Source organism: Lycium ferocissimum, chromosome 12 (assembly GCF_029784015.1).
Source record: "Lycium ferocissimum isolate CSIRO_LF1 chromosome 12, AGI_CSIRO_Lferr_CH_V1, whole genome shotgun sequence".
NCBI classification, from domain to species: Eukaryota; Viridiplantae; Streptophyta; class Magnoliopsida; order Solanales; family Solanaceae; genus Lycium; species Lycium ferocissimum.
In genome coordinates this window covers 29,266,688-29,338,776 of record NC_081353.1, presented here as the reverse complement: position 1 = coordinate 29,338,776, position 72,089 = coordinate 29,266,688, and the positions used below count along the sequence as shown (strand labels likewise).

The 72,089-nt window shown below is 34.3% G+C and overlaps 3 protein-coding genes across 4 annotated transcripts; 1 reads left to right on the top strand and 2 right to left on the bottom strand.

Moving 5' to 3' along the window:
- The first annotated feature begins 1,734 nt into the window (after positions 1-1,734).
- On the top strand, positions 1,735-3,495 carry LOC132040322 (cytochrome P450 86A1-like). Its single transcript, XM_059430962.1, has 2 exons — positions 1,735-2,487; positions 2,763-3,495. The coding sequence occupies exons 1-2, from the start codon at positions 1,963-1,965 to the stop codon at positions 3,285-3,287; spliced, it is 1,050 nt and encodes a 349-aa protein (XP_059286945.1). The 5' UTR covers positions 1,735-1,962; the 3' UTR covers positions 3,288-3,495.
- A 2,053-nt stretch (positions 3,496-5,548) lies between these two features.
- On the bottom strand, positions 5,549-9,150 carry LOC132041166 (leucine-rich repeat receptor-like protein kinase TDR). Its single transcript, XM_059431988.1, has 3 exons — positions 8,549-9,150; positions 6,238-8,266; positions 5,549-6,054 (listed from the first exon to the last, which is right to left on the bottom strand). Exons 1-3 carry the CDS (start codon positions 9,089-9,091, stop codon positions 5,750-5,752), a joined length of 2,877 nt encoding a protein of 958 aa, XP_059287971.1. The 5' UTR covers positions 9,092-9,150; the 3' UTR covers positions 5,549-5,749.
- Positions 9,151-29,010: 19,860 nt separating this feature from the next.
- On the bottom strand, positions 29,011-51,525 carry LOC132041024 (protein ENHANCED DISEASE RESISTANCE 2-like). 2 transcript variants are annotated; one of them, XM_059431764.1, is made up of 22 exons: positions 51,094-51,525; positions 47,516-47,590; positions 47,385-47,438; positions 46,987-47,052; positions 45,881-45,939; positions 45,391-45,467; positions 44,634-44,759; positions 43,781-43,815; positions 42,232-42,332; positions 42,066-42,161; positions 40,312-40,376; positions 39,725-39,796; positions 38,688-38,855; positions 37,236-37,429; positions 36,390-36,456; positions 34,097-34,266; positions 32,717-32,818; positions 31,679-31,726; positions 31,065-31,208; positions 30,900-30,995; positions 30,215-30,316; positions 29,011-29,501 (listed from the first exon to the last, which is right to left on the bottom strand). In XM_059431764.1, exons 1-22 carry the CDS (start codon positions 51,328-51,330, stop codon positions 29,409-29,411), a joined length of 2,247 nt encoding a protein of 748 aa, XP_059287747.1. In that variant the 5' UTR covers positions 51,331-51,525; the 3' UTR covers positions 29,011-29,408. The 2 variants fall into 2 exon arrangements, with proteins under 2 accessions (XP_059287747.1, XP_059287746.1); XM_059431763.1 differs by lacking the exons at positions 45,881-45,939; positions 51,094-51,525 and adding an exon at positions 49,638-49,831 and having other exon boundaries at positions 47,385-47,590.
- Positions 51,526-72,089: the final 20,564 nt, after the last annotated feature.

Here is a 72,089-nt window from a genome sequence, read left to right as displayed (position 1 = left end):
TAAGTCTTGTCGGTATAATCTTATCATACAAAATACCGGATGTGAGCCTCCATTTCATCCACCCGCCCAATACGATGTTGGATATCCTCGTCAATCTCTCTATTATTTTGGATTACTAACCCCAGGTACTTGAAACTTTCTCTCTAGGGATGATCTGTGTATCAAGCCTTACGTCCATGTCTGTTTCATGAGTCACGTCATTAAACTTGCACTTCAAGTATTCATTTTTGGTCCTGTTCAACTTGGAACCTTTTGACTCCAAGGTCTATCTCCAAATCTCTAGCCTCGCGTTAAGGCTTGAGCTATATAAACGTGTGTCTTCAATCGCACCATGCCATCTACAAATAACATGCATTATAAGATTTCCCCGCCTTGAATGTATCGCGTAAGTATGTCCATTATCGCCATTGCAAATAAAAACAGGCTAAGGGCGAATCCCTAGTGCAACCCCATCATGACTGAAAAGTGTTTCGAGTCTCCTCCAGTAGTTTTAGCACCATTATGCATGTCCTTAACCACCCTGTGTAAGCTACATGAACACCTCTAGCCTCCAAATATCTCCAAAGAACCTCTCTTGGGACTTTGTCATATGCGCTTTCTAGGTCTATGAACACCATATGTAAGTCTCTCTTCTCTCTCTAGGTTTTCACCCACCCGATCAAAATTCTTGAATGACAAAGTCGATCATCTCGGCATGAAAATGGTTCTCGAAAATAGACACACTCCTTGTCACCCTTGCTTCCACCACTCTTTTCCAAACTTTCATAGAGTGGCTTAGCAGCTTGATACCCCTATAATTTTTCAGTTTTGGATATCACCCTTGTTCTTGTACAACGGGATCATCATACTCCACCTATATTCTTCGGGCATCTTCGTCATCCTAAAAATGACATTAAACAACCAAGTAAGCCACCCAAGATTTGCCTCGTCATAATACTTCCAAATTTCACCAGAATTTCGACTAATCCGGTCACTCTTCCTCGATTCATCTTACACATCGCCCCCTCCACCTCTTCAACCTTTACAATATTCAAAATTTCGAAGACTCTTAGAGTGCTCCAAAACACCCAACACGATGTTCCTGTCCCCCTCTTCGTTCAAGAATGAAAATTCCTAATGTTCTAAAAGTAGTGCTTTATTTTAGTCTTAAGGAAAAAAGTCTTTCTGTATTGAAAAACAGATCTAAATTTAGGTAAATTAATAGCTTGGGTTTGTGCTAATTTATAAATACATATGCTTGGGACAAATAGGACAAACAAATAAAAAATGTGAATATTTCTTACTAATGTTATAAAGTGACTTTTTCGACAAGTAGGATAAATAAATAAAAAATATGTGAATATTTCTTACTAATATTATAAAGTGACTTTTTTATAGTCGAAATAAAGTGGTTTTTTGATCAGTACTCCCTCCATTCCAAAATAAGTGTCCTTTTAGGCTTTTTATTTTGTTCCAAAATAAGCGACGCTTTAGGATTTCAATAAGAAATTAATCCTATTCTTCTAAATTTACCCTTATTTATAATCAAGAATCATTAAATAACTTTTCTTTTTCTAAGCATTAATTAGGGGTAAGTTGGTAAAAATACTCTTTTTAGGAGTGGCAATTTCTTAAGGGGCGTGCATGAGCTAAAAGAGACACTTATTTTGGAATGGAGGGAGTAATATCTTCTTGATTTATTTCATTAGTGGAAATGTATTTATATTGATTTGCTGTTTCAAGAAAGAGTTGTGTATTAATTATGAGAATATTAATTAAACCATTTTTCTTCCTCCAACAGGTATATCCTATGTTAACGGTGAAGAGTGGATTTTGCAAAGGAAAATAGTGGTTCCTGAATTATCAAAATGGAAGCTTGGTCATGCACTATATCGTTGGCTAAATCCAGCAATCAAGAATGGTTTATTACCAATCTTAGACAAGGCTTCAAAACAGAACATTTCAGTAGACTTACAAGATTTAATGATACGTTTTGGCACTGATAACATTTTTGGACTTGCTCTAGGGAAAAGTTTGAATATTCTCACCATTGAACTTCATGATGATAATTCAATTGCAGTTGCAATGGATGCAACTCTTAAATCAGTTTTCAAAAGATTGTTCCTCCCCAATTTCTTGTGGAAATTTATGAGATTTTTGTCCATTGGATCTGAAAAAAGCCTAAAGAAGAGCCTCCACATTTTGAACAATTACATAACTGAGGCACTAGATGAACGTATTAGTAAAACAAAAACTCGTAATTCGAATAATGATGATCTATTATTGGCATTCATGAAAAAATTGGAATCAAATGGACATTTTTTGCCTAGGACTGCTATTAAGAGCACAATTCTTGACATTTTATTAGCGGGACGAGACTCTGTTGCTACATCTATTAGTTGGTTCTTTTGGCTCGTTATGAACAACCCACACGTTGAAAAAAAGATCGTGGATGAAATTATAATGGTGTTAAGGAAAACTCGAGGAGAAGACATGGTCGGCCCAAAGGTAAAACCATTGCTTTAGGCTCCAAAAGTTACTACTATTATATATAACATATACTTTATATTGTTATCATCAAACAAAAGTTCCAAAATTTCATTTCTGTTCTAACAAGTAACTATATCAATGATGATTTCACTTTTCTAATTTCATTTGTCTTGTTTGGTTGATTCATAGATCAGAAAGTAAGTACTTTTGTCTCTTTAGTATATAAATTTTATGAAATAAGTTGAAGCGCTCTTATTATAATTTGACTTTAGGCCACAAATTTTATTGAACAGCTGCTGGGAGAAGACACACAAAAATGGATGGAAGAGCCATTGTCATATGAAGAAATCAATAGTTTGGTTTATCTTCATGCGACCTTACTAGAAACACTACGTTTATATCCTTCAGTTCCGAGAATTGTGAGGTATGCGATATCCGATGATATTCTTCCAGATGGAACTTACGTACCAGCTGGTTCGGACATCATTTTATCAATATACTCCGTGGGAAGAATGAAATCGGTATGGGGAGAAGATTGTTTAGAATTCAAACCAGAACGATGGCTCTCTGCCGATAAAACAAGAATTGAAAGGCCTGAAGATGGGTACAAGTTTGCAGTATTTAATGGGGGATCAAGAACATGCATAGGGAAATACTTAACATTTCTTGAAATGAAATCTGCAGCTTCAGCTATATTACTTCGTTACAAATTATCTCCAGTTCTTGGTCATCAAGTTGTGCCTAAACTCTTCTTCACCCTATCCATGAAAAATGGGCTTAAAGTGAACTTGAAAAGTCGCGATCTTGGCACTATATAATTTAAGTCTTTATGAATGAAAAGAAACAATAAACATCACTTGGATGGTAGTTAGGTAAATTAGTTGTGTGACTTTTTCGTTACACAAAATATAGCTTAGTGACTTTAGTTGCATAAAGTGAAAGTTGATTGGTTCTCTTCCTTAAAAGTATGGTTTGCTACATTGTAGTCTCATGCATGTGTAATAAAAATAATAGCTGTTTACTTGATGTTTCAGAGTATAAAGTGACGGACTATTAAAAGACATGGATTTGGTGGCTTTAATTTCATCCCCAATTTGAAATTAGTCTCAAAAGATCTCGATGTTTCGATGAAGTTAATAATTTCACCCTTGTCGGATTTTCAATGCAAAGCTATTGGAGGATTCTGATTTATGAAGGACGCGAGCAACACAGGTCAGAGATGATGCCCTGCACTTAGAGAGAGAGAGGGGTTTCAAGAAATGATGCTTTGCAAGCCTAGCAAAGGCACAAACGTTTTTATACTCTGTATAGAGAATGAATATTCTTTTAGGGATCTAAGGTTGAGTCATTTATAGTACTCTCTCCGTGTCAATTTATATGACACTCTTTCTTTTTTAGTCAGTTTAAAAAAGAATGACACATTTCTATATTTAGTAACAATTTAACTTTAAAATACTTATTTACCCTTAATGAAATGATTTATAACCACACAAATATCTATGACTCATTTTAGATCGTAAATTTTAAAAATCTTCCTTTCTTTCTTAAACTCTGTGCCAAGTCAAACAACCTCGCATAAATTGGGATAGAGGGAGAAATTAATTATGACAATATTCTAAAGGATAATTTATAACTGATTAGGACAACCTTTGAAGGGCAACTTTCAGTCTCAGTAGAATAAAGTACCACTTTAGCATCAGTACCACATGAATATAGGAATAGCTACTCCACAATAGCATTATCATTCTTATATAAAATGCCAATATTTTTAATATGATATGTATATTTAGGCTACCAGGGTACCAATTTCAATAACTTGGGTTGTTTTATACCAAGTAGTGGCCCAAGTTGATATGCCCTTCCAATTTCTCAACATGTTTGTGTATGAGAAACAATAGACAATACGAAAATGACATGGTGAGTAGGATAGCTATTAGTTTGACAAGCATCTAAGATATCATTTTAATATATTATTGAAAATGATTTAGTGTCACTTTAGAATCAATCCCAAACTAAAGTGCCATAACTAAAGGATATTCGCTCCATCTTGAGAATAAGAATCCTTTTCAATGTCAAAGCTTATCTTCAGTAAGCATATTTAGATAATGACATTCACCAGTAGAAAAAAGAAAACAAATAATGATACTATTGATTAAAAAAGGGATCTTTACACAAATTGTTTGCCGGATTCACTATTTATTTTTTTATAGCCGGTATACAAAGATTATACATTATTTATACATGGTTATACACATATTTTACATGGACTTTTCATATAATATACATCTGCCGATTATTTTTGTATTAATTTGTTGGGGGGACATTTATTTAGACCAATTCTTCTTAAGAAAGAAGGACAAGCTCTTAAGCAAATAGTTGATATAAATACAAGCTACAATGAAGCTAACATGGTTATTTGTACAAAAAAGCTATCAGTACTACAAGAAGAACATATGCAAAATGAGCCTGTCTCATATGGAAAGGAAATATGAAAGGAAGCATCATAGTCACACCTAGAACAATCAAAATAAGGTGTCTGGACAAAACAGATTCGAACTTCTCCTAGAATAGTCCTAGAATAGTTTTTGCTTTGAAATGAACGCCTTAAAATCTAAAGGTTTACTAGGCTAGAAATGTATAAGGTTCACAGTACCAACTTAGCATTCCATGATCCGCTAAGTAACAATAGATGTCTTCAGTCTATCGAAGCCTACGTTACTGATCCATTATCAAAAAGTGAAATCCGATCCCCGGACCCTTCCCACATGTCAAGTTTGGAATTCAATAGATCCCTTCTAGAGAAACTTCTCCGGGAAGTTGCTTCGGAGTACATCCACCTTTACATAGTCAAGAATGATGCCCTGTACCTAAGGTACAAAGGGTTTTCAAGAAATGTTATGATTCTCAATCATCATAGTCAGACATGATATGACCATAACATTTTGAACTTTGAAGGATAACTTTCAGTAATTCAGTAGCATAAAGTACCACATAAATATGGGAATAGTTACTTTATAATAGCATTTCATTCTCAAGAATAAAGTTGAACAATGATTTGAAAAGATCTAAAACAATATAGAATATAGCAGACTTAATATTGCTGCGGACAGAACATACTTACATATTCCTTTACATCAAAACACTCTATTCCTGACAAAAAAACACATCAACTTCTTAACACAAATCAACTGAAATAAACAAAGATACTTTACAATATATTTATGCTTCATAATTATCTAATCATGTCTAAATATTGGCATACTCTAGTTCAAGAACATTATTAGCCTTGTTTCTTCAAACCAGATGCAAGTTTTAATGCTTCTTCCATTGATGGCCTATCCGAGGGTCTAGCTCTGGTGCAAAGTGAAGCAACTTCAAGAACCAGTTTTATTTCCTCTCGGACCGAGATCGATGGAGCAACATCATTCTCATCCAAAATCTCTCTCAAAAGAACCTCCTTCGAGGTGTTCTGTAAGCTTGTCGCTGCATTTGACAGCTTTCCGTTTGTCAAGATTTCAAGAATGACCTCACCAAAGTTGTATATGTCCCTGTGAAGTTCTGCCTTTATAGCTCGTTCGATTTCACCTGTTCGACACAATTAAACAAGATTTACAACTAGTAATCAGGAATTTTAGCTAATAACTTATGTCATTCAAATTAAGATCATTAAACACTTCTATTAGAATAGAAGGGGAGCCTTAGAGCAACGGTAAAGTTGTCTCATGCAGACTACATCTTCTACTAGAACTAAAAAGTATAAGTGTATACCTGCTTCATTTCCAACTCTTGCTACCGATGGTCCATTATTTAATTGAATCAAGAATTTAACCCCGAATTCGGTCAAATGAGGTTCCATGTTTTCATCAAACACAATGTTATTTGCCTTCAAATCCCCATGAGGAATCGCGGGGTCGCAATCATGATGGAGGAAACACAGTCCCCTAGCAATTGCCAAGATGATTTTATACTTGGTCGCCCAATCTCTCTTCGTCCTGATCCTTTCTGCCAAATTTCCATTAGGCAAGTAGTCACACAACAGGTAAGCCATACGTTTGTTGTAGCAAAATCCCAACAATCTGGTCAAATTCTTGTGCCTTGCATTGCCCATCCTCGATATCAAGTCCAACATAACATTCATTCTCTCGGGTCTCCATTCAATCTTCTTCACCAAGACGGTAATTCCCGTTGGCAAAACAGCTTTGCAACAATCAGAACCTCCTAAAGGCGGCACCATCTCTGTGGCTTCTTCGATAGAATTGAAGCTCCTCAAAACATCATTCGCTGTAAACTGAGGAAGTCCACTGAAAGAAACCATTTTCCACTGCCCTTTACCTCTTCTTCTGAAGTAAAATACACCAAAAACTGCAGCTGTAATAGCCAATACTATGATGCCACAGGTTATAAGAACCCAAGCCAGCTTTTGTGTCCTTCTGCTTCCTGACTCTAGTATGTTCGGTCCACGACAAGGCTCCCAGAGGGTCCCACAAAGCTTAGGATTACCCAAAAAGGCGCTACTATCCACCGTCTTAAAAGGAATCCAACCTGAGAGATCGTTGAAGGACACATTGAGAAGTTGTAAGCTGGAAGAGCTTCCAAACTTGGCCGGAATTGAACCGCTAAAACTATTGTGTGACAAGTCTACAACACTAATAACAGGAAGGGCAGCAAGTTCAACAGGTATTTGACCAGTTAAGTTATTGTTGGCCAAGTCTAAGCTCACAAGATTTTGGCAATTGCTTATACTTTGTGGGATAATCCCGGAAACATTGTTCATACTCAATTCAAGAACCAGTAAGGATTTGCAGGATCCAAAAGGAGGAAAATCTCCTGAAATGCTACAATTGGTAGCTGAGAAATTCTGTAATGAGTACAAAGACAATGTCTTTTCCGAGATTATGCCTCCAAGATTTGGATTATCAGACACATTGAAGTATTGAAGCTTGGAAGCTAAGGCGATATTACTAGGAATCCCTCCACTGAACTTATTTCTAGACATATCAACATATGACAAATCAGGGAAATTGCTAAAGTTCAAAGAGATATCACCTGAGAATGAATTGTCTTCTATACGGATTCGAACAAGAGAGGAACAATTGGAAAGTGATGGAGAAAGTCCACCAGTGAAATTATTAGAAAAAAGAATCAACCTTTCTAACACCCCATTTGAACATATACTTGGTGGAATGCTACCAACAAGATAGTTTGTTGAAACATCTAAATATTTCAGCTTTGAATATTTGCCTAAGTCTTTTGGCAGTGAACCTGAAAAAAAATTGTCCCATATATTAAGTGAATCAAGAAGTGGAAGCTTAGCAATTCCTTCAGGAACAGTTCCTCTTAAGTCATTGTACATAAGACTAAGAAGTTTTATATTTTTCAACTCTGAGAAACTCTCAGGGACTGGACCTGAAAGCAAATTATCAGAAAGATCCAAACTTGATAATGATATGAGTTTTCCAAACTCCCATGGAATTTTACCACTAAGTTGGTTTCTGAACAAGAAAAGTGATTCAAGATTTGTGACATTACTGAGCTCTTTCGGTATCGAACCAGATAAGTTTGCGCTAGCAATATCAAGATACTGAAGTTTACTCATATTCCCAAATTCCCAAGGAATGCTTCCTTCATATGAGTTATAACCAATCTCCATATGAGTAACTGTTTTCAACATCCCCAATTCTGGTGGAATTTTACCACTTAGTGAATTTCCAGCTAAGTGAATGAAATCAAGATTCTTGAATGAGCCATACTCAGAAGGGATTGGTCCACTAAAATAACTCCCTGCAAAATTCAGTACCTGTTGGGATCGAAATAACAAGGTGTCAAATATTAACATTACAAAAAAAATTGAAATTTGCTACGAAACTTTGTAGCTAATCTCTTCCTAAACTGCTCGTAGCTAACAGAATCCGTCGCTAATCTATTGCTAAATAGGATCAGCGGCATATTTTGCTGTTTAGCCACAGAATTTGTCTGTCACTAATTCCTATTTTTTAAGTAGTTAATAAGGAAGAGACATTTTTCACCAAGAAAAGTAAATCTAATTATGATACAAAATCAGGGCAGACCTTAACAGTACCTTGAGTGACTCAATTTCTGAAGCATCTTTAGGCAAAGGACCTGAAAAGCTGTTACTAAAAGCATCAAGAATCACAAGAGAATCAAGATTTGATATCCCACTTGGGAAATGACCAGAAAAATTGTTCCTGCTAATATCCAAGCTTTTTAAATTAGTCAACTTGAAAATCCCAACAGGTAGTTTCTCAGAAAATGAGTTGTGACTCAAATTTAGATCAACAAGATCACTAAAAACACTAAACTGATTATCTGAAAAAACTCCACCAAGATTTTTAACTGAAATATCCAAACCAATGATCAAAGATGAATTTCCATTACACTTCACACCAGACCAAGAACATGCATGAATTCTACTATCAGTAGTAGAATTAGAAGGCAAAATCCAATCACTTAGACTGTTGGAATTATCAAGAATATCAGATTTTAAGCTCAAGAGTGCTTGTGTAAAAGGATCAACAGATAAAACTGGTACAACAAGAATCAAAGAAAGAAAAATCAAGAAAGTAGAAGTGATGTACAAAGGCTGATAAAGTATTATCACCATTGGGAAAGAAGAAGAAAAACCAAACAAGAAAATATCAAAAATAAAATGTGTCACCAACCTTATGTAATACTACTAGTATTAGTATTCCATAAGTTCTTTTTCTTGCATTGGGACTAGAGAAAGATTGATGAAAAGAGTGAGGAATCAAAAAAAAAAAAAAAAAAAAATCTTGATTAGTTGAAATAAGAAACAAACAAGGGACCACTTAGGGGTCGTTTGGTTCGAAGACAAGTAATCTTTGGGATTAGTTATGTTAGAATTAATTATTCTGATATTATTTTTTTATTGATTGTTTGTATTAAAAGTAATTTGCATTGCATAATTTCTAAGAAAAAATATTTATTTATAAAAATATCCTTCACTTTATTTAGTAGAAAAAGGATTTGAGGGACCTCAAGGCTATTTTTGTCATTTTCATTATTTTATTCTGGAATAACTAATTATGAGATTGTTATTCCACTCTATGTCAAGAATAACTTATCCCAATACTATTTTTAATACTAAATAAAAGATAAAATTATATTAAATTTTTATCTCAAGACTATCCATCGTATCAAACGACCGCTTAGGCAATTATTTGTTTATTTGTGTTTGCCATTAGAGAATAACTGCAAGAACTTTTTTCTTTTTTGCCTAAATTTTTGGGTGAGGTGAGAAAAGAAGGCAAATGGGGACAATGGAGCATCTTTCTTTTTTATCTGCCTTTTTATCAATTCAATCCAAATCCATGCACAAACGGTTATGAATAGGGGCAGATTTAGAGGTGTCGAACAAAAAATTACATTGTAATATGTTTATTAAAAAAATATATAGGATAGATTTAGATAAGTAAAGTTAAATAAACAATTATTTTTTTACATATATTAATTTTTAAATATCCTAAATAAATGAAAAATGTTAAGTTGCCGAACAAAAAATTATATTGTATATAAAGCATAGATTTCTTGAGTTTACGTACATATATTAGTTTTTTTTTGAAAATGTTGAAATGATTTTTATTATTTTTTGTAACCTTTTATTTTTTTTGAAAATTAAGTAAAAATTCGCCACTTATTATGAAATCCTAACTTTTCTTGGAATTTTACTTGGTGCAATTATTCTGGTCAATTAAACTGGAAAAATAGTGAAACACTGTATTTGAGGTAATTAATGATGTGACAGTCAAGAAAAATGTTTCTAAGTTTCTTGGGTTTTTAATTGAAGTATTTTTAAACCATCATTTGTACTTCATTACTTACAAGTTGTCCATGAACTAGACAATATCATAAAAATGGTCAATGCAAGAAAGGGTAAATTTGGAATGATAAAGTCCAATTTAAAGGCACGTTTCTTATATGGAAATATAACATTATGTTATATGTACTACAGTAGAGTCAACGACGGAGACAGGACTTTTTTTCAAGGAACCTCGATATTTATTATATGTACATAAAATATACGATTTGATTTTTCAATGAAACTCCCTTCCATCCCTCTAGCTCTGTCCCTGATTAGAATAGTTTTTATTTTTGCATTACTGTGTCGTTTATCAATTGTAAGAGATTATTTTTCTTTCAGATTATGTAGTTAGCTCTTAAGTGGTACGAGATGAGTTTAAATGGAGCGCAAGAGCATGTTGATTCATATAACTGATGTGAATTTGCTAGTTATGATTATAGGACGTTCACTCTAAAGTAATTTGATAATATAAAAAGAGTGCAATACACTTTCTGGTGTGATCTAACAGTTAATGAAAAATGAGATTTAATTGCAATTGAAATTAAAAACTGCTAGCTATATGATTCTTTTTTGTATGATTAAAGTTTTAGTAGACAGAGTTATTCAATACGTAAAAATTAACCTAGATACCAATTATATTAAATAAATAAAAAAAGAGTAGGGTAAGGCATAAGTACTCCACAAAGATGTACTCTAGTGGTTAGATGGGTATACACTAGTGTCATAAGTATGTATCTTACTCTTTGGAGCAATTGGAAAGGGCCGCAAAAGGGTAGTGACATAGTACTAGGAGTATATATAATTTTTTTTAAGAAGAGAGGTGGAATAAGAAAGTGATTCTTTTCCAACATAATTATTTTAAGCAGATATAGCTGTTAGTCATGATTGTTTTGCATTATTTGCTGATGGGACTTAAGCAACTTATTATAAATTAATTATTCAAGAGCACAATTAGGCACTATTTAGGAATATATGCAATGATTACTAGCTAGGACATACCAAACATCAAACCTAGTCCTTGTTTTTTTTTTTTTTTTAAAACAAAACCATTTTTCCTCCAGGATGGGTTACAAATGACAATATTTTTGCTTATTTTCCTTCATATTTTTAACAAAGAGGATAAGGGGGCTAAACAAGGTTCTAAATAGTGATAACTAAGAATGTGTTGGTATGGATAGAATCTGTCCGCCCTGAATTAAAGGTTTTAAGTTTGAGCCGTGAGAATAGAGAAACCTTCGAAAGGGAGCGCTTCACCTTTAATAGACCTTATATGATAAATCTGAATTAATTGAGCCCGTGAATTACGTACGTATAGCATATGGTTATAAAAAAAAAGAAAAAAAAGAAGTTATAAATGGTGAGGAAACCTTGCAAAGCTGCAACCAAGGGTCTGATCAAGTAATCAGTGAAATTAGTTGAGAATCATATTGAAGTCTTATGTTTAAATCCCAATGATGGCAAAGAAATTAGTAGGTAATTTAGTTCTATCTATTCAAGTCTTAATGGGAGGTAGCAAGTATCTCGAAAATCATATTTATATGTATTTCATTTTTGTTTGGTAATTATTTTTTTTAAATCCAAAAAAAAAACCTAACTGCTCAAAATTGATAACAGAAACAAATTATGGAATTTCAAAAACTAAAAAAGTTTGATGACTCAATTTTATCAAATTATGAACAGCCTTGCTTGCAAAGACGCAGGGTCAAAAGAGTGGTAAAAAAGGACAACATTATGGCATAAAGCAACCGTCTTTTCGCACTATACTTGCTTTCGAAAAATGAATCCTTTCGTGTCATTGAAGCCAAAATGGAATATAGTTTTTTTTTTTTTTTTCTCATCCGGTGTTTGATACCATATTGGAGTTCCACGTGGCGTGTAGGGTCCTTTCGGTGGAAGCGTAGGACTCTAACCCGAAGTCTTTGATTAAGAGAGGAACAGTCTCATTCACTGGACCACATCCTCTGGTGATAAATTGAATTATAGTTAAGTATTTACTCCATTCTAATTTATGTGATGTATTTGGTCAAGTATAATATTTTTCTAACTTTATAATTTAAAATATCGTAGATACTTGTGATACAACATCTTATTAAGGATAAAACAAGAAATTCATTGTTAAATATTTCTAAATAATGAAGTACTTCCTCTATTTCAATTTATGTGTTTTATTTTTCTTTTTAAATATTTAAAAAAATTATACTTAGTATTTTCCAATGCCAAATTTGATATCTCGTTGTTAAAATTATACTCCCTCCGTTTCAATTTATGTGAACCTATTTCTTTTTTAGTCCGTGCCAAAATGAATGACTTCTTTCCTAATTTGGAAACAAATTCACTTTATGAATGATTTACAGCCACACAAATATTCAAGACTTATTTTGAACCACAAGTTTCAAAAGTCTTCCCTCTTTCTTAAATGTCGTGCCCAGTCAAATGGGTTCACATAAATTGAAACGGAGGAAGTAAGATTTAAAAGTCATTTTTAATACTTTACATACATCTTTAATTTAGTTTACCTCTCTAAAAATGAGTACTACTACTATTGTTTTTTTTGAAATTGACTTAAAAGGAAAGTAAATCACTAGGGAGGAAATATACAAAAACTCTTAAGACTTACATCTTTAATTTAGTTTACCTCTCTAAAGTGCCGTTTGGCCATAAATACTAAAAAGAAATTTGCTTTTTTTTTTTTAGAATTTTTAGAGTTGGAGTTGGAGTTGTGTTTAGCCATAATTTTTGAAATTGTAGTTTTTGGTGAAATGTAGTTATAAAAAAGTGAAATTTTTTTGAAAAATAAATTTTTTGAGTTTTTGAAATTTTCATGATCAAACGCTAATTTCGGAAAAAAATAAAAAAAATTTGAAAATAAGTGAATAATTTTATGGCCAAACGGCACCTAAAAATGAGTACTACTACTATTGTTTTTTTGAAATTGACTTAAAAGGAAAGTAAATCACTAGGGAGGAAATATACAAAAACTTAAAGACTTCGAGACTGCCCGTTGGCCCTAGCCATATTATACATACGTGCATTGATGTTGACCAGTGCATGCTACTTTGTGATCCTTTTACAATAACTGCTGCAATTGATGACCCTACTCCCCTATATCTAAATCAATTTCACTAGGGTTTGTTGAGTAGGCGTTTGTACATGCGATTTGAAATCATGGTTTGAAATCATGAGATGAAATCAGTATTTGAATATGTATTTTATGTCATAGTTTCAAATCATGGTTTGAAATTCAAATCATCCAAAAAGGCATGATTTAAGGTTTCAAATCATGGTTTTAAATTTTTTAAATATGAAACTTAATCTATAAGTTTATATTTTGTAAAAAAAGACCCATAAGTTGGTAGATATTTTTAATAGTTACTCACATCAACCATTTTTCAACCTTTATTTATATCTACCATGTGAGAGAATTATATTAAAGAATAGTTACATTACTATTCATGTTAAATTTTTTTTTTTATTAAATTAAAGTTTAATCAGTTGATGTTGTATTTTTTAGAAAGGCCTTCTAGTAGCGTATTAATTTTGTTATGAACTATGACTTGCTCATTCGGTAGGATTGTATAAGAATTGAGAATATTTTGATAGTTTTCACAACTTGTGTGGTTTTTATGTCTATAAGAAAAAATACAACTTAAGAAATCCAAACTGCATGTCCAAATATGGTTCCAAATCATGGTTTCATATAGGGCTGTTCACGGTTTTGGTTAAAATCAAAACCAAACCGAAAATTTAACCAAACCGAATAAAAAATAGACATTTGGTTTGATTTGGTTTTAAATTTTAAAAATCGATAATATTTGGTTGTGGTTATGGTTATGGTTCTATTAAAAAAAAAATTGAATAAATAACCGAACCAAACTGATAAATTATATACATAAATTTTATAATTATTTATATGTATAATATTAGTTTTTTATAAATAATTATAAATATTTTATACCTTTTAATCATTAATTTGATTTTTGGTCTACTTATTTCACATGATTGTTTAAGGTCCATGTTTTTAAGAATATGTCCAAGCCTTTATCTTTAAGGGGTCGTTTGGTGCATGGTATAAGCTGGGATATTCCAGCACTAATTTTTTGTACCATGTTTGGTAGAAGATATAAATTTATCCTGGGATAAATTTGTCTTTAACTATGGTATAATATTTTTAGCCTATTTTATACCACCTCTTTGGTATAAAATAGTCCCAGATATGCCATTTGATTTTAGGTTTTTTCTTTTTTTTTTTTCGAATTTATACCTTTCTTTTTTCTTGTTTGAATGGGTCCTAAAGTTCTAATATTTTTCATATGAAAAGGACATAGGTTGTAGATTTTGAGGTTCCTATAGAAGATACTTCAGTAACATTAGCATTTGCTGCAACTCAAGCACATTGTAATGCCCTAATACTTTTACCGTGGGTAATCCTCTTAAAAAGTAGAAAAGAACAACTCATTGTAGTCGAGACCCTAGCCTTGGGGATGATGATAGAAAAACATATAAAGTTTGGGATCATTACACAAAGTTTTTTTAATAAAATGAGAGAATTGAGGGCAAAATGCAAGTACTGCCCCAAAGTTTGGAATCATTACACAAAGTTTTTTTTATTTCATATATTTTCATTTTAATTTAAGTAGTCTTTATGTTTAATGAATATGTATGTTTGTAACAACAACTAAAAGCTCTCGTACGCTCTACTTTATTTCAAGGTGTGTGTATTAAGATGACAAAAATGGTGCAGCCACTACTAAGTTAGTTTTTAGCTTTATATGTAATAGTTTAGCAACTTTGGGTAACTTGAGTACTACACTGTCACTAATAGTGAAAATGTTTTTATGATGTATGTTCCACCTTAAACTATAAATGAAAGTTATCGTTTGAATAAAAAAAAAAAAAAAGACAAGTCTTTTTCAACTTTTTAATGTTTTACTAATAAGTCTCATGGCTACTGGTCATAAACCAAAAATTGAACCAAACCAAACCAAATCGACAATAACCAAATCGGTGGTTATTATTTTATTTGGTTTGGTTATGGTTTTAGACATTTAAAATCGACTAAATTGGTTTGGTTATGGTTTTAATCAATAACCGACCCAAACCGAATCATGAACACTCCTATTTTCATATCATGGTTTCAAACCATGTCCAAACGGCTCCCAAGTAACCACAATTTTTGTTTTCTGAAGAAAGAGAAGAGGGCGAATTTGTGGAAAAAGAAAGATAATTTAAACTTTAGACAAGGCTATTCAATTAATTGTGTTTCAATTCTAAAGTAGTTATCGAATGGATGAGCTTCTTTTATTAGTATTCAATCATAATTAAATAAACTATTATTTCCTCCGGTTCAATTATACTCAAGTGTCTTATTTTTCTTTTTATTTTGTCCAAAAAAGAACGTCTTTTAGTAAGTTGATAATTCAGATATGATACATGATAAGTTTATAATCACAAGATTCAAAAAATATTTTAGTACATTATATACCTCTTTAATTTAGAATCACAAGATTCAAAAGACTATTTTAGTACATTATACACCTCTTTAATTTAGAATCACAAGATTCAAAAGACTCTTTATTTCTTAAACTTCATGTCTATTCAACCTAAGACACTTAAATTAACACGGAGGGAGTATTAAATTAGTTGCTAATCTACTGTAATGATATTTCTTTATTCAAATTTGTAAAGAACTTAGAGAGGTGGGGGAGAAATTGTTATTTGATCCTTTACTAATTTTTTTTTAATTTTATGACCCTTTTACAAGAGATCTTCATATTTTTCACATAAGATCCAAAAAAAAAAAAAAAAAAAAGAGATCTGAAAAAGTTATTTTCTTCTATTCAAATTGTAAGAGGCCAATAGATCTTATTTCCTCGAGAGGTGAAGCAGCTAGTTAATGAGAAATTAATAAGACCTTGATTAATTTTCACCTAAATATCAATGTCGTTAAGCTTGAGAGCTCACTAGCAACTGATATTTCAATTATCATCCGAGATGTAATAGAATGGATAAGATCCTTCCCCCATTAACCAGAAGTCCAAATATCGAGTCATGAAAATGGAAAAATCTTCGATAGAAAGCACTTCCCATTAATTAGGTTTTGCGCAACATGAATCTAATTAATCGGATCAGTAAATTTCAAATATCAGATGGTCATTAAAAAGTGATATCAATTATTAAATTTACATGTTAGAGATTGTAGTTCTGCTTTTTCCATGTTTTCTTGCTGTTGTAAGTCTTTTTTTTCCCTGCATTCTTTATATGAATAATATTACACTCGAACTAAATAATTTTTGATAATGTAGAAGTTAAAACCAATAAAAAACTAACATATAAAAATGGAGGAAGCAACATTAGAGTCAAATCCATATATTAAGCTGAATGTTCGTTGGTAGCTGATGTTTCAATAATTAAATATCCATGTTATGTCTTCTTTTTCCTAGATCCTTTATAGGAAGATTAGATTCGGAAATAATTTTTTGATAAAGTAAAGCTGAAAAATTAATCTATAAAATGTATAAAAAGATTCTACATTAATTTTATAAGACTTTTATTCAATTTGACAGATGGTATGTCTTATTTTTAACTATTTTTGACCTTCTAGAAAATGAGATCCACCAGAAATTACGCTACTTGCAAATTCCAAGGCTATTTTAAGTATTGTTTTTAATTTGTCGTGATATACAGTAGAAGTCAATAAATATTTGAATTGAATTATTTCTCATTTCCCCAGAAAAAAAAGGAGAAGAAGAAAACAAAGTTACTTTCTGGGAGTGACAAAATACTAGTCATAATAAAACCAAAAACATTTGCGTATAATAGGACAAGCTAAAAGCAACCTCTCTAATTTTTCTTTTGTATTTATCAATTGCATACATTTTGCACTCGAAGTTGGTGAAAATATTGTCATTATTGTACATGCAAATTGCAAACGTGTAGTCTGAATTGCATTTATTGAGTTTGTATTATTTTTCACGGGATTTCACTTGCTCTTATTTCATTGGTATTTGCCCATTTAATATTTTCCCCAGGAATCTAGAGAAGGGGACATAAGGTGTCAAGTTCACACATTTTGTATGAAACTCTTCCGTCTAATATTTTTGCCGGTCCTGTATTGATTTGACATACTCCTTGAGAAGCCATAAATAGAATAATAATTTTGCTATATCATCCCTAATTATTAGTAAGTCATCTAACGATTGAAATCAATAAAACATACTCTCTTCATTCCATAATAAGTGGTATTTTTAATTTATGCACACACTTAAGAAATTGCTTACTCCTAGAAAATTATGAATGTTTTTACTAACTTACCTCTAATTAATGCCTAGAAAAAAAAGGGCTATTTGATGATTCTTGATTATAAATAAGGGTAAAGTTTGGAAGAATAAAATTAATTTCTTCTTAAAATCTTAAAACACCACTTATTTTGAAACAAAATGAAAAGCCTAAAACACCACTTATTATGGAATGGAGGGAGTACTTTAAAAGTTGCACAACCATCAACAATTCCTCGGAGTTTGTAACTCAATAATTAATAATAAGGATAAAATATGAACAAAAAGGTAAATTATCTCTTGATTTTTAAACAAGAAAAGTAAAAATGGCCAACTATTTTCAATATACAGAATAAATAAAAATGGATGGAGAGAATATTAATCTACATCTTAGTATCGTATTTGTGCGACATTCATCCCGTAGATATCCATATTGTATTTTAAAGCTTCAACATTTATTATATTTTCGGGCTTATAACTCTTATACATAATTATTTATCTGTCGCTTTGATAGGAATTATTTTATCAGATACTACCTCAATAGCACTTCTTCATTTCAATCATCCGATTTTAATGGTACGAGTAACATCTTCATATATTATTCCATTTTGTGAAACAATGAGTTAAAATATCTGAATCGTTTGCATTTTGGCACCGCAATCGTATCTAGTCTTACCTCTACTTCGTTCTTCGATCTCATGTAATTAACTAAACTTTCAGGGCATATATTTTATCAGCTTACTTCTACAGTTCTACTTATCCTAGCACTTTTACTCTCTAGAGTGTTTTTCTATAATTCAAACTTTTGATTTATACCCTCATCGATTTTGGTCAATTAAAACAATACCATTAACAAATGACATGACCTCATTATATTTTGTATTGCGTTAGTTAGCTTAGCTCTTCCATAATAAAGGTAAACAAGTAGGGATATGATGCCAATCCCGGAAGTGTAAACCCAATGTTATAGAATTCTATCTCATACTGATGTTTCACGCTAGTGACGGCTTTTTCACATGCCATTTATGAAATTTATATATAGAAATAAGGATAATTATCCGGGTATAAAATGTGAGATTATTCAATTCTATATTTGGTTGAAAAAATTGGATATGATATAAGTAAAATTAAAATTAAAATTATTTAATAGCTATAGTATTTATTTTATACCATAATCAATATGAGATAAAATCGTAAATTTCCGCTAGTATGTAGCCAATGTCTAAATCATCAGAAGTGTGGTCACTGGTTTCCTAAGTGGAGAATTTAGGTACTTTTCTTTTCACCAAAAAAACAAAAAAGGAAAGTTCAATCTTTGTTCCAACACACTAATTGTCTGTCATTTACTCATCTAGGTGCTAAACTTTAAGTCATTCATAATATATGTGTCCCACAAAAAGTGTAATGAGTCGACGGCTACTCTACGTTAAGTTCTTTCCGTTTGAATTTATCCTAAAAGTACGTATTCTCTTGATTCCTCGATTTTATGTTATTATTTTAATAAATAAAATAGTATAATTCCTTTTTTTTTTGTCAAATGCACCGATAGCCCCTTTAAACTTGTCGGTATCTCTTATTTAGATACTCGAACTACGATGGTTTCAATTGAGTCCTTGAACATATTATACAGTATTTCTATAGACGCTTTCGACTCAAAATTTTAAAAAAGCTTTCGCGCGTGTTCTCAAGTAATAACGTCCAATCCTACACCTCTATATGAAGTATAGTACGGTTGTAGCAATAATAAACCCAACAAAGGTTGGGGTCAATCCCATGAGGAGAATGTGTGCGCTAAGATGTCAAAATGTGTGAGAATTTAGAAATTCCTAAAATAGTCTTGAAACAAAGGGTTGATTTTAACAATTAATTTTAAAACTAGACCATTAAACTAAGCTAGGAATTTTTGTCGAACACTTGAAATGCAAAATATTTTGTTTGTTTTCAAATATTGAGAAGGACCGGGGTTGTGACTTCAATACGACATAGTTAGTTCATGGACATAAGTATCTTGCTTAACTACTTTGAATTAGCGATTATGATCCAATTAATTACTACTCACTAGAATTTCCCAACTCTTAGCAAGCTTTTTCCCAAGAATCTTTCTAAACCCAAAAGGAATATATCAAAACCCAATTGCATATGACCCAAGTAGAAATTTCCTTATTCCTAGTTTGATTTCATTAATCAAGCTTTATTAATTCCTTAATAAGCTCAATTCCTTGCTACTTGTTCAATATGCAAATTAATTTCTACCTTTCCAAGTCAGAAATGGACATACAAGGGCCTAATTTAGTGTTTGCAACCACCAAATTAACAATAAAGCTTAAAGACAAGTAGATAAGCAAGATAATTAAATACCCATTCACATTAATGTCATAAGAGTCACAACCCCATCTATGGAGTTTAGCTCCTCATACTAGAGATAAAGGGAAACTAAAGACATAATTAAAGAGTAATTAAGTAAGAAAATTCAAATTTATGATGAAATCTCTCAAAACATGCCAAAAGTAGCTATGGAGGCTCCACTAAGCTCAAAGGTGTCAAGATGATATAAGAAAGTGCCCTAAAAATATATCTAAAATCATCCAAAAATGTGACAAAAACACCCCTCACGTTCAGCTACATGGTTGAGGTACGTGGGTAAGCTTGCCACCCTTATAGCTTACGGGTACTTCCAGAAGCACATTTTTCTTCTCCTCATCTACATGGGTGGCTACGTGGGTGACTACATGGGTGAGGCCAGCCACGAGGGTGGGCTCTGTGGCCCACATGATTTTCCCTTTTGCTCTGTTAGTCATTTTTTTCTTCAAATTTTTACATTCATGTCCAATTTTCTCAAGTATTTGAAGCTATTTCAATCCTCATGCTCTTCAAAAGTTTTCCAAACCTAAAATTACATCATTCAAACCATTATTAGACCATAATCTCACAACACGGGCATGAATTTATCATTAAAAAGTAGCATAAGTTGGCAAAAATGTCAACTTATCATCAAGCGCCCTAGATAAGTTAACCACTTAAATTATGTCACATACCTTCTTTAGTTACGCATTGACTTTAGTAAGCTGTAAAACCTCATGCATGTTCCAATTGATGCTAATGTGTATAATTAAAGGAGGAAAAATATTTTATATGATTAACTTATCTATGTAATGGACACTTGTGAACTCGTGCAGCTGCTCAACTAGAACAAGCCATAATTCGAATGTCTAAATGAAATTTAATTGAAAATTTAAGGGATTGTCGATGCTTCGATTGTTTTTTTTACGGACAATTTCTAACACTAGATAACAAATTAGCGATGGATAATGAAAAAATTATATTACCTTAACTATTTGTTATTTAGCGACAGATTAACGATAAATCTATAGCTATTTTTTATGCTGTAATACTTTAGTAGGCCCACCCGATGCCAATCCGATTAGTATTAAGAAGTTTAAGATAGTCTAAAGCCAAAACAAAAAGGCACTATCAAGGACCTACTTTTTCAAGGAGTTGCAATAACTTGTATATATGCATGCTTCAACGGTATGGAACTAATTGTAACACTCAAAAGTCAAAACACTGTTTTAAAATTTTGAAATGAAACTAACAAAAGTGAAACATGCAATTAGCATAGTGTGGAAATCATCCGTGCAAAGAAGACTTGTTTAACAAGAGTTATATAGATGTTGAACAGTTTAATTTTGCATTAACCAAAGCCGAAAAACAGGAGTCAATAGGGTAAAAAAGGGGGGACAAGAATTCAACAAAGTGAGTTTCCGTAGAAATAGATAAAAAGATCATGCAATTTCACTTTGTCCTCCGTGTGGATTTGCTGCTGTTGGGAAAGTACACTTCTTTTTAGGAACAAAAAAAGAAAAGGTAAAGCAAAGTGTAACTAAATTAAATTAAGAGTAAAGGTGCAAATATACCCCTTAATTTTGTATTTAGAGCAGATATATCCCTTAACTTTGTGATTTAGAGCAGATATACCCCTGCCGTTATAAAATAATGCAAATATACCCCTGCCGTTACAAAATAGTGCAAATATATCCTTTTCACTGACGAGATTTTTTTAAAAAGTCATTTAGATTATTTTTAATTAAAAAAATGTCACGTAACTTTAAAAAAAAGTCTACTTATTTTTCTAAAGCCACATGGTAATTCTTTTCTGGAGTGTGAGTTCTGGTTAGCTTAAAAAAATATCTCTGTGACTTTAAAAAAAATAAGTCTACCCTTTTTTTTAACGAACCAAACCCGACCCACTACAAAAAATTACTATGTAGCTTTAGAAAAGTATGTCTACTCAAAAAAAAGGGGTAGACCTTTTTTTCCTTTTTTTTTAAAGTCACATGGTATTTTTTTTAATTAAAAAAAAACCTAAATGATTTTTTTTTAAAAATCCGTCACGAAAAGGGTATATTTGCACCATTTTGTAACGGTAACGGTATATTTGCATCATTTTATAATGACAGAGGCATATATACACCACTTTTATAACGAGGGATATATCTGCTCTACATCGTAAAGTTGAGAATATATTTACACCTTTGCCCTCAAATTAAATTACCATGAATATAATACTACTACAGTATTTATTATAGTCATACAATGATGACACTTCCACTCTTGCCTGATTAGCTAGCAACAATTGTATCCGAACTTTAACGATACCACTGTTGAGACAAAAGCCAATTCTGCTTTTTCTACAGAGGATCTTAGATGCAGGCTTATTATTTATTAAGGAAGTTTTTATTAAATTTTAAATTACGATGAGAAGTGGAAAGGAAAATTTAGACCTTTTTTCTCGAAGAATTTGAACATAGGAAGTTTATCCATCACTACTTTCTCATTGAAAAATGTTCAGTGATTATTCTCGAATGTCAGTGGGAAAAACGGAAATGGTAGTACTTTCGCATGGAAAAATTAGAAAGTTTTCCACCGTTTCAATGAAACCTGTTTCCCTCCATGCATTTTTTTAGTGAGCTGGTTCAGTGAGAATGAAGTAAAAAAATCATGTTCAATTATACAAATTTCTCACTGAATGTCAGTAGGAAAAACCTCTATTTTTTAATAGTGTATTTCATGTTGGAGTTTCATTAATGGTGAGGGCAAAAACAAGCCGACGGGTAAAAATAAATTAAAAGTGGAACGATAGATAACATTGAAAGACTTCAAACAATATAGGAACAAATCTTAACTTTTTCCCTCGGATGAATTACTAACAATTTGGCAGCACAACACAGTGTTGCAAATTGGAGCTTAACTCAAATTCACTTCCTTTTAGGCATAATACATAGGTAGACACTTAAATTTAGTTTTTACTGTCAGTTAAACATTCACTACAAGAAAGTATAAAAATGGCAACAACTCTTTGGCAACAAAAATAATATTGTTGGCAAAATTTAATATTTGACAACAATTTAGTTTTAGGTAAACTTACAGAAATAACTACCTTATTATAAGTTCTCACCATTAATAGCTACCCTTTTCAATATTACGATATATAGCTACCACTTCATTAGTTTATGTATTTGGACGCATGTATTTGAAGGTCTTCAAATACATAACTAATCTGTACATAATAACTAGATCTCTTAAATTAGGCATTAACGGTGGTGTTTATTAATAGATAAAATAACATCTTTTTTTAATATCTTTCTTTCTTCCCTTCTTTTGGTAAGGTAAATTTTGTTCCAAAATTTTAGCTTTCATTTCTCTCTCCAACCATAATTTTCCTTTTCTCTTCCCTTCTTTTTGTAACTAAATTCAAAATTCAAAAATATTAATAATAGAATGAAACACAAAAACAGAGACTACGATCACTCAATCGATAATTCGAAAAATACATGATTTGTAACTTCAAAACACTTAAAAAACAATTGTATTTAAGTTTTTATTGAAAAATTCAAATGCACAAATACATTCAAAATTTATAAACGAATTTAAATGACTGTGTATTTAATTCGCAGTTCATCACTATTTCAAATGCACAAATACATACAAACAAATGAGGTCACTCATTGGTTCAAATACACAAAAACATGCAAACATATGCATCACTGTTTCAAATACATAAATACATATAAACATTCATAAACGAATTTAAATGACTGTGTATTTTATTCGCAGTTGATCATTATTTCAAATACGCAAATACAGACAACAAAACACGTTACTGTTTCAAATACACCGCATACATAAAACATTCATATACAAAATTGAACGTATGTGTATTCGATAAACAATTAATCATTGGTTCAAATACACAAAAACATGCAAATATATGCATCACTGGTTCAAATACACAAATTACATACATATTAATTAATAAAAATAAAAATAATAGTGTAGAAAATCAACGAATCAAATAACATTGAAAGCCATTGAGGCATCAAGAAGGTATGTTAATAAATGCTATATTTTGATGCCAAAAAAAAAAAAAAAGAATCTAGCATGTTTAGCAGAACCTGCAATAACAATGATAGCCGTTGTTGAGAAGAAGTTAGGGTTTAGGGTTTAGTGGAAAAGAAGAAGTTAACAATAATAGCCGTTGTTGAGAAGAAGTTAGGGTTTAGGATTTAGTGGAAGAAGGAAATGGAACATGGTTGAAGAAGGAAAGGGAAGAGAAAAGGAGAATCATGGTTGAAGAAGGAAAGGGAAGCTAAAATTATGGAACCAATTTTAATAATAGTCAATGCCTATATTAAGGGATTTGTTTAACCATGTATGTGTATAGTTACTGATATAGTTATGGATGGTAAATTAGAAAAGTAAATTTGTTACTAAATATAAATAACTAAAAGGATGGTTATTATTAATAATTAGGTCTCAAAAGAAGTTACAACAAGTAAAAATTCCTTAGTTTTATTGTTGGCATATATGATGAAATTCTTAAAAATTAACTTTTTTTTTGTTGCTAAATAATTTAATTTTTTGTCATATATTGACTATTATTGCAAAAAGTACTTTTAGCAACAACAAAAAAGTTGTTGCATGCCGTTACAATAACAACCGATGGGAAGCATTTATGCAACAACAAAAAATGTTGTTACCAAAAATATTTTTTGCAATAATAGTCAATACTATGGCAACAAAAAGTTTTGTTGGCAAATGTCTTCTTTCTTGTAGTGACTCCAACTTATAAAATGCATGATCATCTAGATGTCTCAAGTCGTCTCCACTATGTCAATTAAAACTCCAACTTTATGAAATTATCTAAACACCTCCAAAATTTATGTGTCACGTCAGCGTAGGATGTTTACTAGACATAGTGAAAGCGAGTTGAGGTGTTTAGATATATATTCTCAAAGTTGAAGTGTTTTAGCTGCGAGTTCAGGCTAAATTAAGATGTATATCTGTATTATGCCTTCTTTTTAATAATTTGAGAAAAAGAAAAAAAAAATTGAAAGAAGCTTTTAGAATTTAGAGTGGCCCTACAGTTTAAATGGAGAAAATGGTGGGACAAAGATTGGCGCTAAAATCTGTGAATTTGTCAAATTGGTGGGTGCAGAAACAAACGTATGTGTGGACGAAGTGGCAAACAAAACCCACTATCAAAACAGTAAAACTCCAATCATTCAGATAAAAATATTTAAGAAGGGTTATTTAAGCAAATTAAAATGGAAATTTTCAATAGCTGATACAATTCACATGTGCTATAAAACATGATTTTTCTACCTCATTCCCATCTAAAGCTTACCTTTGGATTTTAAAACAGGTAAACAATGTTTCTATCGAAACGCAATTTGGAGAAACTTCCCACTTTTTCCGTGTGAAAACACTATTATTTAAGTTTTTCTCACCAACATTCACTCATGAGATAGCCACTGAATATTTTTTAATGGGAAATCAATGGAAAAATAGAGATTTTTCAGTATTATAAAGCATACACGATTAAACACGTATTTTATGAATTACACATATATTATACATCCTCCGGCTAGTTTTAGTTTACGTTGTTGAGTGAAAAATTATTTAGTTATTTTTTCTATTAAAAAAAAATGTTTACTAAAGGGGTTTGGCTAAGTATAAGAGTATAACGTGTGGTTTTGCTTAGGTGAATATAATATTTTACTGGTTATTTTTATTTGAGATAGTTATTTAGTAAAAATCTCTCTTTTTATTTTTCTTATAACTTATGAACCTTTTAACCCACGGTCTAAAGATTTCTTTCGAGCAAATTAAATTTTTTATGAGAAAATGTTAAATCACGATTTAAGATTTTGTAAGTTATTACAAATATCAGACAACAGTCTAATATTAATTGTGTGTAAGGTGCAATATACGATCAAACATTAGACCTACATCTAGAGTTATCCTGAAAAGTAATTTCCAAAGCCTATATTAGCACAATTTTTTTTTAAAAAGGAAAAAATATAAATAATAGCCTAATCAATAAGTTAGACGCACGTCACAAGTTCAAAATTTATTGCAGAGTAAAAATTTGATATTTGAGTCCAGAAGGGTAATCAGGCAGAATCTTTATCCACCGAATTTTGAACCACCAGTCGGCCTTTAAATTTTTTATCGTTTATCAAAATAGATAAATAAATAAAGTGGTTATTTCAGCAAATATAAATTATGGATTATATAAAGCATTAGGTGAAAAATGTGATGTCAGAAGCAAAGGGAAAAAGGCAAAACCATTCCATTCTTTTTTCTTCTTTTTAGGCTTTGTAAACTCCTCTTTCCACCTACTCTTTTGACCATACAATTTCAAGTGGGGAATGATAATTCCCTAAATTAAAAAGATACATACCAAATCCTTTGGATCACTCATATCACATAATAATGTGACATCTTTTGGGCAATTTGCAGGATTGCCCTTCGCTGGAGGCGGTCTTTAATTTTTACCCCTCAAAATGGTGGTCTTAAAATTCGCCAGGGCGAAAATTTGCTGCGCAGAATTTTTGCCTGCAAATTTGCCGCCGAGAAATTCTCCGTTCGAAAAATTTGCATAAGAAAATACGCGTGCTCAAGGCAAAATTTTGCCGGGCAAATTTGCAAAATTTTGCTTTGCAATTTTTTTTTTAACTGAGCTGGGATTCGAACCCACAACCTTGAGGTGTTGGGTGGGGTAAAATTAAAGACCACCAATTTGAAGGGCAAAATTAAAGACCACCCCAAATAAAGGGCAATCCACGCAAAAAAGAAAAAGCCATCTTTTTCCGGGCAATTCGCAGAATTGCCCTTCTTTTGGGGTGGTCTTTAAATTTTGCCCCTCATATTTGAAATCTTTAAAATTTGCCCTTCGGCTAACACCCATGTTCCTGTTCGAACCCACGCGATGAAAATTTTAAAAAAAATCGCAAGGCAAGTTTAAATTTCGCTATATGGACCGCATACTTTTGTTAAGGAATTACCAAAGTTATGCGGATCTTACATACTTATGCCTTTGGGCAAACAATAAGTATTCAGATAACTTTGATAATTCCTTCACAAAGTTATGTTGGTATATCATTGCCCGTTACAAAAAGTGCGTAACTTTGTGAAGGAATTATCAATTATATTAAAGACTTATGCCTTATGGGCAATTTGAAGTATGGGCGATAACTTTGATAATTCCTTCACAAGTTTAGGACCACCATCAGATAAACTTGTTAAGGATTTACCAAACTTATCAGGGGGGCATACTTATCTCTATGGGCAAACTTTGCCTCAAGCATATATATGTATTTTTTCAAGCATATAAACCAAAGTTACATGGAAAAGTATTATGCAACCAAATGTCCATCCCGTATACAAATTCACACTTTGCTGCAATACAAAGTAGTTAGCAATTGTTGATAGATTAAATTTGGCATTCAAGTGTCACCTCGATTGCATGAAGATTAAAGAAACATTTTCCCATCTTTATTTTGAATGCCCCATCACAAAAGGTAAATCGTTGTTGGTAAAGGGTACACTAGAAGAATTTGGCAAAATGAAATCAAATGGATCTCACATATTGTTGCTCCATTACTTGGCCGCATTTTTGGTATGCTAGTGGCATTGGTTTGGAGAGAAAGGAACCTACTCGATTTCAAAATACTAGCTTTCTTCCCGATAGACTTTGCAGAGAGATTGCACAACATATTCACATCCAAGGAGAACAACTTCAAATAGGAGAGTGGTACTTTGCTATGAATTGCTATCCCTATTAGCTAAGTGTAGTTGATTATCGTGCTTTTTTTTTAATGTAATAGTTGCTCCTAGTTTGACTTATACAAGTTTAGGAATTTTACCATGTACGGTTGAAGGTCACTTTAACTTTGTGTAAAAAAAGTTTTTTGGATGGAATAAAATAGACTTTCAACAAAAAAAAAGTTTGCCTTTATAAGGCAAAGTTTGCTTTTGTATGAAAATAGACTTTTAGTTATGTTTAACTAAAAATAGGCATTTTGTCTTGAGGGCAGATTTTTTAGTTTGCGGATGTGCATAACTTTAACTTTTTCTTAAAAATTGTATGCGGATCCGGCATACACTCCCCCGCCTTAAATTATTTTTTAATTTTATGCCATGATCGGGGGTTAACCCGAACTTCAAGCATTCGCTCATCTTTCCAAAAAGCTCAAATACAAGGCAAAATTTGTTACAATTTGAGTGCAAAATTTAAAGACCACGCCAAACGAAGGGCAATCCGTGCAAAAAAAATGTCTTTTTCCTGATATAATAATTGAAGAATGTATGACAATTAAAAACACCTTTAGAACATGACCCCATTTAGTAAATCATAAATCTATCTTGGCATTCATAATATTGTTCTTAATCGGGTTTACCAGAGAACCTGGATTTTTGTGAGCTATTTATTGAGCTTAACTAGTAGGATAAACAAGGGTTCATCAATTATGTCTCAATGCTAAACTAGTTGAAATAGACCATATAGAACCCCTATAGACCAACAATCAAATGAATCATACTCTAATTGTACATTATTTTTATTAGTTGAACATGTTAAGCTGCCAAGCTTACATAGGGTTATTCGCACAAATGTCCTTATTTCGGGGTAGTCTTTAATTTTTGTCCCTCAAATTGTGATCTTTAATTTTTGCTCTTCAGTATTTTTGCCACAACATAGTTTACACCCCCCCCCCTTTGATATATGTATCATAACATCCCACAAGTTATGCCGGACTCGGCAAAACTTTCAACACTCAACATAATTTGAAAAATACAACACAACTTATGGTGCATAACTTAATTCCTACCGAACTTGTGCCGAGATATGCAAAAGTTTAGTTTTCAAAGATAAAAATATTACAACACTCATGCAGCAAAGCAAGTCTGGATATTTTCATTAAATGAGCAACAGAGGCAAAAATTAAAGACCACAGTGAGGGCCAAAAATTAAAGACCAATGCGTTTGAAGGGAAATTCGTACAAAACCTTAGCACAGAAGGGCCAGTCCACAAATAGTTGATTTTGTAACCACTTTTTAAGCCATAGCCGCAGTGTATAAAAATTTAAAAGTTTAGCCATTTTAAACCAACTTTATGCATATGGAACTGAAGCTGCAAAAATTCTGACAATCGTGCCCGACGTTTGGCTTGCCAAGGCCAAACTTCAAACATGTATGTTTGAAATTTCACTGTTTACATACAGGAGTGACAATCACTGTATCTGTCACAAAAAGTATATGGATTTTTAGTATTCACTCCAACATTCATCTTACAACTTTTGTTTCAACAATAGATATTTTCAGTACAGCATTTGATTCTGTGTTGTTCTTGGTATATCATTACAGTACAACAAGTACTACACCTCGGTCCCGAACATGTTGGGATATCATATTAGTATAATAAAGATTCTGCTATTTTCGATTTCAAGGCGGCGATTAATTCTACTTACCAACGAAAGAATCATCAACCTTCCAATGGTACAGCAGAATCGACCTTCACTCGATTTAGTCTAACAGTTCCAAGAATATATTCAGGGAGTTCATCCTCTTCTCTTGCCTGCAAGTGTGCATACAACATGGTCATGTGCAAGTGACATGAATAGTTAGGGAATAACAAATGCAATCGAACAATTTACATATCTAAAACAATGATGTCGAGAACTTGTTCATTATTAACATGGAGATGTGTCGTTTTTTGAAAATGAAGACATGTCTTAAACAGACATTCACTTAACAAAGCTGCTTCTGTATATTTTACCGTTTGTACTACATTTGACTTGATCGCGAATGATTGGATTGAGGCAAGAGTTTTCTCTAAAGGAGTTTTTGGTCAGCGTGTGAAATCGACTAAGCATTTTATTCGAACAAATAATAGAGCCAGAATGGATAGTTTTGTGTCTATTATCGGTTCTTCCTCCATCATTCAGATAGATGGTGGTACACTAGTGAGCTTTCTATTAGGTAATCTATGATTATCGTGCTTTAGGTTGGGTTTTAGGCATCTTAAACTTCAATGTTGGGAGAGGGAAGCAACAAAATCACTGTCATGTGTAATGAGAGAAAGCAGAACGGCACATAACATAATAAATTATGTGCCGTTCTGCTTTCTTAGTGAAAATATCTTTTCATTTTTCCAGAAAATGGTCTAGCATTTCATAGAGTATCATTCTAAACTACTTTATGTGCTAATAGTTTTACTTCTATTGAGTCGGGTTCCCTCTTCAATAAGGAATGATTAGATGGACCATGATCATAAGAACAAGAACATACCTCTATTAGAATAGCAAGATCAACAACAAGGCTTGTGACATATCCCAGTACAAGACCAATAACACCTCTTGCCACAGATGATGAACCGATGTCCACATCGATCTGCATGCATGAAGTTCCATTTGAGGATTCAGTCAGTGAAGAAAGCATATGCATTGAAGGAAGCCACTTGAGCTCAGTAGTTCGGACAAAGCCATATAAGCATAAAAGCCTTAGCACAAGAGAAATATTTCCTTGCTTTTCAAGGGAACACTATAGCAACTTAATCCATGCCCTTTCAACATTAAGAGTGTGTTTGGTATGGAGGAAAACAAATGCTTTCCAATTTTCCATGTTTGGACGGTCAAAATTTTGGAAAACATTTTCTTTTGGGAAAAAAGTTCCATAAACATACCACACCGCACCACCAAGCCCATAGCGTTCCAACTCAACCCCCCCCCCCCCCCCCCCCAACCACCCCCATGCCCATAGTATTTGCCTGGAGTATATACAAATGCTTTTGGAATTATATTTTCTGCTAACTCACTAAACACCAGAAAATAAGTAAGAAGATCACTTATCTTTTAGGAAAACATTTACTACGGAAAACGTTTTCCGTCGTACCAAACACACCCTAAAGGCAGTAAAAGGAGCATGGTGAGATCATGTCTAATGTAAACTAAGAAAATCAAACTTGGAACTGAACCTCCAGAAAGTTATCTTGTCTAAGGTACTTGCATGTTACTGCCTTCCCCAATAGGCAAGCTTTAGTTCCAACGGCACGTTTAACCATCCAGTATCCCTGTCATCAAAAGCAATCAGCAAATAGTGTATAAAGAAAGAAGTCTGCTCATGACAAAGTGACTGATACCTCAATAATGCTTGGAATCAGTTTGAATCTTGAATCACGGAAAGAGTCGGTTCCATCAATGAATTTACCCAATAATGAATTCTTATTTACAGGTCTGTCAGCAGCATAATAAAGAACCAGGCTGTAATTTGGTTTAGCTGGAACCTGAAAACCAAGTCAGAACAGAGTATTTCTTACAATGAACTTTTATTCAACAAGGTTGCATTTTCAGGTTAAAGACCCGAATTCGCTATGTCCTTTCCTTTTAAAACTGTATTTGTATTTTTCAACTATATAATGTCAAAGATAATAATCAACCTGAATGTTTTAGGCCTTTTTTTTTTTAAAAAAAAAAAAAAAAAAACTCTAATACACAGTTCAAAATGTTAGTCTTCAGCCTCAAATTACTCTTCATACTTTTGGATCCACAATGGCTATAAACGATGTTCTGATAAAGTATGCAAAAGGTGCGTGGTCTTGTGTGTGTGTTTATATCAAGTCTTTTGCGAAACAACCGAAATGAAACAAGTCGAATCAAAACTTAGTGAAACGGAGACTTAAGAAAAAATTTAGAAAGTATTTGGTATGCCATGATCTATTAAATAATAACAAGGGAAAAAGCCAAAAAGACATACCTCAAGGTTAATTATTAGGATGAATGGAATTTTTTTCCCTGCTTCAGATATATATATATATATATATATATATATATATATATATAAACGCTGTTAGTAATGAATAATTTGTGTTAGCAGTTAAATATAATAAGGAAATAAGATTGGATAGAGAAATATGCTTCAGTGTAGAACTGATATATATATATATATATATATATATATATATGACTATAATGTGCATAGTATATAGAAATCTTTGTTGTCCTCATTTTTACTTAGTTTCACACTGTTTTTGGGTCCTCTAAGACCTTGCAACAATTTTCAATGCTTCACATAGGGGTAGACACCGTCTTGAAGAAGGGGAAGCATTTAAGTTTACCTCTTAAAAATCTTGTAAAAGACTTAAAAATTGATAGTAAAAAAAATATCGTAAATATGGACAACTCCGCCCTTACCATACAGGTTACCAGAAGGCGAGAAATGGATGAAAGGGTAGAAAACACATCTGGTAATTCAGAGGTAAAATATCGGCATCAAAGAAGCCACTGGACTAATCAAAAGCTAAAATCCATTCTCCAATCATTATGGCACGTTGTGTGGTAAAAGGGACTACTCTTGAGAAACAATCATACAGCAATGCTTATAATCATGACCAAATATAAGAAAGCTAGAAAAGTGAAGTTCTGGCATTATCATTTTCATGTATTTTTTTTCCCCCTTTAAACTGAATATCTAGAACTTTACAAAGTTTTCCATCATACAACAAAGTTAGCAGCAACTTCAAAGAGACAAAAGGTGACTATACAAGTCTACAGGCAGTGTTTTGCTACAAATAATTTTTGAATTATCACGTTAAGGATTTGCCTCAAAAGGTCAGGTATCTGAGCCTAAAGCTCCATATGAGGAGCTTCTTGATTGCATCTTTAGTTTAGAGTAGGAGATAATTAGCAACAGCATATCCAGTATCCTCTCAGCAAGATTCACAAAATGATTTTTTTTTTTCTTTTTCTGGAGGATAAACAAAGAGCAGTTAGGTAATAGGTGATTCTTCATTACCTGAACAAGAGACTTAGGATGCAGAGCAACATTTGTGATGCATTCATCCACCTTGAACCAGTCAACTGCAATAAGCTTGAGCAATGGATCTCCACCAGTGACCTAGAAAAATTGAAATTACTATGATTAATGAGTCTATCAAGCTTAATTTCTTATAGTACCATCTTTATATGGGAAATTATAGAAATTAGTATAGTAAGATGCGCGGAATGTGTTAAGAGGAAAAAAAAATTAAAAAAAATTTTTTTTGAAACTTATTTGCTTGACCATATTAATTGTTTTATCAATTGTGAAATTTGAACTATTTGATCCACTAAGATTGGGACACCTCTATCTAAAAACTGCCTCAATAAACTTGTAAATAAGAATTTCGCTGGTGCAATCTTCTCAGCACTAGCAAAAACAAAAATTTCAATTACTATGATTAATGATTCTATCAGGCTTAATTTCTTATAGTACCATCTTTATACGGGAAATTATGGAAATTATTTGTGCCTAGCGGTGGCAAAATTAGCCCATGAAAACATGAACCTCCCAACCCGCTCAAGTTTGACCCGCCCATTTTAGCCCAACCCATTTCAACCCATCAAACAATTGGGCTGATATGTAGCCCAAATTGACCCATAGGAACCTTGTCAAAACATTCTAAAAAGATATTTTTTTATTTGATATGTTATGTATAGCAGTAATAAATAAAAGAAATAGTTTTATTAGATACTTAAAATATTATAAAAGAAAAAACAAAGAAATTGAAACTTAGTAACAATTGGGCGGGTTGTGACCCGCCTTTTAGCCCAACCCATTTCAGAGAGTCAATAACTCAACCCATTTTGACCTGCCAAATCCAGCCCAACCCGCCCTTTTTTTTTTTTTTTCGTTCCCACCCGGTGTCCGTTACCCGCATTGGAGCCCGACTAAATCCAGATTCGCGACCATTCGGGGGAAGCGCTCCCTACCAAGGATTTTTCGAACCCGAGACCTCTGGTTAAGGGAGGAGCAGCCACATCCACGCACTACATCCTTTGGTGGTCCAACCCGCCCATTTGACACCCCTATTTGTGCCAAATACAGTAAATACTACCATGACATAAACCAAGAGGTAACCAAGGGATTTAAAAGATGGCACGGCCTTGGTTGTCGTCAATAAATAAAAAAACAACTGTCCAAAGGCGCAATGCTTTATCAGCCAATAATACCCATGGCATTTTTGTTTTTCTTTATGTTGAACACTGTAAGTAGGTGACTCTTGTTATTAATTAGCTAATAAAAGAGAAGCAGAAGTTAGAAAGCTGGAAAAAAATTTGAGAAACATGTATACAATTACAAGTGAAAACTTAATCCAAATATTTGGATAAAAAACCTTCAAATATAAAAAGCTACCTTTGTACTGTCTTTCAAGTATGTTTTCCCTCTGATCATGAAACCGGAGCCACTTGGGGAAGACCAGCAATCAGAGTCACCATCACCCTTCCCATGCCGCATGGTACCATGAAATTGACTTGGATCAAGAGTTACTGGAGGTACGTCGGGATTTAGTTCCTTACTCGTGTCTGGTGCAGCATAAAAGACAAAATGTTTTAATAAAGTTGTTTAAGAGACTTTAAATCGAAGAAGGATAAAAGGCAGTATCATCTAAACACTGTAAACAAATTCCTACACTTGAATGGTCATAAAAATGACCCACATCACCCACCCCCTACTGCAAGAAAAATGGTACGTAGTTAGGAGTGGCAAACAGGCGGGTCGGATCGGATATGGGCTGGTCGAAGATGGGTTAAACAAAAACAGATAAAATATCTGACCCACCCATATTTAACACGGATAAAAAATGGGTTAACTAATGGATAATATCCATGGATTCAGGAATGATCAGGTGAGAACACAAGCTAAAAGCCAAATAAGCTTAGACTCCTAGAGAGCAAGAAGTCATAAAAAATAACAAGCAGACAAATGGGTATTGATAATATGGATAATATCCATATTTGATCCATTTTTAAATGGTCATTCATCCAACCCATGTATTTTTTAAACATTTTGCCAGCCTTATACGTAGTGAAAGAGTGTTTATGTAAGGTGTTTATTATCTTTGCAGACTTCTACATTAAACATTCAAGCCTTCTAGGCTAATAGAACAATACTTCTGTGTTCTTTTGATAGGTAAAGGTAATTTTATTGATATCCAGCAATAAGTGCTATTACATCAGGAGATTAGCTACACCCAATATTGTGCAATACAACAAGGTCTTGTTTGGTTGCCAGTTAGAGTTATCCAAGTATTAGTAATGCAGGGATCAGTTATGTAAATTTAGTTATTCATGCATTCCATCCCGCATAAAATAATACATAAATTAACTCATAACTTATACATGTTTTATTCAGATGGGACTGTAATTTTTTTTTCTTTTTTTGAAACAGTTCAAATGGAATTGTAAAATGATAATCAAACACCGTGCTTGGTGAATTTTATAAAAAAACAACTAAAAAGCTACCGAACATGGTATTAGTTATGCTAGTTTCAGCACATGAATAACACCTGTCCTAACCAACAACCAAACGACCCCAAACAACAATGCCTCAATCACATATTCTGTACTGAGCTCAAAAAATCAATTTGCATCTATATGATTTACATCAGTTACTACACCCATATAGCACCAAAAAGATAATAGAGAGGTACATATAATCTTTACAGTAATCTCGGATCAAGATAGTAGAAGAGATACATCTTAACAGTAATCACGGATCCTTGTTTGTTTTCAAAGATTCTTCCATCTCTTTCCTTCCAGATGGACCACCATATTGTCATAGGGATTTTGTTCAAAACCAAGGTTAAAGCTTTTATTAAACCTTTCTTGTCCTGGCATAGGAGGAGTTCTTGGCTGTTCTAGGCATTGCTCAACTAAGTACCAAAAAGCTGAACATTACATTCCAATTTGGGAGGTGAAACTGCAGCGGAAGAAGAGATGGTTGACATCTTTTTTCTTTTGATAAGGTAAAGTTTAATTAACAGAAGTAACAAGCTGGTACAAAAGATACATCAGAAGCAGACAATGTCTACAGAAATAAACATCCAGTTACCTATTTCCTAGAAAATCTAGAAAGTCCATGTACCGGTCTATACTCTCCACTGAAGACCTCTTACAGCAATAAAACAGAATTTGAAGACAAGTATTTTTCTAATCTAGAAATGTGAATCTTTTTGTTCTCAAAACAAGCATCATTCCTTTCTTTTCAGATGATTCAAAATATGCATAATGGAATGTTCCTCCATGTTTGTTTCTGATTCCTTGCTATCTTTTGACCTTGCCAGCTGACTAGAAGACTAAATATACACCTTTACTTTCTTTTTCACAGAAAGCACATCTGTTGCAAGTGTTAAGGCCCCTTTTCTGGAGATTGTTTTGAGTAAACAATTTTTTTTTTTGTGTGTTTAATTTTAATTGGTCTTGGAAGCAAGGACTAATGTTATCCAGAAATACCATCTCAAGTAAATCATTCATGATCTGCTCTGTATTTTAGAGTAACTGATCACGAAGATAAAGGATTACAAACTGAACTTCTACTCAGATGCTTCCACATATACCAAAGCAAGACCGGTGGGTGTGCAAAAGAAACAAGAAGAAGAAGAAAGAAAGAAGAAACTAATCAGGACGAGAAGAATAGTGTTTATTACCCGATGTCTTCTTTAAGGCCAAGCTTGCTATGGCCCATGAAACATTTTTTAGCTTGACTTTTTTGTCCTGTTAGAGATAAATAAAGAGTTAAGAAAAACATCAAGGGTTCAAAGGCAAGGTAATTGAACCAGGAAGATCCTGGAAATATTGCACTGCTTTTGATTGAGGAACACGAGAAACCAGGGGCGTACTCAGGATTTTGTATAAGCGGTGTTGACATTTTAAGAAACGAACAAGTAAATGTCTAATAAAACACATTAATCAAGGTGGACCCATGCTTTAAATATGATGGGTTTAACCTTTTAGCATTTAATCATTGAACCCCTTACACTTTTTAAATCATGAAAATATTATGTTTACATTCTATTCTAAAACAAAATGGTAAAACAAATCTCTACATTCCAAATCCAAAATCATTAGTTATTAACACTAATTTCGAAGAATATCTATACAGTATACTTTTGTTTCACTAAAATTGTTTCATAAAAACCTTTTTTCTCTCTAACATTCTTGATATTTTAGACTGAGTTCTTCCTAATTGTAATATGTTTTCATGATAGTATTTTATTTTTACTTGGAATTTCGCTGAATCGTTTTTGGGTTTAGTTCTAGAGATTTAGTGATGTGATAAAGAATGTGCAAAAAAATAAGTAAGGTCTCCACATGCAGGAATCAAATCCTGCAACCTTGCAGAAACAAACAGTGGCCTAACCAGTTGCCTAGCCACATGAGTTTGTCAAGTGGAGTCATCCTATAATTATTTAATCCTTTGCAAACAATTTTTATTATTATCTGTATAAATAGCTTGAAACCACGTAAGTCCGCCCCTGCGAGAAATGACAAACCTGCTTATTGGATACTTCATCATCACTATCTTCATCTTCTGATGACGAATCACCATCTGTTGCATCATAGAATTCATCTGATCCCATTGCATCCTCAAGCTCATTGCTTGAAACACCAGATGTTTTTGACTGAACAACCACAGTGGATGATTCAAATGTAAGTGCTGGATTTGCTCCAATATATTCCTTCAGACCTACACAAATAATAAAACATAAAGACGGTCTAAAATCACCAGTGCAATAAACACATATATCGGCACTCCGTCAACTGTCAGCAAGCTAACTCCAATAGACAAGGGAGGTAGATTTGTAAACCAAAAAAAGGAAATATGTTATTCAAAACACCGTCACACAAATTATCAGGTTATACATGTAGTCCTGTGATATAAAGAAGGTTGCATGGTCAAGCCATTATGACTTCAGAATTATTGGATGGTGACATGGAGGAATATCCTTCTCGAATAACAAGAAGATGATGACCACAGGCCAAACACAAAATAACCGTTGGAATGGAGGAAGGAGAGGGTAAATAACTGCTCCCTCGCATCCTTCGAGAAAATGGTATGCAAATCAGAATACAGTGTTAAACGGAACGAGAGAAAAAGGAGCTTTTGGTTCACTACTACTGTCAAATTACAAAGGAAATACAAGTGGTTTAAGCAGTCCTGGCTTTCCGGCATGATACAGAAGGAAGAACATAGACAACTCTCAGGTATAGGAAAGGAGAAACTACACATTGATTCAAAAAAAACTCTTAACCAGTAAGTGAGATGTAGAAAGAGAGAATTAATTTTCCACCGCTTAACAAAGGAAAACCGGGGAATAAGGCAAAGAAAACAGAAAGGAAAATAAAGTAGAGAGAATTAATTTTCCATTGCTTAAGAAAGGAATAAGGCAGAGAAAACAGAAAGGAAAATAAAGTGTCTAGAGTTCAGCAGACCATATAAGCTTCAGTTACATAATGTAAGAGCAAAGCCAGAAACATATCTCTCAACTTTCATTCGACACGCAAACTAGAAACAGGGAACAGAATAAAACAACGGATCATCATCAATGCCAAGAAGAATAGGGCCTTTTCCATTTTTGGCTTGTCAGCCAAAATTAATTAACGGGCGCTATACATTGATTATGTATATTAAATGTATATTTTTGTATAAAATACGTATGTTATATGTATATTCATACTTATACTTAATATACAAAACCTATACATTTGCTGGCTATTGTTCTTTTGGGCGGTCCAAAAATGTAATTATCCAGAAGAATATGCTCTATGAATCACCGAATACACCAGATAAAGGTCATGGTTCTTTTGTCCCTTTTACAGGGATGGGTAGAGGGGAGCATAATTCCAAAAACTGAAAAAGAGAAGATACCAATGAATAGTGAATTTAGGCTTTCTAACACAAGGCATGAAGCTTCCAGAAAACATAGGTAATCAAATCAACCAACCTGCCACTTGACTCAACATTCCGAAAGGAAGCGTTCTCTCGAATTTAGAGAACTCATTATTCTTCCACTTAAACCAGGCCTTAGAACGTATCTCCAGAGTCAATGTCACAAGGCATCTGGCAGGATTTAATGAGGAAGTGCTTAAATTGCTGATCTCCCAAGAACAAGCTACAGTTCAACATAGTTTAGTCAGCAATTATCGGGAAGCTTAAGAATGCATAGTCTCTTATCTTTAATTTAATCTAGAAATGCTAACACCAAACTCATAAAATTTTAATGATATCAGCAAGAACAATGGTACTCATGCGCCGTCCATATACGACTGTATAAATGCACAAACTTGTTAAAGGAAACTTAAAGTTCATGAATGATGGAAACAGTAATTTTAACATCACTTTGACAGTATATTACATAAGAAAGTGAAGTTTGTTAGACACCATTAGATAGTCACATTTTCGCGCAGATCCACCATTGAGGAAGACTTTCAGTATAAGTAAGACAGTTGAAATAGAACCTCACTATACCACAAATAATTTTGATTGGTGATAGAGCATAAAATTTCTTCAGAAAAACATAACCAAAGAGAGTGGAATCCAAAGTTATCAGGACAAGTTTCAAAGAGAAGATGTGTAGCTACCCAAGGATCTATATAAACAAACATTAGAATGTATTGATCATTGAGAAAGGAAGTAAAAGAAATGGTGTCATTGTGGCCCAACAAGAAATTTGAAGCACATCCCTTCTTCATGCAAGGTAAATATCTCTAATAAGGTAAACTAATATTTGTAAGGTAACTGAAATCTCTAATATGTTTACCAACTGCATGACACTAACTTGTATTCTACCCATCCTCTCAAGGCAACAACACATGAGTAGGAAAATACCATGGACAAGGTGATAGCAATCCCAAAGTCAAGCCTATATCCTAACCAAACTAGTAACAAGCGAAGCGCGCTAGACAAGCGAGATCTTCAGATGCTATATTTTTTTAATAAATCTTCCAGTAGCAGATCTTTTATGATTGTGGAGTTTCTTACCGATCATTTTTATACGTCGATATCCACTTTTCGGAGGCCGCTTCTTGTATTCAGTTGGAAAATGCAAGATTGCTGCACCAAATTTAGAAAAATACAATTATTACAACCTATTTCTTAAGATAATATTTCATAAAGAAAAAGATCCACAAATACAAATATACACACTATCCAGAGGCAGAGGAACACCCTTCCAGAACACTCATCAGATAAACCATATATGATTTCTACAAAAATTGAATAAGTATACCATACTTGCATCTTTAATTAGAGGTGTATTAGGTTTTAAAATAATAGGGTCAGCCAATTTAAGGAAATGAACGGATTCAGGCACATTAATCTTACTTTTTACCACAAAAGGAATAAAGAACAAAGATTATTAGTAAAGCTAGCTCAAAGCAAGAAACCAGAAATTGGAGGATGAACTCTTGCCACCTATTCAAGGAAAAAGACAGCTAGCAATTGACCAGCATGGAAAGTGAAATTTAAAGAATTGATGAAAACGCATCATCTCTTTAGGTGCAAAGTTCAAGTCAACCGAAATTTGGATACAGAAAAAATTTAATATAGAGAAAGCCCAGGATCCTCACTATATGTTCCATCTTGACCATGAAACCACCTCCGAGAAAAGACAAAATCTCTTTTAGACTGCCACCTGCAAAAGAGAACCTCTGATGTATTAAAAAAGAAGAAAGACTCAAGGAGACCAAATTCGAAACACCTCCAAACATGAAGAGAAGGATCACCCACATCAAAGGGTCGGAAATATGATAACTTTACACTACAGACCTATCAAGAGAGCAAGTAAAACATAAAATAGGACAAGAAAATAAGGTTTGATATTGCATATACAAACACCTAAACAATACATTTACCATAATATCAAGGCAGATTCATAACCAACAGTGTTTCTTTCATTTGCTTCTCATATTCGTACCACATAGTTTTGGAATTCAACTGCTCACAGATGCTACTATTTCTTCTATTATGTTTCTAAACTGCTTATGCAGCCAAATGCTATCTTCTGCTTCTCAGCATCCCTTTCCATTCTTCTTTCTCATACATAAAAGTGTGCCATAATGCTTCAACAAGCATCTTACTGATCACCACAGTTCTCTTTGGTGCCATATTCCCTTCCTATTTCCTGGTGAATGGCTTTGAATTCACCACCCTCGTACCTCATAAACAGCTAAAAGAGAAGAGAAATAGAGAAAAAGAAACTACTATTCCTAAGTTAATATCATGCTCACCACCCCAAATCTCGAAACTCAATCATGGATACAGCCCCAACGTTCTATGATGTATCCTTATCTCACCCCTACTGTAATTTCATATATCTTTTCATTATCTTATCCAATATTTCTGTCACTGAGCGTTTTAACTGTGACTTGGTGGTTATCAGTACTATAATAAATTTAAGGCAAGTCGATACGGGAAGGACATTCAATCTTCCATTCCTCTCGTGGACTCTTTTCTCAACTTTTTCTTCCCATTCCTTTGTTTCTTTATCTTTTCTCTTCTTTTTCTGCCACTTACAGTTATATTCTTTAACTTTAAGCTTTACATTTACAGATTCCTACAGCCAAACCATAATCATACAGCACCATACCTGATTCATTGACTCAACTAGCTTTTAGTACTAGTCTTGCACCAAAGATGCTATTAGCAGCAGAGTGAGCTTCTTAGAAGCAGCTAGGGGTGGCAAAATTAGCCAAAAGAAAAAACATGAACCCCCCAACCCGTTCAAGTTTGGGTGGGTCAATATTTATTAGCTTGGCCCAGATTGGGATGATATGTAGCCCAAATTGACCATACAGACCTTGTCAAAATATTTTCAAAAAAGACATTTTTTTCATTTGAAATTTTATATATTACCATAATAAAGAAAAAAATTAGTTTTATTAGGTGCATAAAAAGTTGTAAAAGCACAAACAAAGAATTTAAAACTAAGTAAGAATTGGGTGGGGTGGGTTATGACACGGTTTTTAACCCAAGTAACTTTTGGGCAGGTAATTTATTACTCAGCCCATTTTGACCCGCCCAAACCTAGCCCAATCTGCCCATTTGACACCCTAGAAGCAGCCATATCCAACATGTGTAGAGGGAAAATACTAGTTAACCACTTCATCCACCGTGATGTTATTATTTTTTTTGATAACCCATCCAACTTGATGTATGAGGATTGAGGAATACTCTTAAAGTTCTGAAGACTGGTTGATAGTTTGTCTCATATCGGTTAGTGATAAACTCTTCAATCAGATTTTAAATGATCTTACACAATTCTCAAAAACATACATCCTCGTGGAGCACCACTAAGAAGCAGAATACGAATTTTGGAACTTACCAAGAAAGTTTTCTGAGATCAAGTGTCCCATAAACGACATCACAGTGACCATCCAAAGATTCTATCAACTCCACGTCCCCTGTTAATGTATCCCACCTGCAAGATGACTATTAGGCAGAATTGAACAACATAATTCCACAACTTTCATATATTCAGAGGAGCATACTCATATCTTCGATGTCGATCAAGACTCAAAAGCACTTCAAAGACGGTATCTGCACTAGCTTCAACAACACCAACAGCCTTGACGAGAACTCCTTTACCAGTCTACAGAAAAGAAGAAAAGAGCATGCCAGACAAGTTTTTGATTGCACGAATAAAACCTAAGATAATATGAAGGACCTTAAAAAGTGCATGTCAGACAAGTTTTTTATTGTATAAATAAAATAAAACCCAGACAATGTGGAATCCTTGATGATTTGCCAAACATTAAAAGATATGAAGAGATAGATGACAAGGAGGTCACGGGTTCGAGTGGTGGAAACAGTCTCTTGCAGAAATGCAGGGTAAGGTTGCGTACAATAGACCCTTGTGGTCCGGTCCTACCCCGGACCCCGCGCATTGGGGGAACTTAGTGCACCGGGCTGCCCTTTGAAGAGATAGATGACAAAGAAAAGAACAGAAAGCTTATAACTAACTTCCATTTCATTGATATCAAATCATTAGCTAACTTAAAAAAAGATATTTTTTTGAAACTGGTGAATTGTGTCTTAAAAAGAAGATATTAAACAAATAGCTTCTGGAAATTCATCTTAGTCTCCTTTTACCTACTAACCATAATGTTTTTTTTTGTTGATAAGATACCAAAAGTACAGAAACACATAGCCCTACAATAAGATCAAGTTACAGAGTTCCTAAGTGAATCCAAAAATTCCATATACTGATCCATATTGTCTAGCAGATTCCTCTCACACCAGGAAAACAGATTTTGAAGACACAAATTCTTGACTCGAGAAATATGATGCTTCTTGTTCTCAAAGCAAGCGCTATTTCTCTCATTCCAAATGGTCCAGAAAATACACAAAGGTATAGTCCTCCAAAACTGTTTTTGGACACTTGAAATCTTCTGCCCATTCCAACTTTCCAGTAGACTTCTAACCATAATGTTGTTATATTTTAGAAGCAATTTGCTTGCGCTACAGTAAGTAGCTTATCAAACTGAGTTCTTCCCTTTCTCAATCTCTCTATCAGCAAGATGTCATATTAATCAGAAATCAGAATCACTGAGAATTGGCGACGAAGGAATTAGAAAACATAAGTCATAAGAGAATATACCAGTGGCTCAATTACTTCAATCCTGAAGGTCATGCATAGATTAAAACTATTATAATGCAGTTATATATTTTTCATATTCTAGCACTCAAGGGTGTGGCCTAAAGGTCAATGAAGTAATGGAAAACCCTGAGGACTCAAGTTCAAATCCAACAGAGGCAAAAACACTAGGTTTCTTCCCATTTATCCAGGCCTAGGTGGACAGAGTTACCCAATACCCGTGTTGGTGGGAGGTAGTGGGAAACCCATGAAATTAGTCGAAGTGCATGCAAGCTGGCTTGGACACCATGGTTATAGTGAACTAAATAGTGACTTTTATAAGTTTGGTTAAAGTTCTTCAGGATTTATCATGTCTCTTAATATGCACCAATAAACAGCATTTTAGACATCCCAATACAGTATAGACTTGCAATCACGACAGTAAATCTAGTGATGGAAGATACCTTTTTGTTGGCCATATCTTCAAATATCCGAACACCTACACTACAAAGAAGGTGGGAAACAACATTAGAAAACAAACCCTAACATTTGAAGAAGGCAATATTTTAAAGGCACAGAAGATAAATTCTAAAAGAATATATTCCAACTCTAAAATTCAAGTAAAGATCTAATAGGCATGATCATCTAGCTTTTTTCTGTATGTAAAAGTTAAAACTTTGCTGCTAAGGTGTATTCTAGGTACATTTTTCTTTCCTCTATTTGACTGCTGCATTTTAATCTTTTTGGGGATTCATCGCAGTACTTAGAGTCTTCATAACAGCAAACTAAACTAGGCTTTCAAGCATTTATCTGCTAAGCAAGTTGTTAATACCCTATTTGATTGCTGGTCAGGATGTTTATTTCATTTAAAACCCGGTTTTCTTTTCATTTTTTTCTTCTTTTTGAAAGAAAGTGTCATCCTTCAGGTTTAAACAACTATTTGGACCAAAAAGTTGTACCATTCATGTGCAAATCTTCCTGTCACCTCCTTTGTTTGTGTATATTTCATTAACCTACAGAGCTAAAAGAAGGCATGAACTTGCTGACCTACTTCATTACTTATATCAAGCTCCATTTATTCTATTTTCTTTGTCTTTTCCTCATTGGCATTATTTTGTTTTTTTCCTCTTCTAAAATCCTAGTAGCTTGTTTCTAAATATTACTCCCTCCGTCCCAATTTATGTGAAGGTGTTTGACTAGTCACGGAATTTAAGAGTAAAAGGAAGACTTTTGAAACTTGTGGTCTAAAAGCCATAGAAACTTCTGTGGCTATAGATCACTTCATTGAGGGTAATGGGAGAAGATGAAAAGACATGCCATCAAGAGTACGAACACATTTCCACTTATGTGCTTCAATTACATCTGCACCATCTGCTTCAAAGTACACATCTGATTCCCTGTTGGCACCTAAGCTTGAGGCTCGGCGCAAAAGTTTCTCGGGACCTGTGCATTAAAGAACATTTTAGAGAATTCATTGTTATTTTGAATTTTTGGGTTCACACATCAAGGATAGGACGCTTAATTTGGATAGAAAGAAAAGTCATCTACAATTCAAAAGCCGCGCATGCACCCACAGATGTGTGTGTATGCAGTTACACACACAGTATCCGGAGAAATAAAAGTTTTTCTCTGTTTTAACATTCCTTAAGTCATCCATTCTGCTCAGAATCTATTTCTGTTACAGGAAGTATCAACAATAAAATTCTAGTAAGAGAAATGAAGAAGATATTCTACGCTGGAAGAGGCAAAATCATACTCCCTCTATTTCAATTTGTTTGTCTTAGTTTGACTTGGCACGGGGTTTAAGAACGTAAAGAAGACTTTTGAATCTTGTGGTCTTAAATTAAAGTATGTATAATGTACCAAAATGCCCTTTATGTGGTCTTAAACATGCCATGTGTGATGTTGAAATGAAAGAGTTACCAAATTACCAGTAAAGAGGCATTCTTTTTTAAACAGACTAAAAAGGAAAGTAAGAAAAACAAATTGAAACAGAGGGAGTAATTTCTTTTTGATCGGTGAGGCAAAGTCATAATTTTCAGAGAGTACCATCAACAGCTTCCTCCCTCCTCACCTTGTCCTATTCTTATCAGCTGCTTCAAGCCATGTGCATACCGCCGTACTCTAGGTCGATGTCCAGCAAGGTTAATCCTTCAATAGAGAGAACTAATTTAAATGAGATGTAGAAACTATTTAAAGAGAAAGCAAGGAAAAGAACCAAACATATAAGAATAAACATCACAATGGGCTCCAGCAACAAGGTCAAAGAGTTGATGAAAACTGTAACACAGACATAAACACTATTCAAATCCTATGTTGCTTGGATCCTCCAAAAATGCCACCGCACCTGTGATGGGTCCTCCAAAATAGTAGATTTTTGAAGGATCCAATGCGGGTGCTCGGCTTTTTTGGAAGATCCGAGTAATATAGTCCAAATCATAAATTGGTAAGGCTCATGTACGAGACACTCCAAATAAAAATGAGATCGGCTATTCACTGGGATGAGCCTATTAAATTCAGAAGAAGCATTTTTTTTTTTTTCAATCAGGACAGTCTGGACGTACTCGCTCTCTAACTTCAGTTTATCTCTTGCACTTTGACCTCTTGAAAGGTCGTAATCTGCCTGCAATGAAATAGTCCAGTATGAGAAATAACAGTTAAATCAAAGTAACATGGCCAAATTCTTTCGCGAGCATGATTTTTATGGTAATGAAGTACACTATTGGTGTATTTCTTTGTTCATAATAGAAATGTTAACTGTTCAAAAAATAAAAAATAAACTTATTCATGCATCCGATATCATGACCTCTTACCAATGCAGTCTTAACCAGGAACCAAACAACTACTTTTCCTCATTCTATTTTTGTACTTCATTATCGTATCTTTCCTTTAATCTCAGAAACCACAATAGTAAAGGTCGATTTCAGTATTTCGCATGTGTAGATGAACTAAAGTACACCTCCCTCTTGAAAAGATTGACCTACTTTGACTAGCAGAAAATTAGAAGAAAATTTTTGGACAAAGAGGAAAGAAAATTGAGGTGCCTCTTAAATGTTGTTTGCACTTGCCTTCACTTTATTTTCTCAACTTGCATGTATAACCTTCAATTAGGGCTGGAAAATAAAAACAAGTAACTATCCAATCTGACACATTAGTCATGGGCAGGATAACTAACTTTTTAAAAATGGATCAAATATGGATATTATCCGTATTATCCACTAAAAAATGGATATCCAGATGGATAATATGGATATCCATATTATCAATACCCATTTGTTATTTTTCATGAGTTCTTACTTTCTGGGGTTCTAAGCTTATTTTGGCTATTAGCTTGTGTTCTCTCCTGACTATTCCTAAAACCATGGATAATATGGATATCCATATTATATGTCAGTTAACCCATTTCTTATCCATGTTAAATATGGGCGGATCGGATATTTTATCCGTTAGTGTCTAACCTGTTTTAGACCCGCCCATATCCGCCTGACCCGCCCGTTTGCCACTCCTACGACTTCAATTAATAGGACTTGGAAAGTCTTATGTAATCTCATATGGAACATATTAATGCCTTTGCTATGTTACAACTCAAGTAATGTGAAAACCATGTAAGCAAAACTTCATGAATAAAAGGAAAAAGAAAATCAAGTCAGTAACACCCATCATGCCTTACCTGTTGTTTTGCTCGATCAAAGGCTTCCATCCATTTTCGAATTTCACCGGGCGAAGCACAAGCAATCTTACAGCAATAAATTTTCAATCAAGTATTAGCCTTCTCAATATAAAATAACCCACGAAACTAGCTAGCTCCACAATGAGGAAATTAATAATTGAGAGAGAATTAGTGTAGAAAAGTTGAGGGAAACATATTGAATAATAAACTGCCGTGAAAATACTATCTTCACTACATTTACAATGGATCAATTGAGCCCTGAAATATTCAGCATATGTTGGCAATCCAATTTTTGAACGGACACTATCTCTTTTAAGTAGTAAGAATTTTTGTTAACAAAAGAAAGATAAGGATCATCAGCTTTATTAACAATGCATGAAGAATGAAGTCCCACTTACTTCTCCCCTTTTTGACTCATCCAATCGATTGTAAAACCTCAACACATAGAGATCCTAGAAAGGACAAAAAAATATATCATTAGGGTGCGGATGCAAAAAAATTATGTAATGTTAACGGTTTTGAGTCTCACCCCATGGTTAACTCTTCGACGACCTATTTCCTCCACCATAAGCGTGTGATTTATAGCACCCCTCCTTATTGGTTTCTGCAACAGGGATGTAATAGCATAAATCCAGGCCTTTGATTTTTGTGCAGCTAATACATCAGATACTAAAATACTCCTTTTTCATTTTTGTTATGATTAAACACTACAAATACTTGTATCCTATGAAGCAATTGTTCGATACAAGCTTGACAATGCATGTGAGGAAATGGGCTGAGTATGCAAACTTTAGAAGCATTGCCACTAAAGATGGCCAGCAACTTCTGGGCATACAAAATAACAGAAAGAAGATAAATTTGAAGATATAAAGATGATCACCAAAGTGTTACCTACCCGGAAATCCAACTTCCTTTTTTCTATAAATAGAATACTTAGGTGTTTCTCTAGAAAGGACTACAAGCACTCTGTACTCTATGGAAAACCACATGTTCTTTATCAGCATATACCATATAATCAAGATACCAATTCCTCCTCATTTTTACCAAGTATTTCTGACCTCACAGTCCACTAAACTGTGTTGCAAGGCTTCTTATTTTTTATTCACTCTTTAAGTTCTACTCTTTTTTCCCTCTACAAACAATCTACCAACATACCATTTGGTTCTGTCGATCCACTTGAATCTATCAGATTCCCCTTTAACCAGAAATGGCCTCAACCAAAATATGAAAAAATCCAGTCAGAAAATATATGATGAACACATACTGCCAACAAAACTAGCTTAACGAATTTGCAACAACTAAGTCTCAATCCTAAACTAGTAGGGGTTGGCTATGTGAATCATCACTATCTATGATATCGCTCCATTAGACCTATCTCGATCAAATATAGTAAATACTAACATATTTAAGAAATTTGGATACTCTAGCACTAGAGTTCTCTAAATTTTCTACAAACATACAATTCTATAAACGAGACTACAAGACTCCTAGTGACCATAGGAACTAATGCAAACATACCAACATGACCAAACCTTAACCCCACCAATTGGTATTGCCTATATGATCTTTCTTTCATTTATCCGTATTTTTCACCTCAATTCAGCTGTCTGATTAGTGAAGGTACAATTTGATCGCTTGTGCTTCTTAACATAAATATGATAACTTTGATCCCTTTACATGGTAACCCCCCTCTTCCGAGATGCCATCCACATGAATCTTTGTTTAATTAAAACCATTCTAAGCAACTGTCTAGTTTTTTTTTTTTTTTTTTTACCACATACATTATATTTTCTATAGCTGGCCCAACTTGTTCAGGATTGAGGCATAGTTGTTGTTGTATTAAATTTTCTACAACCATTTCAAGCAAATCCAACTCAAGTAACACTTAAAGATTCCAGCTAATCCAAAAGGGTCTCATCTCACAGCTCAAAAACTTCCCTTTTTAGTCTTCCATTAATAATCATTTAAATCATACCTCATTCTTCCAATTTCAATCTACTTAAACGGTACAAAAGTACAAACTACACCTAAGGTTGTTGCCTAGCGGTCTCTCATACAAAAACTATGTTGCTAGCACTCTTCAAAAATGTTACCGTACCCCTGTTGGATCCTCAAAAAATACACTACTTTTAAAGGATTCGACACGCACCCGACATCATTTTTGAAGTGTCCGAGCAACATAGGATAAAAACACTAGGTGATTTCTTCCCATTTGTCCAAGCCTTGGCGAACAGACCATCCGATATCTATGCTGATGGGAGATAGCAAGTACCCCGTGTTATTGTCGAGGTGCACGCAAGCTAGCTCGGACACTACAGTTTTAAAAAATGGTTTCAAAATATGTTGCCGCACCAGTGTCGGATGCTCCAAAAATGCACTACTTTAGAGGATCCGACACGTACCCGACAACATTTTGAAGTATCCGAGCAACATAGGACAAAAACGCTAGGTGATTTCTTTCCATCTATCCATGTCCATGCCTTGGTAAACAGATTTACCCCGTGTAATTAGTCAAAACGCAAGCAAGCTAGCTCAGACGCCATGGTTATTAAAATAAATGGTACAAAAAGTACCAGTAAATACTATTCACCTGGTGAAAAACAACAAGAATCTTATAGTAACAAAATCATCATTAGCTGAAACAAACTTACAGTGCCAGGATTTTCATGGGGATCTCTCTTATACATTTCCATGTACTTTCCACGAATGTACAAGAATGTAAGATGACAATACTCATGACCAATTGAATCAACACCCAAATGATAACCCCAACCAAAATTTTCAAACATATCATTATTTCCACCTCATTCATCAGCTCCACTCTCAGAACCACCACTTTCTGATGACCCACCTTCACTTTAAGTCATACCCTATTCTTCCCTTTTTAGTCATTCCATTAATCATCATTTAAGTAATACCTATTTCTTCCAATTTCGATCTACTTAAACGGCACAAAAGTACAAACTACACCTAAGGGTATTGCCTAGCAGTCTCTGATACAAAAACTGTCTTCTTTGGGACTCTTCAAAAATGTTGCCGCGCCCCTGCTGGATCCTCCAAAAATACACTACTTTTAGAGAATCCAACACGCACCGGACAACATTTTTGATGATTCTGAGCAACATAGGACAAAAACGCTAGGTAATTTCTTCTCATCGGACACCACAGTTTTAAAAAATGGTTTCAAATATGTTGACGCATCTGTGTCGGATGCTCCAAAAATGCACTACTTTAGAGGATCCGACACGCACCCGACAACATTTTGAAGTCTTTGAGCAACATAGGACAAATACGCTAGGTGATTTCTTTCCATCCCTTGGTGAACAGATTTACCCTGTGTAATTAGTCAAAATGCACGCAAGCTAACTCGGACACCATGGTTATTAAAACAAATGGTACAAAAAGTACTAACTACTATTCACATGTTGAAACAGGAACAGGAATCTTAATAAGCAACAAAATCTTCACGCAGCTGAAACAAACTTACAGTGCCAGGATTTTCATGAGGGTCTAAGATTCCTGTACATTTCCATATACTTTCCACCTATATACAAGAATCTAAGATGACAATACTCATGTCCAATTGAATTAACACCCAAATGATAAACCCAACAAAAATACTCATACAAAAACTATGTTGCTAGGACTCTTCAAAAATGTTTCCGCACCCCTGTTGGATCCTCCAAAAAATACACTACTTCCGACACACACCCGAGTCCCGACAACATTTTTTAAGATTCCGAGCAACATAGGACACTAGGTGATGGTGGACAGATATGTCCCTCATACTCTCCAAAAATGGCAACACGTGTGTGTCGGATCCTCCAAAAGTAGTGTGAAGGATCTGATACAGGTGCGGCATCCGTTTTGAAGAGTCCGAGCAACATAGTCAAAGTTACCCGATACCTATGCTGGTGGGAGGTAACAGGTACCCACGAAATTGCTCGAATTACACGCAAGCTGGCTTGGACACCACAGTTATTAAAAGACACGGTACAAAAGTACTAAACTACTATTCACATGTTGAAAAACAACAACAACAACATGTTGAAAAACAACAAGAATCTTGAAGTAACAAAACCATAACAAAGCTGAAACAAAACTTACAGTGCCAGGAATTTCATGGGGGTCTCTCTTATACATTTCCATATACCTTCCACGTATGTACAAGAATCTAAGGTGACAATACTCATGTCCAATTGAATTAACACCCAAATGATAAACCCAACCAAAATATTCAAACATATCATTATTTACACCTCTTTCATCAGCTCCACTCTCAGAACCACCACTTTCTGATGATCCGCCTCCACTTTTCACCTTAGAGAAAATTTCTGAAGCCATTTTTCAAGAATCATGTAAAAAAAAAAAAGAATCTTGAAAATCAATGAAAAAGATAAAAAGTGGGATATTTTGTTTTTGCGAATCAGAATAATATAGAAATTGGATTTGTGGGGGAGAATTTTATTTCATTGTTTGTATCGCATTGTTGTATTTGAGGATGAAACAAGAAAAAGTCAGAGGTCAGACAAAATGGTTAGAGTTGTACAGACCAAACAGGAAAAGATCTCTTTTTAGTAAAATAATAAAAAATATGATCATCTTGTTATTTCAAAAGTTTCAACTTTGTGATTCGGGTAAAAGAAGGCTTATTTTATTTAGACACTTCAATTATATTTTGTCTCACCTAATCAGCTAAATATATGATAAAATATTTTTATTAGACACTTTCATTAGCTAAACACATGATAAAGTAATTTTATTAGACACATTCGATTCATATTATGAAAATGTTGTTGCGCGCGTTGTCAAGTCTTTGTTAGGTAGATAAGTTAATCACTTTAAAATGTTACCTCCTTTAATTTTATGTGTTTACTTCAATAAGCTGCAAAACCCAAGAGCTTTCTAATTAAGCCTGATGTATGTAATTAAAAGAGGTGACATATTTTATGTGGTTAACTTAATTACCTAATAGACGCTTGAGAATACGCGCGATTTTCATAATTTGAACCAAAGGTGTTTAACAAGAATAATTTATCATGTGTTCAAGTAGTCAACTAAAACAACCGTAATTCGAATGTCTAAATAAAATATACTTACAAATTTAAAGGGTTGTCAATGTAGAAACATATAAAAAATATTGTTCTAAAGTAGTTAGTTAGTAAATTATAATATCCAGCTTTACATAAGACAATTGGATATAAAATAAACATGTTCCATTCGGCTTCTTCTTTTTTAAGAGTTTAACTAATTTTTTAAACAAATTTGCGACTTTGTCGGCAATAGAGTGGGGGCAGCTCAGTGTCATTCAACGACCCTCCATGTTCATTGATTGGATGATTAGACTGTCAAGATTTATGAGTATTTGGTCTGCCCATAGTAAGAATTTAAGGGTGTCCTATTTGAATATTGCTAGATTTAATATTTAATAAATATTTTTAAGGGAAAATTTCAGTTACAAAACAATTTATGGGTCAAAATTACATATTCATAACCCATATTTTAAATTACAAATCTACAGCCAAACATTTCATGACACAACTTAAATATTCACCTTTATACAACAATATATAACTTTATACACCTTCTGTAGGCAATGTATACACATTGTATAAAAGTTTATAATAATGTATAAGATTAGTATACAATATTATATAACAATATATAACTTTATACATTTTTTGTAGATAATGTATAAATCTTGTATAAAAGTGTATAATAATGTATAAGACTAGTAAAAAACTGAAGAGAAAAAAAAATAGCTATGGCAGGTAATTTAAAAAAGATGGGCTACAACGGATAAATATTTTGTCATATTGACATACATAGTAAAACTCCCTAGTTTTAAATTACTACTCTATTATAAAGAGTCTAGGAAGCAGCTGTCCGTCGACATGCTTGCTTGCCGGCCTGGCAGGGGTAGTTTCGGCATACAAAATTATTTTTGATTCAACGTTGTTGTACTTCGGTGCTGACTGTGTGTACCTTTTCGTAATTGGACAAAAATACTCAGATCAGTTTTAGTTATTTCCTCTGTTTACCTAAACTAAACAGATTTGGTTGAAAATGTGGGCCCTGCTTTGCTTTTCATTCCACGCGCTGCATATAATTATGATCTGATTCTTTTTTTTTTTTTTTTTTTTAATTTCTTTATAAGTAATTTGTGCATGCACCTTTCTATTTCAATCTATTCTACCAAAAAATAGAAGGAAAATAAAATCTACTCTACCAATTCTTCAACGAATTAAAATGCCAGAATTGATTTTATAATTGCATGATATTTACGTTTGAATTTTCTTACAGTGCTTTGGTTTTTTCTTTACCTGGAAAATAACCAAAAAAGAAAACTGATCATTTGGATAAAATTTATATTTTATCATTAAGGCTTTTGCCTATAATTAGTATAAACATAATCTAAAAAATGGAGGTTCACATAGTGCAAGATTTTTTCCCCTGCAATCGTTATAGATTATTCTAATTTATTTTAATAGTTTTGAGACTTGAATTAAGATGCACATTTCACGAAGACCTCAAACTAAGCTATTACTTAAGGGATCATTCGGTTGAGAGAGATAAGTTATAAAAGAATTAACATTGTAGGTATTACTGGGAACTATGTGCAAGGATTAGTAATATAGGGATTGTGATGCATGAATTAGTAATGCAAGAATATATATATATATATATATATATATATATATATATATATATATATATATATATTACGCATAACTTATACATTTATTATTCATAAGAAAATTAAAAAAAGAATAAACATTATATTAATTGGAGAAGATGAAATATATATGTTAATATTCAAATATTGGGCCGTGCACGGCACGGACTAAGCACTTCTAGTTATTTAATATGTATGCAGTTTTGGCAAGTATCAAACAAGCACGTTGTCTCCTCTTATGAAAAATAAGTTTTAAAAAGCTGGTGTTGTTGAAAAAGCTTGAAAATATTGACCGATTACTATTGTTGCAAAAATGAGTTGGTTAGATTTGTTGTTGTTTTGACAAATCGATGATTGATGATTTGTTTTTTTTATGATATTTGAAACTTATGTTTCAAATTGAACTCATTTGAAGTAGAATTGGACGTTGAGCGTGTGTTTGATTGTTGAAATTAGAATAACAAGTTGTTGTTTCTGAGCAAAAGATTATTCACCTAAACTTCAGGCTTAAATGCCTAAACTTTAGCTATATGTGCTGGAAGTTCATGCAAAAATGGCTAAATTTCGAACGTGTTTGAAGTTTTAGTTGATTGAAATTCAGGTAAAAATGCCTGAATTTCGCCCCACACATGACCATATTGTGAAGTTCAAACTTCAGAAGTTATTGTATGTATGAAGTTATTCTGAAAAAAGATTTTTTAATTGATTCAATTGTGAAATAACACAACATGAAGGGAATAGTTTCTTCAAAGCGAATTCTCTCTAGATACATCTATTCAATTTAATTCTGAATTTATTCCGAATATATGATATATTAATTGTGCTAAAGATTTTCAATCTATTTTCACTAAGTAAGTCCAATAGATTTAAAACTTATTTTTTGCTAAATCAATTACGAAATATTTTTCTAAAACGCCCAATATCTGTTTTATATCTTCGCCACGAAAATTTTCAATTTTCATAAGACCTTCTTGGCTGTTATTCAAAAGGTCCAATAATGTATATATATATATATATATATTGGACATTTTGAGGCAACTATAGATCCTGGAAGGCAATTCTGAGAGGCATCGAAAATTTACCCTATTTAAAATAGGATTCTACAAGACGAGCCCAATCCATCTTCAAACTCTTAAGGCCTGTTAGAGTTTCTTTGTTACACCTCGTAGTTTCGTATGTTGAGATTCGTCGTATGTTAGTTGTCCTAGTCTTGGACACCGGAGTTATCTTCAAGGTTAAACGAGATTAGACATGCCTACCTTATGGTTACGAGGGTTTAAGTTCATGTTTAGTAACTTAATTATGGAAGGATTGGAGAATAAGTGAATTGAAGAGAATACGTTTCGTCGAAGTGTTGTTCTGGGATTGCTAAATACGGACCAAAAGAATACGTTTCGTCGAAGTGTTGTTCTGGGATTGCTAGATACGGACCGTATTTTAGGATATGCGGACTATATTTAAGGATGTAGAGGAGGCAGAACCTGAGTTGAGAAAAATGGTCCAAATATACGGACCATATATAAATATACAGACCAATATACGAAATTATATACGGCCGGTATACGTGGCCGTATTTCTTGGATGACCCTCTTTTATTATATATCTCAACTTTTTTTCTCACTTCATTTTAACATAACCCTAAGTCCATGAAAGCTCTGAAACCCTCTCCTAAACATATCTAACCAATCTCTAAGAGGAATCAAAGATCAAAAGTGCTTTTCAAACCATAGTTGGGTATTGAATGCTAGTAGTACTTCTTATGGCTGATTTGGAAAGAACTTAAAGTGAAGAAACCTCTGTGTTGGATTGTTGTTAAACTCCGGAGGTAAGTTATTACTCCATCTTCATGTTTAAGATGTTATTGTTATCGTATATTGTACGTTTGGAAATTCCAAAGTCGTCGTGGAAAGTTAAGGGCGAGACCATTTTCAGAAATTATCTTAATGAACGAGTTGTTATAAATATTATTTATGACTATTATTAGTATGGAAATATTGTGAAAGGTTAAGGGCAAGAAGAGAGATTCGCAAAATGGGCCGTGGAAATAATGCGGAAGGTTAGGGACAAAGTGGTAATATTGAGAAAAGTCGAGGGGCAAAATGGGAATTTTACCTAAGGTTCATGAAAATTCCAAAGAGGCCATATTGGCCATGTGACAAAAAAAAAAGAAGAAGAAAGAAAGATGACCAAAAAAATAAAGTCATCTTTTTCCTAGAAATTTAGGAAATTTCTAGAGAAGGGGCATGTGCCCCTCACATGACTTGGGATATATATATATATATATAAGTGAGGAGTCATCTTTTTAATTCAAGAAAGTGGGAAAAAGAAAGAAAAAGAAAGAAGATGAAGAACAAAAAAAAACCAAGCATATTCGGCCAAAGGGAGGAGAAAGAGGAGACCAAGAATTGTGATCCTAAAAATTTGTTTCTCCTAGTATTTCCACTAATTCAAGGGTTCTCTACAACGCGGCGAAATCGTTTCGGAAGATAAGTCGTTCGTTTCGCCGTTTCCGCATTCTAGCCAAGTGAAGAAAGTTGAAGGAAAAGGTAAGATTTAATTCCCTTTTGTATGTTATGAAAGCTTTGTTTATGTTGTGGAATGTAGGAAAGGAAAACTCATGAGAATATGGAAGTTGGCATGGTATTTGTATGTATGCATGTGTGGCCGTGTGTATGTGTAGTTAGTATGAGCAAGATGAGTTGATTTTATGTAATATTCTAGTTGTGGTTGTTATGAACTCTATATTGGAAATGAAAGCTTGATGATTTTGGTTGAAGCGGTGATGTTGGATATGGGGCCGTGTGTGTGTTATGTGTAGAGATGATGGAACGACTTTTATATAGTATGTTAATTGTGATGTTGGAGTCTTATGATGGAAGTGGAAGGTAAATGGTTCTAGTTAGCATGAAAAAAATTATCGTTAAGTTGTTGTTGGAAAATATGTGACTTTATTATAGTTTATGTAATTATGAGAATGAAGTTGTAAGGTGCAAATTATGATGGTTGTTAATGATAATGGAAGGTGAAAATGTGTTGTGGATGTTTATGTTGAGGGTTGGAAGTTTTGGATGAATTATGGCTTTAGTGGAAAGTTTGTATATTTTGTATATCTTGTGTATATATTGTAGAAATGATATGAAATGCTTCCGAATGGCATCGTAGTGATTTTGATTAGTAATGAATGTGAGTATGATGGTGTTGGTTTGAAAATTTGAAGTCGGAATGGAAGCTATTGCATTATGTTAAGAAGAAGACTAGTTGTCTGTTCTATTGTGATTGTTGATGTTGTTGATGTTGTTGTTGGGTTGTGTTGATTGTTTTGAGCCGAGTTGAATCTCGGGGATGCTATATGTATAGGGGAGATGCTGCCCAAATTTTTGTAGAACAGTATTGATTAAGGTTGAAAATTGTAAGTCTCATGAATAGTAATTGATAAATGTGACCATTTGCAGTTTTTGGACGAAACGGGATTTGAGATTGGGCGATCGTAAAAGGCAAGAAAGGTATGTAAGGCTCACCCTTTCCTTCCTTTGGCATGTCCTAGATGTACTAGGTTTGGATCTCAGTCTCGGGGATCATTCTGGGAAATCGAGTTTAATTTTGGTTACTATTTATTCAAGACAATTGAACTACCTTTCTCCCTTTTGTTGGAAAAATGCTCAAACTTCCATAATTTTCCCAAACGAACTCGGAAACTGAAACTTTCATATATGCTTTCATAGAATCTAAAGTTCGTAAAATTGTGTACGTCACCTCGACTTGGCCCGAGGTGGGCCCGCAACCCCCGAGACCCATTTGTATCGTTCTATTTGTCTCAATTCCATACGATAATTAAGGGAAACCTTTGGCTATCGTTTCGAGTTTGATATGACTCGTAGGTGTTCTCTGATATAAGTATCTGGAAATTCTGGTACAAGTATTCTGCCTTGATCATTCTAATATAAATATTCTGATATAAGTGTTCCGACACAAGTATATGATGGAAGTATTTTGACATGAATATTTTGTTATGAGTAATTTGATATAAGTATTTGATAGAAGTATTCCGTTATAAGAATTCTGTTATAGGTACTTTAATATAGGTATTTTGACATAAGTATTTTGATACAAGCATCTTGACACGAGTATTCTGCCACGGGTATTTTGATATAAGTGCTCGATATAACATGGGCCCGAAATAAGCACTCCGATATAAGTATTTTGATATAAGCATTCGACGAAAGTATTTTGATATAAGTATTCGACATTAGCATTCGACATGAATATTCCGATATAATATTTTTTAAAAGTATTTTGATTTGGATATGTAACACGATATAGGCTCCTCGATGCGAGTAATTCTTTATGAATAATTTGCTAACGAAATTCGGTCGGGAATAATTCTTCAACCTCGATGTCTTGGTTGTCAAACGACGGGGAGCATGATTGTTCTATTGAGTCTTTTGTTGGTAAGTGTGTGTGCTGTCGTCCGGATATGTGTGCGTGGTTTTTACGGTATGCGTGTATGTGTATAAATATGTGTATGTGTGATAAAAAGAAAAACTCTTGGCCGCGGCATGTTTATGTGTGCTATCATTTGGATAAAATTGATATTCTTTCGTGGCATGTGTATGTGTGATAGGATACTTTGCCGGATTCTTCGCGCATGTGTGTATGTGTAGTCGTGTATATGTGGCATCGCCGTTGGATTCTTGGCCGCGGTGTATGCGCGTGTGATGTGATATGTGTTCACGGATTATGCAAGATTTTAATGTCCCCCATATAAATTGTTCTACTTTCTACATACATGAGATTAATTTAAAAAGAAAGCAAGGCATCTTGGTATTCGATTAATATTGTTTTCCGAGACGGTTATAAGTCCATGCTTTGCATGCTCGACATATTCCGCATCGACCCCCCTCGGGGTCGCGTTTCGTACCGCATATCGGATGAACCTATCTCCAGGATGAGGTTGGTACCACTTGCTCCGGAGTGTTCGAGTCGCAGTTTCATGATATGCCGGATGAATGTTAGAGACTTTGCGTACGTTGTCGTGGGTGTTGGTTGAAGCGGCTCCATCGGCGATACGTTATATGTGATTGTTTTTGTTTGACTACAGATTCTATGTAATTTGAAAGCAACGAAAGAAATATTTCTGAAAGTTATATTTTGCATTTTATCTTGATTCGAATTAAATTTTTTTTTTTATGTGCGTAATAAGAGTCTGTGGGTTCGCTCGGCTCCGGATGTGGGGTCGGGTGCCCATCACACCCTAGTGGAATTGGGGTGTGATGTTATTTAGCTCTTATACAATTTGTTGGGTCAAGGAATTGTAAGAGAAAAGCTTAAACTTACCTGGGAATATAAATTGAGTTGTGGACTGATCTTGATCATGTTGTTGCTGTGTTATTAGGGTGATTTCCATGTATATGGCTAGTATTTGATGTTGTTAAGATATTGTTGAGTTTATAGTTCATGGGTGAGAAGAAAAGTATATATCATTCTTGTATATTAGTATACTTGAGAGTTGATTGACATATATTCTTGTATGATTGTTGAAGGAAGTATAAGAGGTTCATATGAGATGTTAGTTGTTGTTGTTGGCATGTTATGGCTGGAATTCTATGTGATGGTTATCATGTTGTCATGATTTTGCTATATAGACATGAAAAGGAAGAGAGTATAAACAATCTTTTACGAAGTATATTTTGGGTTATTTGTTGTGTAACTTGGGAATACTTGTTGAAGTAAGTTTAAGGAACTTATGTAAACTTGTTGTGGTTGTTGTTGGTTGATGCATATGTTATTGTGACTAAGGATAAGGGGAAATGCTGCCCTTTTCTTCGTAAGAATCGAGTTATAGTTTGATATATGTGGTATACTAGTGCCATCTAAGTTATGTATGCATTCCTTTGTTATAGGATTGGCATGCTAGTTGTGATAATCTCATTGTTGGATTGCTTGGATGACTTGAGGTATGTTAAGGCTAACTTTCTTTGCTTTGGCATGATTTTTATGAACGGAATGTAAACATACCGCTACTCCATAATGATTCTATTCTTAGTAGCTAGGAATGTTCCATCTTGATTCATGTTCTAGAATGTTATTCTCAGTAAGTCCCTTTTCAGATTCAGTATGATTCATAGAGTCACATGTTGATGGAAATGCTATCTCATAATGATGTTCGGAGGTGTAACGACCTTACGTCAATCCGACAGATTCAGGACGTATTCTTATTATATTTATGTGTTGCATTTCATATATATATATATATATATATGGGGAAGATGACGGCGTTATATACACACTACCACCTGATCAGTTGGTCACATGATGATGATGCCAATATAGGCCGATATGATACGATGGGATGCCTACAGAGGCTTGACAGGCGTTATATACACATATGTATATTTATGACCCCTATGCATGCATGCACAGTAGTTATGCATATCATTGGCCCTCAGAGGCAGTTCAGATGTACAAGTTTATTTTCTCTCATATTTCATGTTACTTTTATGTCCCTATTATGTTGTTTTTCATGCCTTACATACTCGGTACATTATTCGTAATGACGTCCCTTTTGCCTGGGGACGCCGCGTTTCATGCCCACAGGTCTTGATATATAGGTTGACAGCTCTTCCAGTAGGATATCAGCTCAGCAGACAGTGTTGTTGCACTCCACTTGTTCCGGAGTTGCCTTTTGAGTCAGTATGGTTATATATGCATATGTATGGGTATGACGGGGCCTTGTCTCGACCACATTGTGTCATGTACTCCAGTAGAGGCTTGTAAAGAGGTATGCACAGTCAGATGTTGTATGGCTTTGTCGGCCCGCACAGTATGTCCAGCTTGTTTATGTAGTTATGTCTTTTCAGACTTGTCTTATTTCAGTCTATCACTTTTGTGAGTCAACAGGTTATCTCATGGCGGCCCTAATGACCCACCTAGTCAACAGTCGGATGTATGCCTAGTGGTACTCGGCAAGTAAGGCCAGGTGCCCGTCATGACCCTCCGGTCTGGGTCGTGGTATTCTTGGAGGCTACTCTACCTAAAACCCTATATAAAAGTACACATATTCCCTTGAAAAGACATCTCGAATATCCTATAAACACTTGGATATTCACAAAGAGATCAAAACACATATCGAAATCCCATATATCTCTAGGATACATAAAGATATCAAGGCATCAAATATTTCCTTTCTCAAACTGTCCGACGTTCTTGGAGATCAAATACATCACAAGGTGGTCATCCTGTGTTCGAAAAATACGCTACTAATGGCCCTTGAATTACAGAGAAAATTCAGGAGAGAAGAATCAAGGGAATAAACATTATTGTACCGCAATATTCATCAATAAAATCTATGTTTCAACATTTATTTTTTTGTGATTTGCAGTCAATTTCTATCACTTAAAATTTGTTGCAAACAGGTATATTTGGAAAAAATTGTAAACTTAAAAGTTAGAGCATGACTTATAAATAGCAACTCCAAATTTGGCTATTTTGCAATTACCCCTATTGTCTATTTTTAGGTTTGTGTACTCCTTTATTTATTTTAAATGTATTACTTAATTAATATAACTAAGAATATAAATATATACAAAAACAACAACAATAACATATCCGTTGTAGTCCCACAAGTGGGGTCTGGAAAGGGGGGAGGATGGTTCGTACGTAGCCTCATCCCTATCATATGGAGGTAGACAGGTTGTTTCCGATAGAACCTCGGCTTATGTAAAACAAATCAAATCATTAGGAAAAGGAAGGACAGTAGAGAAGAAACCATATCGAAAATAATGGAGGTGAAAACAGTATCAACAACAAATAATACGATAACTGAAGCAAAGAAAACAAAGCAAAGAAAACAAAGTAAAGAAAACAACAAGTAATAGTAAAATTGAAGAATAAGATAGTAGGGGAGTACTAATAATAATACTGATAAGTAAAACTAGACCATGTTCGACTGCCTACTAACCTTCTACTCTAATCCTCGACCTCCATGTCCTCCTATCTAGGGTCGTGTCATCGGTAAGCTGCAGGTGCGCCATGTCCTGTCTAATCACATTTCCCTAATACTTTTTTTGGCCTACCTCTACCTCTCCTAAGACCGACGATTGCCAACTTCTCGCACCTCCATACCGGGGCATCTGTGCATCTTCTCTTCACATGCCCGAATCATCTCAGTCTCGCCTCCCTCATCTGTCCACCACGGAGGTCACTCCCACCTTGTCTCCTAATATTTTCGTTCCTAATCCTATCTCTCCTTGTATGCACACACATCCATCTCAACATCTTCATCTCAGCTCCTAGTATATAAATACTTTTTAAAATTTTCTAAAATGTTAAATGTTTTAAACTAAATTTTGTTTGCCAAAATCACAAAAAAAAAAAAAAAAAAAAAAAAAAAAAATTAATCTTGGCATGTTGTGTTTCAAGAGAAAAGTCGCACTGATGAAGCCTGGTCATATTTTGCAAGTTTATTTTGCTATTTTTGTTTTGTCAGTGTTTTACTTAAAATTTACAAAACACAATATAAAAATAGTCTTGAAAATGTAACACATCGAAAAAGACTAAAAAATATCTGAGAATGTGGCTGTCATCACACTGCATTTCATATTTTCTGATATTAAAAGATTTTAAAAAGGGGAAATGACTAAAATGACACCTAAACTATGACGGAATTCATAGTACCACACTCATACTTTACGAGTATCCTATTACCCCTAGCTATTTTTTTAGTGCATTTATTTGGCATTTATCCGATGAACTAGCCAAGGAAGTGATAACATGCACACGAAGCACGTATGGGCTCATTAAAACTCAGCCCACCCATTGAAATTTGGCCCAGTAGGTTCTTATGGTAATCTCTCTTATCCCCAAATTACATCTCTATTCTAGCCTGATTTAGGACCCATTTTCTTCTCCATTGAAGCTCAAAAAATCGATCCTCTTCTCTAAATTCAAGGATGTCTTGAAAATGTAAGCTCCTATTTGTCTAAATTTCTTCTCTTTTTCCATTTCTATCTTATATTTAAAAGGTAAGGGTTTGTAATATCTTGCCCAAATTTTCTGTATACAGAATTAGGGATAGTTATGTAAGAGCTAAGATCAGAGCTGAATAGGCTTTGTATGGACAATGAAGATCCAAAAATGAAGCTTGCAAATGTCGACTCAATTGTTCAGTTGTGTGACACCGACGAAACTTTTAAAAATTTGTAAAAAAATAGAACCAAAATCCAACGCGATAGACGCCAAGATTCGATTATTGAAATGATATATTGGATGACGAGATTAAATTCCAAGAGAATCAACTGATTTCTCGGCGGAAAAATTAAAGAGTGAAGGAGCTAGCGTTTTTTGGTTATGTTTGAAGTGAAAATGGAGTGAAACTGATCGAAAAGGGGTCTTTTGGCCTTTTGTTAAGCTCGTGTGTGCACCTGACATAAAAAATTTGGGTGGTTATTTTAATCACCCGATAAATGCTAAATAAATGCACTAAAAAATAGCTAGGGGTAATAGGACCCCCGTAAAATATGAGTGTGTGCAATTTCGACCATAGTTTAGAGTCATTTTAGCAATTTTCCCTTTCAAAAAGGACAGTTACTCAGACATAAGATCTTAAATTGAAAGAAAAGAAAACATAAGATCTTGAAGAAAATGGTTATATTTCTTATGTTTCTTATGAAATATATATAAACGAGAGTGAAGGATATTCTTTTTATTTATTTTTGAAATTTTGATGATTGGAGAAGCCAAATAATAAATTTAACATTTATTAATTTCAGAATTCTTTGTAGGACATAGATTCACATATGCAGAACTTAACCTCAATACGAAGTAAAGCTCAGTGACAGTTATACGTCCTTCTAGACAAAATATGTTTTATATAAATTCTAGTTTGGTAAAGAAAAAAAAAATGCAGCTTAAGTCATTGATTATATTTTTTATTGCATGAGAACAAAAGAGGGAAAATTTACTATGCTAAGAATCAAGATAAATTTCATCAACGGAGAATTAATATTATAATTCATAAAATAAAATATTCAAGAAACATTCTTACCTGAAATAATAAAAACTTGTAGCCTGCAGCACAGGACCAAGTAAGCATTGTGGACTTGTTCACACCCCTAAGTTGAAAAATTGTAGCAAATTATTGTTGGATTTAAATCATATATATCGATAGCGCAAGAAAATCATATAATAATAATAATAATAATAATAATAATAATGATAGTTAACTTATAAGAAAAGACCCAATTTTTTTTAAATTTTGTAGAAACAGACCCATGCTCAACATGAAAGAGATTGTCCGTACCATGTGAGCTAATTATAATAGCCAATTACTACGATTGTTGATTTATTGGACTAGTGGAACTTATTATGTGTATTTAAAAGTTTGTAATAACTTATAATCACAAACATTTATTTGTAAAAGGAACATGGAGATCTGCGTTTTATTAATGCCTTAGGATATTTTGATATCTTGTTTATGAACTATGATTTGCTCATTTGAGGAAATTTTGATAGTTTTTGGGTTTTTATATTAATGAGAAAAAAGGAATATAACTTTTGAAATCTAAATTACATGTCCAAAATTTTTTTACCTTCAAATCAACCTGATTAATTTGAAATCATGTCCAAACGCCTACTCAAAATTAGATGACAGATTAATGTATTTGTGCCTAAATCCTAATCAATCTTTCTTTTAACAAACAAAAATTGCAACTAGTGGAAAATGATGCTTTATGGTTCCCCCCTCCCCCCCCCCCCCCAAAAAAAAAAAAAAGAAAGAGAAAAAGAGAAGCAAATTCTAGTGGTCATAGCAGAAGTATATTTTTCTTTCTATTTGTTTAAGAATATCAACTTAGAATTAATTTGTTTTGAAAATGAAATATCACCCTTCTTTCCCCCTTTCATTTGAGCAAAGAAAAAAGTATAGTGTAGTTTAGACTGATGGAATTTTCTTAATAAGGTATTCCTTTTCTTATCAACTTCACCTAACGATTTTATTTGTTTACCTTTTTCACTTTATTTTTTAGTTTATGCATGGTCTATTAGGACTATGCAACCGATTACCTTAAGGTTTGGATTGGATAATCACATTCTTTCACATGGTACCAGAGCCAAATTTTGGTAACCCAAAATCGTTTTCTCTCTTCATGTTTCCCTCTCAACTCAGCTCATATTTAGTTGCTCTGACTTTTCTATATTTCTACTAAAATTCAGTCCATCGAGCCACTAACTTTGTTCCAGACTAACTTATTAGGCCGTTAAGCCATTTTTCTACCTCTTCTCAAGGCTCACACTTGTTGAGTCTTCTCTCTCTACTTAAAATATTCACGTGTAAATAGGAGCGTATCAAGGGGATTCCTGGGTTCACGTGAACCCATGTTCCCCTCCTTAGATCATGCATAGTAATGTTATATATTTCCAAAATTCTTTCAATATAATATTATATAATGCAATGATGATTTGGTGCACCTTTAATTTGTAAGTTAGGTTAGAAGTTCAAATCTTATTCTAGCATGTTCTTTTTCTAAAGTTGGGTGCACCTCTCGAAGTGGTTATTGATGTCACTTCTTGCGTTTTAGTTAAAATATATTTTTCTTTTTCTTCTTTCAGTATTTGATTAATCTTTCAAAGATTTTAAATTTGACATATTGTAATTCCTATTTTTCTATTGCCACTGTAAAATATTATATAACTAAACCCAATGAGTATATTAAAACTAAATTAGCTGATAAAGTATATAGTCAATGGCTTTAACTGATTCTAATATCTTCGACATAGAATATAATCATACATGTAAAAAATACTATTTCAAATAAGAATAATTAATTTTGAACATATAATTTCGGAAACGTGATGAGTTCAATTTTAAGAACTTAAAGGTTAAACTAGTTAAATATATATCCTGAATCCACCTCTTCGCTATAATGCACCCATCTTTTCAAAATTCTAAATCCGGCTCCATCTGTATATGGACTTGGATGCTCAGATTCTTTAGGAACTCAAACATGATTGTCTAAAACAAATGGAATTGGTTAATTACGTCTTTTTAAGTGTGGAGGTTGATCTATTTTTGTTATCTTATATAACACTAAAAAATATAATCAATGTTTATTAAGTGGGAATATTTTGGTCTAACCTAGTCAAACCTCAATATACTTATTCATTATAAGTTAACAGACTTAGTGTCATGTAACACATAATGCTTAAGTAGGAAAGCTAAGTACAATAACTATGGATACGAAAAGATATGCATACTCCTAAACTTAAGGGATCATTTGAGATAAAAATTTATCGAGTTTTTGAAAAAAGGGTTTAGCTACTTAAATTTGTTTACTTGTCACAAAAATAATTTCAAGATAAAATCCTGAAGTTTTGTCTATATCTACACAAATAACACTTTTTCATTTTTTTGCTGCTTTAATTAGATTTTGAGAGATAAAATTTAAGTTTTATCTACTTAAACTTGTTTACACGTCACAAAAACAGTTTCAAGGTAAAATCTTGATTTTTTTTTTCTATATCTACACAAATAACACTTTTTCCTTCTTTCTTTGCTTTAATTAGATTTTGGGAGACAAAATGGAAGTTTATTTAACGCTTTACCACTTATGCTATAGATTTACAATGAACCACAAATTAGGAAAATTAATTCAATTTCCTTTTTTGCCGTTATCAATTGTGATTTGATTTATAGTATATAGGTTTTGAAATTTCTCCATCCTTGTATACATATATATATAAAGTCTTCACTTATCGCTTTCATCCAAGCACAATCTCACTTTTTACTTCTCTTCCCGTAATCCACTCATTCTAGCTACAATGTCATATGGCTAGACAATTCAACCATACAATGTTTAAAACCTTATCGTTGAAAATCGAGCATCAAAATGACATCCTCAAAAACGACAACCAAAATTTGTCGGAGGATAAATTTTTCATTTTATTTGAACAAAAAAATTGCACCTTAATTACTTTGTTACGGAGGATGGTACTAGGAGGTTTTACAGCCATACTGAAAGGAAAATCGTCCGCGGAGGAGTAGACTCTTTTGGCGCACGAATGCATCTTGTTCAAGATAACAAGGAATCCCATACACCATTCATTCTTCAGTTTAGAAATCAACAACTATTCTTGACTTCTAAATTGAAGAATGAATGGTATATGTGATTCTTTGTTACCTTGAACAAGGCGCATTCGTGCGAAAAAAGAGTCTACCCATCCACGGATGATTTTCCTTTCATCTCCGCACTATCTTTGTCCATTGTATTGCCTTCATTTCCCATTAATATGTTCCATAGTCGGTTGTTCTCTGGGTCATGGTCCACTTTGGGCTGTGGCTTACGTCTTTTGATAGTATCAATCTCTCATATGTGATAATTGTGCCACTTCCCTTGTATGGAACAAGGGACTTTTGCTCCTCTTGAGCAGCATATTTCTTGCTATCACCGATACAAGGCGTTTCAATCGCCGTGTGATTATATCGACTGACACTGCATATTTACTTGCTCCTTGTAAGCCTGTGTGATAGGAAGGTCGTAATTATTGGAATCTAAATAGGCGTTTGGACATAAACATGTGATATTTAAAAAATGTAGTGTTTGAAGTAAAGTTGAAAAATAATATTTAGAAACTGAAGTTGTGTTTTGACATGCATTTAACTTGTTAACAAATTGAAATTTTGTGAGTAGAAAAGATTTTTCCTTGACCAACTTTCAAATTTTGAAAAAAAAGGAAATAGTCATCTTCAAAATATTTAAATTAAGTAGCCCAATGTAAAACCAAGCAACGGAAGAGCTGTTTTTCAATCTTCTAAAGAAACAACAATTCCACTTCCATCTAGCATCGAGTCAAGATCTTCAAGATTTATCCATTTGGAGCTTTGAGGTAGTTATTATATCAGCAAAACATTTAGAAAAATGGACTACCATCTCAGCAATAGACGTGACAAGGCAATATCAAATTAGAAGATTAACATACTTCTTCCTATTCTTACTGTCCACAGCACTATCTTTCCCTTTGGGACAAGCTCGACCACTTTCTTGGACCCCAACTTTAAAAATAAATGCCAAACCTAATGTATCTTTGTATACGGTAAAAACCGGGTCAATGTATGACCGGTGAGTCTGGAGCCGAGGGTAAGTCCAAATGAGCACGAGCATGTTCGGTCTTTTTCTCACACCGGGATATCGTACCGGATGCAGTTGACCCGAGACACGGAAAACGTGTCCGTTGGTCCGGGTACACCAGTTAAAACTCAACGTGTCCGTTGGTCCAGTTAACCGGTTGTGATGTCGCCACGCGTCAGGAAACCGTTCTGTCATTTTGTACTGACGACCGTACGAGTGTCAGACTGTACGGTCCTACCTTATCTTTTTTAGGGTTTCTTTATTCTTAAGGGCTTTTGCATTGTATTCAAGGCCCATAAGGCATACCTATAAATAGAGGACATTCTTCCACTTTTGGGGGTTAGCTTTTTTCAGATCTCAACATTGTAATAGTAAAATATATTGAAGCTCTCTCTCTGTTATTGGTCCGAATTTGTGGTGTTCTTTAGCTTACTTATTCAATATAACATATTTGCCTAACATATACGTTTGGCACAAATTATCAATCACAATACACGTTCTCATAACAGTAACACACATACATATATATTGCAACAAACGAATCCATACACTTCACGTCAACCAAATAGATTAAAATTCATCCACATATCCTATACCTCACTTACAAATTTAATTGCTACCGAATCTGGGGAAAACAGTTTGGTGCCCACCGTGGGGCTAGGATAATAGTGGTTTTTTGATCTTTGCTTCTTCCTTCTTTCACCCGTTGATTGAGGAATCTGCTAATTTTCGCAAAAAACGGACAAAATGGCAAGCAGCGGACAGTTCGATCATATCAACAACAACAAAATTGTGGCTGAAAACGAGAACAACAGTGGGTTACGAGTCCTACCTGTAGACCCAATCGACCCAAACTCTGTTGATTCGAGAGAAAGCCTCATCCTGCAGAATACCGTGAATTAGGAGAATGCCGCCTTGCCGGCCACCGATCCCTTGAATACTCATAACTCAACTACTTTGTCCCGGGCTAAAGGCCGAAAACACCGGATAATCTGGATGAGATTAACTTACATTTAATATTTGAAATGTTGCAGGAACAGGGGACCACCATAGCCGAACAGGGGATTGCAATAGCTCAGCTGCAGAGCAAAAACTACAAGACAGCTCCGGTAGGGTCAAAACGGGTCACAAACCAAGGAGGAACGAACCACGGATAGTCGAAAGCAATGGATCCGGAGCCGGTTCATCTATCGAAGTTCTAAAGATGCTCGAAACCTTGGCAAAACGGGTCGATTCAACGGAGAAGAGGGTGGAAACGTATAACTCTCGGGTGGATCAGATCCCGGGAGCTCTACCGATTCTGAAAGGGACGGATTCAAAGAGGTACATTCAAAGGCCTTTCCCTCCTAGTGCGGCTCCGAAGTTAATCCCGAAGAGGTTCAAGATGCCAGATATACCGAAATATGATGGTACAATGGACCCGCAGGAGCACGTGACTTCGTACACTTGTGCCATAAAAGGCAATGATGTCAAAGAGAATGAAATTGAGTTTGTGTTGTTGAAAAAATTTGGGGAAACGCTATCGAAAGGAGCGTTGACCTGGTATGACCATCTGCCGAGCATTCCATTACTTCCTTTGAAATGCTCGCGGATGCGTTCATCAAAGCCCATACCGGAGCCAAAAGGGTGCAAGCCCGGAAGGTGGGCATCTTCCGAATAGCCCAAAGGGACGATGAGTTGTTACGAGAATTTGTAAACCGCTTCCAAATGGAACTCCCTCCGGTTCCGGAAGAATGGGCTGCACAAGCTTTCACCAAAGGACTTAATCCTCGGAGCTCGACTGCTTCATTCAAACTGAAAGAAAACTTGTTAGAGTATGAGGCTGTGACCTGGGCAGATGTTCATAACAAATACGAATCAAAGATTCGGGTAGAGAATGACCAACTCGAACTTCCTCCGAGACCCATAAATATAAGCAAAAGCTCTGAGAGGTCGAGGAAAAATTACGAACCGGAGACGCGACTATCGAGGGAAAGGTACCGACCATACTCTTATTTGGAAAAGTCGAGCTTCAGGTCCAAAAAATCGAGGGTCGGCCCTAGTCACTTCTCGGGTAGGGGTGATAAACGGGTCGAATGCCTATCGAACAGTCGAGGCTTATCATTTAGAAGTGATGCCGGGAGTTCAGCAAGCAACAAAGACGTGCCGAGAATATCGGAGTACAACTTCAACGTCAATACCTCGGACCTGGTCTCGGCTATCGGCCGTATCACGGAGGCTAGATGGCTAAGCCATTAAGATCTGACCTGGGTCAACTGGACCTGAACGTGGTGTGTGAATATCATGAGAGCCATGGGCACAGAATAGAAGATTGTCGTCAATTGAGGGAAGAGATGGCTCGTTTATTGAAAAATGGCCACCTTCGAGAATTCCTGAGTGAACGGGCCAAAAACCATTACAAAGAAAGGGAGAGTCACAAACGAGCCGAGCCGGTGGAACCCCAACATGTGATCAATATGACAATAGGGGGAACAAATACACCACGAGGGCCGGTGATGAAAAGAACAAAGGTTTCAATTGTGCGAGAGAAGCGAACTCGGGACTACGTATCTGAGGGCTCCATTTCCTTCAGTAACGAGGATGTAGAAGGCATCATTCAATCGCACAATGATGCATTGGTAATTTATATCCTTATTTTTAAATCACAGGTTGAACGTATTTTGATTGACCGAGGTAGTTCAGCCAAGATTATCTGATGGAGAGTGGTGGAGCAATTGAAGTTACTGGATCAGATTGTCCCGGTCGCCCGGGTACTCAACGAGTTCAATATGGCAAGTGAGACTACGAAGGGCGAAATTTCTTTGCCGGTCAACATTGACGGCACCATACAGCAGACGGTGTTCTACATCATCGAGGGAGATATGAAGTATAATGCTTTACTCGGTAGACCATGGATTCATAACATGAGAGCAGTACCATCGACACTATATCAGTTGCTGAAGTTCCCAACCCCGGAAGGGATAAAAACTAACCGAGGCAAACAGCCTGCAGCAAGGAAAATGTTCGCGGTCGAGGAAACACCCCCTTTCCACATAAACCGGATCGAAGAGATGATGAGTCAATTGAAGGCAAGGACACCAAATAGCAATTAAAGAATACGAGTTCAAAAGCGGAGCAAAAGGAAGTGGACCCGGCTGGTGAAGAGGATCATTTCGGCGTGCCCAGATCGTTTGTATTATCGGATGACTCGGATGCAACCAAATCTACCGTGGAGGAGCTGGAACAAGTCATCTTGTTCGAATACCTACCGGATAGAAAGGTATACCTGGGCACAGGGTTAATCTCGGAGCTCAGAGACAAGTTAATTAAATTTTTTCGAGCTAATGCCGATTGTTTTGCATGGTCCCATATAGACATGACAGGTGTGCCATTGGAAGTCACGACTCATAAGCTCAGCCTCGATAGGAGATTTCCCCCGGTAAAACAGAAAAGGAGACCGATGGTAGAGCTGAAACATGGCTTCGTAAAAGAGGAGGTAACAAAGCTCTTAAAAATAGGCTCCATCTGGGAGGTAAAATACCCGGACTGGCTGGCCAATGAAGTGGTGGTGCCAAAGAAAGGTAACAAATTTAAAATGTGTGTTGACTATAAGGATCTGAACAAAGCATGCCTGAAGGATTCGTTTTCGATGCCTCACATCGATCGAATGATCGATTCCACGGCTGGGCATGAGATGTTTAGTTTTTGCGATGATTACTCTGGGTACAACCAAATTCGGATGCACCCGGAGGACCAAGAGAAAACATCCTTTATTACCTGATACAGGATTCTTGTTATAATGTCATGTCATTCCGGTTAAAAAACGCCGGAGCAACTTACCGACGCCTAGTTAATGGAATGTTCGAAGAACAGATAGGGAAAACAATGGAAGTTTATATTGATGACATGCTAGTCAAGTTCCTGGAAACAGAGGACCATTTGAAACATTTGCAGGATACCTTTGATGTACTTCGCAAATACAACATGAAGCTTAACCCGGAGAAATGTGCCTTCGGTGTCCGATCAGGCAAATTTTTGGGCTTCATGGTGTTGAACCGGGGAATTGAAATTAACCCGAAAAAGATCAAAGCCATCGAGGATATTGAGGTGGTGAACAACGTCAAGGCCGTGCAAAGGCTCACCGGAAGGATAGCAGCACTGAGCCGTTTCATTTCGAGGTCTTTGGATAAGAGTCACCGTTTCTTCTCACTACTAAGAAAGAAGAATGACTTCGTCTGGACACCGGAATGTCAAAAGGCTTTGCAGGAACTAAAAAGATGCTTATCGAGCCTACCTCTGCTGCACACACCGAAGGCAGACGAACAGTT

Excerpts from the sequence above, each read along its gene's own strand:
- LOC132040322 (XM_059430962.1), top strand. The coding sequence starts at position 1,963 with ATGATACGTTTTGGCACTGATAACATTTTTGGACTTGCTCTAGGGAAA. Across the intron at positions 2,488-2,762 it reads AAGACATGGTCGGCCCAAAG|CTGCTGGGAGAAGACACACA; the intron begins GTAAAACCATTG and ends TTTATTGAACAG.
- LOC132041166 (XM_059431988.1), bottom strand. The coding sequence starts at position 9,091 with ATGGTGATAATACTTTATCAGCCTTTGTACATCACTTCTACTTTCTTG. Across the intron at positions 8,267-8,548 it reads CAGAAATTGAGTCACTCAAG|GTACTGAATTTTGCAGGGAG; the intron begins GTACTGTTAAGG and ends CGATCCCAACAG. Across the intron at positions 6,055-6,237 it reads AAGAGTTGGAAATGAAGCAG|GTGAAATCGAACGAGCTATA; the intron begins GTATACACTTAT and ends TGTGTCGAACAG.
- LOC132041024 (XM_059431764.1), bottom strand. The coding sequence starts at position 51,330 with ATGGCTTCAGAAATTTTCTCTAAGGTGAAAAGTGGAGGCGGATCATCA. Across the intron at positions 34,267-36,389 it reads GGCCTTAAAGAAGACATCGG|ACACGAGTAAGGAACTAAAT; the intron begins GTAATAAACACT and ends ATGCTGCACCAG. Across the intron at positions 30,317-30,899 it reads GACAAGATAACTTTCTGGAG|ATCGATGTGGACATCGGTTC; the intron begins GTTCAGTTCCAA and ends TCATGCATGCAG.